The following is a 69,545-nucleotide window of genomic DNA, read 5'->3' as shown; positions in this document are numbered from 1 at the left end:
AAAGTCGGGGGTGGTTTTAAAAGGTGCCAGTAAACAAATAAACCAAGCTCACATTGAAAGGCAATCTGATGAACTACTGACTTCCGCAGAGTAAGAGCAGAAGCTGAAATCAGTCCGTGGAAGGTTCACAGCATGTGGAAATGTTGTCTGCCATCTGCAGGTCTTCGTCCTGAGCCACCGCCTCATAAGCGTGAGATACATACTTGGTACTTTCCACAGAAGCTGAAAGAGTGAACTTGGCTTCATCAAACAGAACTTACACCAGTGCATCAGGCAGGAAAACAAATCCAGATAGAACTTCTAAGGTGCGATAAGCAGAGAAAACAGACACTGAGTGTGAGCATAAATCCAGACACATAAAGGCACTGCAAATCAATGCTACTGTCTATTTTGAGAAGAAATTTAACAGCCAAATGCATATAGACTGGTTTTTATATTATTGGGAAGGTAGGGGTGTATGTGTGTGTGTGTGTAGTTCAGGTGTCTCAAATAGTGCAGTGTCTTAGTTACTATTCTATTGCTGTAATCAAACACATGACCAAGGCAACACATAAAAGGAAGCATTTAATTGGGGCTTGCTTACAGTTCCAGAGGGTGGGTCCATGACCATCATGGTGGGGGACGTGGCAGCAGGCAGGCAGGCATGGCATTGGAGCAGGAACTGAGAGCTTACATTTGACTCACAAGTTGCAAACAGAGAGAGAGAGAGACTGGGCCTGGGGTAGTGACACATCTCCTTCAACAAGGCCACACCTCCTAATCCTTCCTAACCAGTCCACCAACTGGAACCAGACATTCAAACATACCAGCCTCTGGGGGCCATTCTCCTTCAAACCACCACACAAGGAAAGTGACAATCGTTACCAATGAAAGCAGAGTGCACAGTCAGTCCAAGCAAGAAACCTCACAGGAAGAAGAGTTTTCCAGATTCTGAAAGAGCGAGCCATGTTAAGGAGCACTGACTGGCTCAGCGGCTCCCGACTGGCTCAGCTGCTCTAGACTGGGTCAGCGGCTCCTGACTGGCTCAGCTGCTCCCTTCTACACTCGTCCTTCTGCCCAGGTAGGAAGCAGAGCTTCTTGCTATCGGCTGCTCTGTTAGCTTTGGCCACTGGCAGGCACTGGCAAAGATGAGGTAGCTGGGGAGAAGTCGCCTCTAGCTTGTAGTGGCAGCACTAACTGTCACATGACAGGTAGCTTGCTTTCAACCCTATTTTCTCCCGAGTGGAGAGATGGTTCAACAGTAAAGAGCACTGGCTGTTCTTGCAGAGGACCTAAGTTTGGCTCTCAGCACCCATATCAGGTGGTTCACGATCACCTCTAACACACACACAACTGAACAAATAAACAAATAAATAAAATTTCAAGGCTGAAAGTTAAAAAAAAAACAAAAAACATTTTAAGAAAAGTACTTTCTTTCCATGTATCTAAGTGCACCACAGCCCCTGGAAGTCGAGTTCCACACAGACGGCTGTAGCTGACCCGGAGTGGTTGTAACTACTTGTCGGGAATCCAATGCCCTCTTCAGGCCTCTGTGGGAGTCAGGCACACACACATGCGGTGACATACATCTATTCATGCAGGAAAAACACTCACATGTGTACAATAAAAATAAATGAAGCTTTTTGTTTTTTCAAGACAAGGTTTTTCTGTGTAGCTCTGGCTGTCCTGGAACAGCCAAGACCAGGCTGGCCTTGAACTCAAGAGATCGGCCTGCCTCTGCCTTCTGAGTGCTAGGATTATGGGATTAAAGGCGTGCACCACCACCTAAAGTAAATAAATCTTTAACAAATAAAATGAAATCAAATCTTCTGTATAGCAAAGGAAATAAGAGCAAAGAGACAGGCTTAAGAATGGGAGAAAAAAATCTTCAAAAGATAATGTTTGAATAAAAATGGCCCTCAGAGGCCCTGAGTGAGTGGCACTATTAGGAGATATGGCCTTGTTGGATGAGGTGTGGCTTTGTTGGAAGAAGTGTGTCACTGGGGGAGGGTTTTGAGGTCTCAGATGCCAAGCCAGGCCAGTGGCAGTCTCTTCCTGCTGCCTGCGGATCCAAATGTAGAACTCTTAGCTACTTTTCCAGGACCATGTCTGCCTGCATGCCATCATGCTTCCTACCCTGACAATAATGGACTGAACCTCTGAAACTGTAAGCCTGCTACAATGAAATGTTTTCCTTTTATAAGAGTTGCCGTGGTCATGGTGTCTCTTCACAGCAATAGAAACCCTAAGACGGATATTCATTTGACAGAGGATTAATACCCAGAATATATATATATATATATATATATATATATATATATAATTTAATAAATTAAACACATATGAAACCCCCAATAATCCAATCAATAAATGGATAAGGGAGTTGAACAGTTCTCTAAGGAGCAAGCAGAAGTGGCAATGACTATATATTCCATCTCACCCAGCCAGATCGGCTATCAAAAAATAAACCCCGCAGATGCTGGTGAGGAGGGGCTGGGTGAAGAACCCTTATACTCTCAGTGGGAGTATAAATCAGCCATTATCAAAGTTTGTATGTCAGTTTCTCAACACACTAGGAACAGAACCATTTCCCAACCCAGCTAGACCATGGCAGGTATCTCTGCCCAAAGGAATCTAAGCCAACATGCACCAGGGGTACCAGCATGTCCAGGTTACGGAATCGGCCTGGGTGCTGGTCAGCGGAAGGGATTGTTCATTCTTCTCCGGCTTGCCCTCCCTCTGCCATCACATCCATTCCTTCACTGGCACTGGAGCCTACTTCTTCAGGACTCCAGCATGTACAGAAGACCAGCTGAGACACCCAACCTTGTGGACTGAGCAACTACTGGATTCCTGGACTTCCCATTTGCAGCCAGCCACTGTTGGACTGCACCAAGGCTGGGCACCAGGCCACCTGGAACAAGGCGGTAGACGGTACAGAAGAGGGACAGGTCCTGAACCACAGTCAGGTGTGGCCTTGTGTAAGGCAGTCCCTCACCCGAGACTGAAACCCTCACGAGAAGTTGGGTGTGATGGCACACCCTGTAACCCAGCACTAGGGAAGGGTAGGCAAGATGAGCAGGTGTTAGAGGCCAGCCCCAGCTACAGCCCCAGTTTCAGGCCCATCTCAAAAATAAACAAAACCAAAGTCCCTAACCGGGAACTGGGTCTTCTTGGCCCCAGGGATGTAAGGAAGATCTAACACAGAAAACAAAACCCACACAATCTTAGCTCATAAAACTAAAATACTTTCATCACCTGTTCAAGGCAATGTGAGCAACGTAAGATTTAACAGAGTCCAAGAGTTGGACGAAGTTTGGGGGCAGAGCACTTGTCCTGGAGCAGGGCCGCATGGGCGTCATCCCTAACCTTCAAAAGTGAGTGTGCCTGCTAGCAATGTTCAATGCTGACCTCAAGTTGGCTTGCGCAGCAACCCTCAAAAAATGTATTGTGTGTGTGCAAGCAGGCGTGCACTCCGTGTGCATATGTGCCAAGCCCAAGTGTGAAGGTCAAGTGTGAGGAGGACAACTTTTAACAGTCCAATCTCGGGGGCTGGAGAGAGAGCTCCCAGGTTAAGAGCACTGGTTGCTCTTCCAAAGGTCCAGAGTTCAATTCCCAGCAACAACATGGTGGCTCTCAAACAAGGGGCGCAATGCCATCTTTTGGCCTCTGTGGGCACCAGACACAAAGTGGTGCAGACATCCATGCAGGCAAAACACCCACACACGGAAAAACAAAAACAACCACAACACCGACAAAGGTATTGCATCATATGGAGATTATCTCAGACCTATGTGAACCATGTCCACAAGAGAGTACTGAATAGGTGGAAGTAGGTGGAAGCAGCTGTCCTAAGAGTAGTATCCTGCTCCAGTGTCCGTCCGCCTGGGTGGCAGAGCTCTCCTGCATTTATGACTGCAGCCCTAAATCCTGACACATCAAGGTGCTCGCCTGTGACTTTCTTACTGCCCACTGGAACTCATCAGTGATTTGAGGCAAACAACACAACTTGTCTGAGGTGGTCCCATGGGTCCTGAGAAGATTCTCAGCACGCCTCACTCCGTTAGCCACCGTCTTACTGGAGTAATCGCCCCTATTTCTCAAAACCACGCTAACATGAAGCAGGCGTTGCCGAAGTGAAGAACTTGGCCAGGAGTTAAGCAGTGTTAGGAGCAAATCCAAAAGAACAGACGAGGGCCCCACACCGCGAGGTGCTCCGTCTCCCCACTACCTGATCGAGCTGTCTGCATGAAGAAATGTACTCCTTTTCCTCTTCTGACTTGTCATTATTGGCTCAATTAGAAAGGAGAAACTCCCAAACAACTGTGAGTTTTTACCTTCTTTTTTCCTGTGAGTCTGGGTCTCTCTGTGTAGCACTGGCTGGACTGGAATTTGTCATTTAGACCAGGCTGGCCCCAAACTCACAGAGATCTCTGCCTGCTGCTGCACCCAGTGTTTTTGTTTTGTTTTAAATTGTTTTTGTGTTAGTTTTGGCCTGCATAAACGAAGGCCAACACGTATGTGCCCGGTGCTCGTGGAGGTTAGAAGACAGCATCGGTTCCTGAGTCACGTGGGTACTGGGAATCAAAACTTTGTTTTCTGTAAGAGCAAGTACTCTTAACCACTGAGCCTTCTCTCTGGCTCCTTTTATCAAGTATTTTAATTCTCATCATCATTTATTAAAAACTCTGGCTTGGGCTGGAGAGATGGCTCAGAGGTTAAGAGCACTGCTTGTTCTTCCAAAGGTCCTGAGTTCAATTCCCAGCAACCACATGGTGGCTCACAACCATCTGTAATGAGATCTGGTGCCCTCTTCTGGCCTGCAGGGATACGTGCAGACAGAACACTGTATACATAATAAATAAATCTTAAAAAAAAAAAAAAAAAAAAAAACTCTGGCTTAGTTAGTATATTTTTTGGTTGTTTTTTGAGACAGGGTTTTCTCTTTGTCGCCCTGGTTGTCCTGGATCTCACTCTGTAGAGATTAAAGGTGTGTGCCACCGTGCCCAGCTAGTAGATTTATTCTTAATGGTTCTAATCCTCTGCTAGAAAATAAATACTTAAGTGTCTGTGAACATCAATGCGCACAAAGTTCAAACACTAATGTACAAAGAGCTCACTTTTAAGGAATTATCAGCTGTAACTCAGTGCTCAGGCAGTAACTCTACAATGGAAAGACCAGAAAACAGAATTTATGCCCAGTGTAAGAAAAATTCTCAAAAGCCATCGTCAGAAAACAGCTAACTGATGGACACTACAAACAGAAGGAGCCACACTTACAGTGACCAGGCCAAGGCCCCACAGACTCTGCCTCAACATACTCAGAGCTCAAGCAAAGCACACAGCACCCAGGGCTGGAGATCTGGACTCCAGTTACGTGGGTAGTTAAGGACACGTGCCACGGATGGGTGGCCAACGTCAGCTGTCAGCAGGTCATGGTCCCACACCAGCAGCCACAGACAGCACATAAGGAAATATGCATGGCTGTGTTCCAGGGCCGGTCTGGGTTCTACACAAGCAGCTACAGACAGCACATAAGGAAATAAACATGGCTGTGTTCCAATGAGTCTTTATTTATGGACACTCCAATCTGAATTTCATAGGACTTTCATGTAGCATGAAATGTGATTTTTAAAACCACTTAGAAACACAGAGACCATTCTTAGCTCACAGGCCACACAAAACGAACGGTGGGGCTGGATCTCAAATACACAGTCACTTTCTACCCTCTGCTCTAAGTATTTTTTGACATTTATTTGCTGGCATAGACATAATGTCTACTTCCTTATTACGTGAGATCAATAATATACAATTTGCTTAAGGCTTTGTCTAAACTGCTGGTGTATAAATTTTTAAGACAAAAAATTTAAAATGATTTGTATGTTAAAATTAAATGCTAAAGAAACAAACTGGCCAAGTTTCATTTATTTCTTGACGCAACATCTATACAGCTCACACACGCAGCAGGACGCACACCTTGGCTTCACAACAGCACCAGGCTGCACTTCCGGTTATAATACAGCAGGGCAAGGTGGCTGGAAAATGTACATTTATACACTTCATAAGTTAAAGGTGGCCACACATGACCTAGGGTAGCAGAGGCAAGACTTGGACCCACTGCCTGGACCACTTGTATCTGACCTATTAAAAATGTACCCAGTCATTAAAAATGGCCAGTTGGGGAAGAGGCCATGTATAAAATATGTCATGTAAAATTTACCCATTAACCTTTTTAAAAAATAATATTTAGACTTTAAACCTTTGACCAACTTGTCATGTGGATATACATTATGGCAGCGAGAAGCACACTTGCTGTACTTCAGCAACCTGGCTAATTTTTTTTTTTTTGTAAACCATAACTTTTTTTGTGGAAACAGCCAAATTAAATCTCTTCTTTATACATCTGTTAGGTTACTTCCAAGTCACTCCCCAACCCCAAAAACCAGTCTGACACTTGCTGACATGTTTAATTCGAACCTATATTTGTAGTTTCTAAAACGCTGATCTGCAGACCCAGTCTGGTTACAGGTACACCATGAAGACACAGGCTGTTCCTGCCATCCCGAGGAGAGGATCCATCTCTACCAGTCTCTAAAAATACTCATCTGCCCGTCCTGGGACTTGGGTTTTGTTCTCCTGCCCGTGTGCACGTCCACACACTACCTGTTGTAAGCCCTCTCTTTCTTGGACTTTTCCAGGGCTTTGTCCATTGTTTTCTCGTTCTCCCCCCGACATTTGGGGCAGTACCACTTGCCCTTTGGTTTATGGTTGAGCCCCACACAAGAAAAGTGGAACCACTCGATGGGACACTCATCGTTGTCACAGCCGATCATCTCTCCATAGGAGACCTGATTGCACAGACAGTACGTGGGCTCGTTGGGGTCGATGGGAAGGTCTGCGGGAGAGGCTTCCCTCTCTGCTTTGGCCTTGGAGCGTTTCTTCTTCTTTGAGGTTTTTGCTTTCTTCTCCTTGGGTGTTCCTGAGGTGATGTCGTCGTGGTCGTGATTATTAGACGCGTTCTCTCGGTTCTCGTTGTTTCGCTGCCTCCGGGACCGCTTGTTGTTGGGCTTGTCCGCCTGAGTGATCGTCTCACTCTTTGACTTGTCCTGGCCGGCCTTGCCGCTGCTGCCAGTGCTGTCACCGATGTCCTGGTGTGCCTCGAAGAGCTCCACGTGACTGTCCACCTGCCTGGTGCGGTTCTCCACCAGCTCCACCATCTGACTCACGATCTGGATCTTTTCATCGCCCAGCTCCTGGCTGCGGATCAGGGCCCTCTGGATGCAGTGCAGCACCCGCCTCTTCTGTGTGCCGTCCGTCTCGCGCTTGAACTTCTCGTAGCAGTCATCCAGTTCTTTCAGGATCTCTATAAACAAACACAGGCTGCATTATACACTCACTAGGGACTGGTAAAGAAACCCAATACCAACTAAGAAAGCCTTTTATCTAATTCTCTTGTTTCTCATTTAAAAAAATCACAAGGGGCAGAAACAGCAAGGGCCAAGTTTCCTGGTGCGAAACCCTTGCCATGTGTAAGATGTGGTTCCCAGTTAGTGAAGTTGAGGTGATGGAATAGAAAGTTCCAGTTAATAAGTGCTTCAGCCTGAACTTTTTCTTCCCCTGTCAATCACATTTTCACAGCTTCTGTTGAAATATCTTTGAATAACTTAAAGCTTCTATTCTGTATTTCTTTGTGTTTGGGTATTGCTCTCCACCTTATCTGAGACAGAGTGTCGCTGAACCTGGAGCAGGGACTGAGCTCCAGGGACTCTCTTCTCTCTACTCCCCAGCTGGGGTCACAGGCACTTTTTACCTGTATTCTGGGCATCTGAGGTCAGGTCTCTCTACCCCTTGCATTTGAGCATCTCAATGTCTGGAATACTCTACAGAGAAGGCATGTAGACTTAGAAGATGGTGCCCTATGGTTTAAAGACTAGGGTTACAACAGAGGCCCGCTATGTATCTGTCCCCTTATGGCCACTCCAGCATGATGTTCTCTATTACTGAAAACAAGAATGCTCTAGTCACAAGACAACCTTGCTTTAAAACAAAAGTGACAGATTTTACTTTACAACTCATAATACTTTAATCTACTGCTTACAATATTAAACAAACAAGCAAGCAAGCAAAACACAACAAACAGTCTCTCTGTGTAGCCCTGGCTGTCCTGGAACCTACAGAGATCTGCCTGCCTCTGTCTCCAAGTACTCCATAATAACATTTTGAGAACTAAACCCTAGTATTAAAGTAAAGCCTTCCTAGAAAGGCTAAAATAAGCCTGTATGCTTATAAAATGCCATTTGGCAAATGTAATTAGACAATTTCCAAGAAATAAAAACTGATAAGTAATCTAATTGAAATCAAAGAATTCAGCTCACAATTTCAGGACTCAAAACACTGCAGCAGAAGCACAGTGTGAGGCCAGCCTGGGTTACACACGTGGACCCGGTTTCAGAAACAACTAGCTTTTCCTTTGCAGACAGGGTCTCTGGAGGCGTGGATGTTTTCATGGTTTGGCTTTGTGGTAACCCATGCCACAGCTCAAGGAGGGGTTTCTGCTTAAGGTGTAATGGGCATCAATACTGCTTTACAAGAGAAGTGCTGAAGACTGCCCTCATCCACCAGCCCTGCACATGGAATTACCAAGCTGCCAAAGCCGTAGACAAGCGCCAAGCCCACCTTCGTGTGCTTATGTGCAAGTATGTGAATCTCTGTGTCAAGGTGGTAGAGACCCTTTGCGCTGAGCATCCAATCAGTCAGATTAAGGCTGATAACAAGACAGCGGGGGAATGGGTGGGCGGCTGTAAAAGCTGACAGAAGGGAAACCCTATGGAGTGGGTGGCTTGACATAGTGTAGTGCTTAAAGACTACAAAGGACCTCAAGCCAAGATGTCAAAGACTGCTTCAAATGCCAGAAATGAACAAATAAGATCGCTGGTCATTTTAAAAATAAATGTGAATGCTAGAAAAATTAAACATTCTGTACCAAAGTCTAATTATATACACAGAAAATTCCCAGAGCGATTTTCTTCAAACAGTAAATAGTATCAGATTTTTCTTGAGACCCTTTGGCCATTTCTTAATGCAACCACTGAAAATGCTCTAACTAGGGCACTTGTGTGGACAGGCTGGAGGTCAGAAGGATATCTAGAAAATTACCACCCCACCTGCTCTGTTGTCTTCTGTCAGTTTGAGGTCAGCAGACCTCTTTTGAGTTCCAGGCCACTGTGGTTTATACAGGCCAGGCAGGGCCACATATGGAGACCCTGTCTCAAAACAAATAAAAATAACAACAAAAATCCTATTGGACAACAACACAGGGCTGACCCTGAAGTGTCTCAACAGGTAAGGCCATGTTCAGGTTCTGGAGGTATTCCAGGAAGAACCACACAAGAGGATGAACAGTCCCAGTCTCTAAAGAGGTAAGTCAACTGATCTGACTTACCGAAGACAGCCCCAAACAGGCGTTTTTAGGGTATGATGGCACATACCTTAAATTCCAGAGGCAGAGGCAAGCGAATCTACAAGAGTTCCAGGTCAGCCAAGGCTACAGAGTGAGACCTTAGCAAAAAAACAACAGCAAATGAACGAACAAACAAACCAGCGAGGTTTGTAACATGCTATACGAACATGCTGTACAATCAAAGCTGGCCTTGAGCTGCTGATCTTGCCGCCACTGGGATTACAGGCATGTGTCACCACACCCAGCCATGTTTCAAAGATAATACTGGTATTTTGTAGAAGAGCAATTCTATCCATTGCTAAATTAAATTTAAATGTAAACAACTGCTTCCTTCGGCTTTAGTTGAGGCATGTGGAGAAAAATCCCATCAAAAACGTACCACGAAGTTACCGTGGGAGCCACAGTAGCAGATTCTTAATTACCCTAAGCAAAGTATTCGATCAACAAAACCACTGAAAGCAACAAACAAGGGCAGCACCGCAGCTCAGCTTCGGACTGCTGCTGGACCACCGTAAAGTACCGGGGATGATATAGGTGGTGAATACATCAGACCGCAGTACCATTTAGTCTGTCCAATTACCAAAAAGGTATTTAACTTATGTAAGACAGCACCTAAGTTTTTGATGAGGCATTGCTTCCAACGGGGTATTTTTATAACATTCGAAAAGTAACTCAGGCAACAAACTCCATTTACAACGAGCAAGCCACAACCTCTTCTTCCAGACTCTTCTACACCCGAAGCACTAGGCGACCGTCAAAAAGCTCGACCTGCAACAGTTGTTCTGAGCAAGGACTTATTCTAACGCCGGTCCGACATACAAGCCCGTAGGGGCCGCGTCGGCGGGGCTCCAGGTGGACAGCGCCCGGACACACCGACCCGCAGTCCCGACAGGGGTGCTCCCAGTTCACTCACGCCTCCCGGAAATGCGAGAAGCGGCCAGAGCTGCCCGCGCGGCGCCAGAGCGGCCAAGGCAATCGCAGCGGCCTCCCGGGGGCCGGCGCCGCCATGGCCCCGCGGCCGGAAAGTGACCGCGACCCCTCCAGCCTATGAGACTCGCGAAGCGCGCTCCGCCCCGCCCCGAGGCCTATGTGAATCGACGACGCTGAGGGCGGAGACCAGCAGGGAGCCCAATCAAACCGCAGGACCCGCGAGGATGGCCCGCCCCAGCGGCGGCAGGAGCCAATCCAAGGCCAGAGGACGGGCGACCCGAAGACATTCAAATCAACTCGCCTCCTCCCTCCGCCCGGCCCTCTTCCACAGAGAGAATAGCAGGCAGCGGAAACACAGACTGGAGCGCGTCCCCGAGCAAGGCCCGCCCCCAGGCGGCCCGCCCACCAATGACTGCGCAGCACACTGATAAGGACATTCCACGGGGGATGTTAGGACCAATCACGGGGCCGCAGAGGCGGAACGTTCCGCAGTATGTTAATGACTCCCCTATAAACCGAGCTGCGAAGCTGCATCTCGGATAGAGCGCGCAGGGGCGCTTTCCCCGGCAGGTCTCGGTGTGTGGGCCTGAACGGCGGCCCTCCGCCTCCCCCAACTCTTCCGTTTCCCTGCTGCGCAGTTCTGTAAACAAGAGTAAACTCCGAGCGGCCATCCACGTTCAAAACAGAGCCCCCTGGCCTCGCAGCAAAGTTTCCCCAACAACCAACAGTACCCGGCGGGCACGCAGGCTCCGCCTCTTCGCCACTCGGGGCAGCCCGGGTCTCCGGGAGGACTGCAGGTCCCTCACCTGCCCCGTCCCTCTCCGGCCGGAGCCCAGCTCGCGCCCACCGAGCGCAGCACAGCCGTGCACCTAGTCGGCTGCGATCCTCCCTTCCACCCTCTTCCTCCGCAAGACACACGGCGCCGGCGCCCCTCACGGTCGGCCCGGAGCCGTGTCCAGAGCCAAGGGAGGGCCCCGGCAAGGCAGGGCCTGGGCGATCGCGCGACCCCGGGTCGGGACTGCCCAGGACTTTATGTAACACTTGGATTCAGGACCGGGCGGGGGGCGGCGGCACTCGGGACCGGCACTCAGGTCCGCGGGAGCCCGGCCCGCAGCCGTCTCTCCAGCCGGGCGCCCGCGCCCTGCGGCCGCGGCGTCCGTATAGCAGCACTCCACCTCGCGCAGCGGCCCGCGCCCCCTCCCCGAGGACGCGGCCGAGCCCCGCGCCCCCTCCCCCGCAGCACCGCCTCATCACTTCACTACAAAGAGCGCTTTGGTCGCGCAGCCTTGCAGCCAGCCGTTCGCGCTCCTTCCTCCTCCATGTCCCGGGGCTCGGCACACAAGGACCTCGGCGTATCAAAGGCGCTCCAGACCTTTTGTTCCTAGCCCTCGGAGGACGCCACCGGGAGCTCCGGCTCCAGCAGGACCAGCCAGCCTCGTCGCCGGGACCCAGGGATGGACGCGGCCGCCCCCGCCCATCCATCACCCGCCGTACCTTGGTATTTGGCGTCGATCTCCCGCATCAGCGAGACGTTCCTCTGCAGGTCGAAAGGCAGTGACTCGATGGAGTCCAGGTAATCCTCCACATAGTTCACCAGGTGGATCTGCTCCCCGTTGGCAGGACTCAACATGGTTCACCCCGGAGGTCCCCGGCGACTCGGCGGCTTTCCGCTTCCTCCACCCCCCGCCCCCCTCAAACAGCACTGCAAAATGCAAAGCTCTCGCCCTCCCGCGCCCCCCCGCCACTTCGGCCGGGCCGGCCGGCGGCTACATCTGGCGCCCGCCGCACCGCCTCCGGGGCCGCGGGGACCCCGGCGCCTGCAGGCGCGGGCCGCGGCGGCCGAGGCTCTGGCGCACGCCCCGCCGGCCGTGCAGGCCCCCTCCCGGGCGGCGGGCGGCGCGGGGGGCCGTGCGTACGAGCGCGCACACACCCAAAGGGGGCCGGCCACCGCCGCCCACCCGCCACCAGCGTGGAGAGCGGAGAGAGCGGGGCCGGCAGCGGGAAGGGCGCGCTCCACCGCCCGCCTCGCCGCCGCACTTGTCCAACGTGGAAAACCCAAATACCAGTTTCAAACACTTGGGAAACATTCAGCCCCGCGCGCAGCGCGCATGCGCCCCGCCGCCCCCCCCTCCCGGAGGCGGCCCCGCCCCCACCGCATTCACGCCCCTCACCGTCCCGGGCCAGGGGGCGGCGGGCCGCGAGGCCGGCCCGCGCGGGGGCGTGGCCTGTCACTGTCGCTTGGGGGCCAGGGTCGCGGAGGGGACAGCGGCAGGGCCGCCGGGGCAGGGGCGGCCGGCGACGCGAAACTTTACTAGGAGTTTGGCACTCGGTGGCGGACCTCCTGGGCGGGGCCGCACGCCGGCCGGGAGCGGCGGGGTGGCGGCCTGCTCCTCTAAGGACACTCCGGGGCCGGGCGAGCCTCCGGACCGCCGCTGTCGAGAGCCGACCACACGGAGCGGAGCCACCATCCTCCAGGCTCACTGCATTCCCCCGCCCCCTAGCACGGTATAAATAGGGCCCCCGCACAGAACTGGCAACGGCCACAGCCAATCCCCTTGCGGCTCTTACCTCTGCGGCCAATCGGGACGAGGAGGAGGTGTGGTGGGGCCGGCAACGCCTCCCGCGCTCCCTAGTACTCGAGAGCTGTCCTCCGCGAGGAGGCACCGAGCGGGCGGGTCCAGGGGAGGCGGAAGTGGGCGCGCATGCGCAGGTGTCCGGCCCTGGCTGCGGACCCGCGCGGGAGGGCATCGAGCGAGGCGCGGAGGGACCACCAGTCCCAGCATCCTCGGCGGCCGCCCGCGCCTGCGCCGTCCGCCCCCGCCGTCCCTTTGTGTCGCCTCTCTCGCAGCTGAGTTTGGAATGACCTGGAGACAAAGGGGCCCCCGAGGGGTGCTGCTCTCCGTTCAGCTCGGAGATCTGCGGAGGGCGGGCTGGCGGGAGCAGCGCCCCGGTCCTAGCCCTTCCCCTGCCGCACCTGAGGCTGCCCGTGTCCTCACCATACTGGGGAGGCTGCCTGCACCCGGGCGCACGCCCGCAGGTTCCCGCAGCCTGCGGCTCCCCATCCCGCCCTTCCCCCACAGTCCCGGATTTAGGGCTTTCTGAAAAGCCCGGGCAGAACAAGTGGTTGCCTAGGCGACGGGCCCCGGCGGTCCCGCTCCCTTCCGGCCTAGGCACCGCCCTGGGGCGGAGCCTGGCCTGTGGTCGCAAAATTCGCGCCTTTGCATTGCTGCGTTCCCTCCTGTGAGTCTCAGGTCCTTAGTCTTTCTCTGGGCGGCGCTACCGGGTCCGCTGCTGTGGCCTCGTGTGCGGAACGCTTGATGACCGCTCTCCGCCTCGCCTGTTGGACCGTCGCCCGGGCGCCAGGTCAGCTCACTGCCTTCAGCCACCTCCGGTTTTGCATGGTGTTGTATTTCAGCCTCTGGGCTTCATCCTCCAGCAGAACAGGACTCACCTCTTCAGACCTAGAAGATGTAGTTTGAAAGGATTGGGAACGGCTCGTGAAACACGGTGACATCCTAACCCCCTTGGCACGCGTGGAAGTACTCACTGCAACCCGGTGACATCTACGTGTCCAACACTGTATATCTACAACAGAGTACTGAGTGGGGCGGGGCGGTGCTCAGGGCAGCGATCGGCCATAGGAGCGGCAGTGCAGCAAGAGACCTTCACTTCAGCTGTTTTTCCAGTGAGGTCGTTCAGACTGGGACGCTGGTGTGGGGCTGCACCTTGACTCACAGGGCGTGCATTTCTGTAGGCGAACGTTCGCTTGGATGTCCTGTGGTGGTTTTTACTAACAGATCCAACTGCTTTCAGTCCTAGCCAAAAACAGAAGAATGGAGTCTCACTTAATTGCTAGAAGAAAATAATTGCCCACTACTCTGCACAGAAGGCTAACAATATGACTTGGGAACATGACGTGGAATAAACTGTGGAGAGGGGTACAGAACTGAAAATGAAAAGTGGAGCCTTTTCCTCAGAGGTCATAGAAGCAGTTTAAGGGCACAATAGCAATTAAGAGACAGATATTTTAATCTCAGGGCCATGAATGAACAATATTTATCTAGGTTTAATAAAGATTAGGTATAACTGACCCTTTCCAAAGATAACCAAGCTGGAGTTTGAACCTGGTTACCTTTGAAAGTCACAATACTCTCAATCCATCCTGCTGTTCATTGAGTCCATAGATACACAAACCCAAAGGCATCTTGTTCAGTTGACCAGGATTATGTCACAAGTGCTACCACATGCTAACTACAACGTTTCATGTTCTGAGAGTACTGAGTATGTTCACCTCTTTGGGGTAAAAATGTTTTATTCTTTTAATTGGCTTTCCGGGCAAGCTCAGAAGACCAATAGATAAAACATAGTTAATTATACTCAGGCATTTTAAGTATACTGTATAGAAAATCAAAGGCTGGGAACATGGCAGTTAACCTGAGTTCAAGCCCCTGCATCCACATGGAGAGATTGAACTCAGTCTGGAGAGTTGTTCCTCAGGCCCCCCACATGAACACGTTATCCCTTGTGCCCTCCGTCTGCATACACACTAAATTAATAAATGCGATCTTTAAGAAAACCTCTTCCTGTAAAACAGAGACGAGCAATGAACATGAGCCAGAGAGAGGATCTGGGAAGACGTGTGTTTGAGAGGCTCCTTGAGTCCCTGCCTGGAGGTGTTTCCTGGGTGAGGCTCCTGGGACATAGGGCACCCTCCTGCTAAATGTCAATTTCCCTTTCTCACTTCAACTAGCCTGAGCTCAGCATCCATTCCCAGCTCAAGCCTGTGGACATGTTCAACCATTTCGGGTTTTATGAGAAACAAACCTGGGGACGGCAGGATGGCTCAGCCAGAAAAGGCACTTGCCATCAATCCTGACGACCTGAGTTCACTCCCTGTGACCCCACGTGGTAGAAGGGAACTCCCCCAAGCTGTCCTCCGACCGCCACACTTTCTGTGGCACACACGTACATATACAAATAAGTGTAATTTTTTTTTTTTAAGGGAGGCGACTTAAGAGGAACAGGATTCTCTCTGAGGTATATTCTGATAAATTGTCCTGGTTGCTTTCACTTCACCTTAACAGTCTTAGAAATTCAATACACACGAGGATTTATACATTTAACTGTCAGTACAGAGTGGGTTATATTTATCATTTTCTTTTTTGAAACAGGTTAATATTGTACTTCAGGCTGGACCAGAACTCACAGTGAGGCCCAGACTGGTCTCAGACTCTTGAAGAGCCTCAGATTCAGCCTCCTGAGTGCTAGGATTACAGGTGTGAGCCACCACACACATCCCATAAACATTTGAATGACTCTCAGAAGGCTTAACATGGAGCAGACTTGCTGCCAGTTGGGGTGGACTACATGAGAGACTGCCTTCCAGCAGACAGAAAACACCATTGTTGGTTTTGAAACTATGATTTCCTGTGGCCAATCCAAACATACCAGCTATCCAAAATCAGGGAAGGTTTGGCCCTCGGTATTCCTAGAACTGCTTTTTAAATGTCTGCTCCAGCTCTTCGAGTTCTGCACTCCAGCCTTTGGTTTCTGGTTTTTGGCAGACAGGTATCAGAATAAAAGCTTCCTCTAGCTGTATTTTACTACCTGCACAGGAAGAGTGTCGAGGGACTTTCTCAGGCCAAGCTCTTTGGTGAATTTGCAGGCTATGGCAAGGAAGTCAAACCAGTTTACAGTTAAGTACTCAAGGAGTGGTGGCCCCTGCTTGTAAGCCCCAAACTGGGGGAGCCTGAGGCAGGCAGGAGGAGTTTCAAGCCAAGTAGGCTAGTAAGATTTACATAGTGTGCCAGGCAGTGATGGCACACGCCTTTAATCCCAACACTAAAGGCAGATCTCTGTGGGTTCGAGGCCAGCCTGTGCTACTGAGTGAGTTCCAGGACAGGCTCCAAAGCTGGAGAGAAACCCTGTCTCGAAAAACCAAAAAAAAAAAAAAAAAAAAAAAGATTCACATAGTGACAGCCTGGGCTACTGAGTGAAACCATATCTTAACTGAGGTGGGCGGGTGGGGAAGGAGAATTGCACATTGCTATAGAGAGGAGATAAATGCACACACATACACAATGACAAGATGTCATGAAGGCCGGTAGCTGTGAGGAAGAAGGAAGAATAACATTCCAGGAGAACTTGGGACGTTTGGAGACCGAGAGTGACTACCCTAATGTATAGGACAGTCTACATTACATGGCAGTTTAGCTTTAAGCAGCCCGTGAGAGTCCAGAATCTTCAGGGAAAAGTACTCTAGGAACACGGCTGCTTAATCATTTGCCTTTCCAGAGAGCACCAAAGAAGAGTGAAACCAAAAGACCGCAAAAGCCAAGGCCGCTCAGTGTTGTAAGGACTGAGGGAGGAAGCAAGGGAAAATAATGGTTATCAGGAGATGGGTGGTGACTTTCTTTTTCTTTTTTTTTTTTTCTTTATTTTTTTTTTTTTTGAGACAGGATTTCTCTGTGTAGCTTTGGAGCCTGTAGCCCAGGCTGGCCTTGAACTCACAGAGATCCGCCTGCCTCTGCCTCCCCAGTGCTGGGATTAAAGGCAAGCGCCAAAGACAGGATCTCATATAGGTGAGGCTGGTCTCAAATTCCTAGATGCTCCTATATCCCCTTCCAGAAAGCTTTGGTAACAGATGGACACCACCAGTTTGACTCTAAACAATTTTTTTTAAACCATGTGTTCTTATGTGTGTGGGTATTTTGCCTGCATGTCTGTCCGTGGACTACATGTGTGTAGTGCCTGCTGAGTCCAGAGGAGGCATTGGATGGACCCTCTGGAACTGGAATTACAGATTATTGAGTAGCCCTGTGGGTGCTGGGACTCAAACCCGGGTCCTCTGAAAGAGCAGTCACCTCTCCAGCAGACATTTCCAGTTACACACACTCGAGGGAAGTGTCATTTTCTGACGTTGTTCTTTCGTCCTAAGCCCATGCGACAGTGTGAAGTACACGAATACTGTGTGTACTGGAGTGCAGACATGTCTGGGGATGTAGTGTTGGACTACACGTGCTGAGGGTGGCTAGGTGCATACTCGCAGACATGCTGTGTGTATGCTGGGGTACAGTGTGTGTTAAGGCACACATCGGTGTGTTTGAATGTAGACACGATGAGTGCACGCTGGGGTGTATAGTGTTTCTGGAGTAGGCAGTGTGTTGGAGTGTCGGGTTGCGATACACATGTCTTGTGCACGCTTGGGTACACACTATTGCTGTGCACACCAGGTCCCAGCAGCAGGCATAACGATGTGCACCGAGACCGATCTACCCACAAGGACGGGCTGTGAGCCCTCCGCTAAAAAGGAGAAGAGCCCTGTTTCTGCGGCCATCACGCCATCATTATGCCGCTACACTGTGCTGGGTTCACCGCCAGACTCCAGCCAGCGAGTAGTCTCTTCCGGGAGTGGGCGGAGCCCTGTGAGACCACGGGCGTGGTTTCTGGATCGCTGGGCGGGGCTTGGCCGTCGTGGACGGGGCGGGGCCTGGCCTGCAGAATTTTGCCTTCTTCTGCCTGGTCTCTGGCTCTGGCCCCGACATGCTGCGGGCGCGCGGGCCTGGGCCGGGCGCTCTGCTGCTCCGGGACGCGCTGGGTCTCGGGCGGCGCGGGCGAGCATGGCAGCGGCCGCAAGGCCAGGACACCGGCGTGCAGGTGCACAACAGCCTCACCGGCAGGAAAGAGCCGCTGATCGTGGCCCGGACGGACGCCGTCTCCTGGTTCGTGCGCCGGCGGGGCGGGGCGGAGCGTAGTGAGGGCTGCAGGGGGCAAGTCAGCCCCGAAATCTGCAAGTGTGGTCCCCAGAGCGGGCACCTAAACACCCAGCGTGTGTGATGCTTGTTACAGAGGGCTTAGGGCTCTTTTTTGCAGATATCTCACGTGGTGGGTCTTAATATGTTCCCAGGTATAGCTGTGGACCGACTGTGTACGACCATGCACACCTTGGCCATGCTTGGTGAGTTTCCTGGATTTGAACATTATGACAAAGTCAGAGGGTCATTTATTATGGAAAGGGTAAATTGTTAGTTTTTTTTTTTTTTTTTGTTGTTGTTGTTTTTTTGTTTTTTCGAGACAGGGTTTCCCTGTGTAGTCCTGGCAGTCCTGGAACTCATTCTGTAGCCCGGGCTGGCCTCAAACCCACAGAGATCTGTCTTTAGTGCTGGGATTAAAGGCGTGTGCCACTAGTTAGTTTGTTTTTTAATCTGTTAAGTGAATTGAGTAATGCCTGCATTCTGGCAATTGTGAGATGCCAGAATGTTAGTCTCGCTTGGTGTTTGTACCTGTTCTGCGTTGTGTAGGCATTGCTCAGCCCCGGACACTCAGAGAACTGGTGTGGAGGAGTGGAGAGTGACCCGTTTGCCAGTTAGATGTTTCTAAGGTTCGTCTGGGGACCCGAATCCAACCATGGGGCGTCATTGCCTGGCCTTGAACCGGTCACTTTCTTGCTGAGTCCTGGTTCTTGTTTTGAGTGGAGACAGAAAGGACAACAGCTCAGTGTTTGGAATCTTCTTGGCAGTTTCAGGAAATAGTGTATATGAAGTGCCACTTAACCCCATGTGACTTGTTGTCTGTCCTCAACCGCAATAGACAGTGGTAACTCTGTGGCCACACTCCTGGGAAGCATTGGAGCTGGGATCCAGTTCCTTCTGCATTTGTTGACATTCCCCATTTCCTAATATCTTGTTTGTTCTCTTGCACATTTCTACTTGGGTATTTTTAGACCTAAATTAAACACAAGTGTGAAGGCCAGACGACATCCTCAGATGTCATCATCAAGGGCTGTCCCCTGTCTGTTTTGAGACAGAATCTCTCAGTGGCTTGGAACTCCACGAGTAGGCCAAGCTGGCTGGCCAGTGAGCCCCAGGGATCCACCTGTCTGCCTCCCCTGCCCTGGGATAACATGGAAATCCCAGTTCTAGAACACGGACAAGAATGGTCAGAGGATGCTGTTGTTTGACTCTTTATGGATGTTGTGTTATAGGAGTTCCTTATACACTTAGATGCACACTCACTCAACAGCTCTGAACCTGAAAACAGCAATACCGTATCCCGAAACTGATGCGATTGCTTTGGTTGCTCCTTGCAAGGACCTTTCTGGGCCTCCAGGTGGGACCCAGTTTGTAAAGACGTACTTGGATTAGTTCCCTAGGAACCAGTCACCAACTGTAGCACACAGTTGGGAAGTTGCACAGCGGTATGTAAATTACAACGCGTTGCTTTTCAAGGATGGGAACGGCGAGGACAGCCCACTGGGTAATGGGTAACACACCTCCTGTACAAGCCTGTGACCTGAGTGTGATCCCCAGGACTCATGTGCTGAAAGGAGAGCATCGAGTCCCACAGACTTTCCTCCGACCTCCACATGCACGCTGCTGTGGGGCTTGCACAGCCACACACACACACACACACACACACACATATACACGCACACCACATACACATGGAATAATAATAAATGAAACTGGGAGCTGGAAAGATAACTTAGTGCTTAAGAGAACTTGTTGTTTGAAGAGGACCTAGATTCGGTTCCCTGCACCCACCCCGTGACTCACAACCATTTGTACCTCTAATTTCAGAGGCCCCGACACCCTCTTTTGACCTTGTTAGGCACCAAGTAAACATATGTGCACAGACATACATGCAGGCAAAACACATGTACATGAAATAAAACAAGTTAATCGAAAATAAAATAATTTTAAGTTTAAAAATAGAAGAACAATTTTAATTCTGTGTCGAAGACAATCCAACAGTTTTTTTTTTTTTCTTTCAGCTCATACGTTAGATTTGATATTATCCGAAGGATCCTGACCAAGGTGTTTGGCTGCAATGTGGTCATGGCGATGAGCGTTACTGATGTGGATGATAAAATAATCAGAAGAGCTAACGAGGTGAGCATAGCAGCTTCGCCTTGGTTGGTTGGTAACTTGGTGGCTGAGTGGTCGTTCTTTGCTGATTGTATTTTCCTGTGTTTCCTTTTCTCTTCTCCTATTTATTTTTTAATTTTAGTTGCATTGATGTTTTGCCTGCATGTATGTTGTATGTCTGTGTGAGGGTGTCAGATCTTGGAGTTACAGGCAGTTGTGAGCTGCCATGTGGGTGCTGGAAATTGAACCCAGGTCCTCTGGAAGAGCAGTCGGTGCTCTTAACTGCTGCACCATCTCTCCAGCCCTGCCCCCCCACCCCCTTTTTTTCTTGAGACAGGGTTTCTCTATATAGCATTGGCTGTCCTGGAACTTGCTCTGTAGACCAGGCTGGCCTCGAACTCTCAGAGATCCGCCTGCTTCTGCCTCCCGAGCGCTGGGATTAAAGGTGTGAGCTGCTACCGCCTGGTGCATGCTATGCTATGTTGTGATAAACCATACTGGGTGTCTCAGTGATTCAAGCCAGAGTCACTGTTTTGATTCAGGGCACTAGCTTGCATGTCTAGCTTCCTGGGAGGATGGTGGAATGTGCTGAAAGCCCAGGGTTCAGTTGGAGCACTGAAGGCCTGGCCCAGTGGCTCCCTGTGAAGGAGGGGATGGCTAACTTGGAATGACTCACATGATAAGACAGAGTTGGGAGATCTCTGTGAATTCCAGGCCAGCCTGGTCTACAGAGCTAGGCCAGGACAGGCACCAAAGCTACACAGAGAAACCCTGTCTCAGTCTCAAAAAAAAAAAAAAAAAAAAAAAAAAAAAGACAGAGTTGAGAAATAACCTGAATAGCAGGGACTAGGTTTTTTGGCACTTGCCCTGTGTGGTTTGTGTTATGGTGAGTGTCCCACTGTGTCATGTGACCAGCCACTAGGGAATGAAATGTAACCATCTGACTTTGAGAGTGGGGTTCCCCTGAACAGAGTATCAAGGAGGGAGTAGCCCAACCAGATGTTTGGATGTATTTAAAAAGCTATAGATAATTCTTTGTCTATATATGCATGTATATACATATAAGTACATGTATGTGTATCTATATGTGTGAGTATGAGTATGTATATGTGTTGTGTCCTTGCTTTCTCTGGGCTGGACAAGCATTACTGTTGTGAATTAGAGCAGAGTAGTTGGGGTCACCTTGGCATGGGACCCTCAGAAGATCATTCCTACTACCACTCCCTCCCTGGGGGAGGAGGGAGGCCTTGACATCTCATGAGATCGTCAGGAAGCCTCTCACCCTGAGACTGGAATGGGATTCTTCATTGATGTAGCTGGACAGTAAGTTACTCAGGGACTTCACTGTTGCTTAGTTGCCTTTGGGTCACCCATGCTTCTGTTGGGAACCCCCATAAACTCAATGGCTCATGACAGACTTGGATGGAATCCTTCCTTTGGTCCATACCTTTTCTGTGTTTCCTTCCATCTCTTCAGTAAAAGGCACATGGTACTCAGTGTGTGTGTGTGTGTGTGTGTGTGTGTGTGTGTGTGTGTGTGTGCAGGAGTGATCTGTGGCTCTGTATTTTCCGAAGGCAGGCAGCCTGATGGGAATTAAGGTGTCTGTGCCCTTCTCCCTAGAGTATCCTCTGTCCCTTCCTCCTTCCGCTCCCTTGCTGTCTCTACCTCTGGTTCCCAGACAGCCCCTGCTTAGCCCTCTTTCCGAGAAAGACTACAGCAGTTAAACACTGTTGTCCTGCACGTGGATAGACAAGACAGACGAAGGAACATACTACTGAGTGCAGAAATATATATAATAATTAGTGGGAATTTGTTTTATGATAAAGATGGCATTTCAGATCGCTAGGGTTGGGGGAGTTGATTACCCGGTACGTAGTGCTGACAGTTGGCTAACCATCTGGAGAAAATAGGAACCCAAGTTAGGGCCATGCCTCATCGCCAACTTAGAGCAGATCAGAGATTAAATATAAGAGTAGTGGAGACGCAGATTGCTGGCAGAAATCCCAGGATGTTTCTCTGGCCTCCTTGGGGAAGGGTTTCTCAGTATGTTTCCAAGTGCAAATCCATTTATGTAGAAAGACTCAGAAATAGAAAGAGTGGAAAATATAAACCAAGTTTTCAGTGTTCTGTGAATGACTATACATACCATTAACAAACTGAAAAGGGGGAACTGAAGAGATGGCTCAGTGGTTAAGAGCACTGGCTGCTCCTCTAGAGGACCCGGGTTCAGTTCCCGGCACCCACATGCCAGATCTAACGTGTGTAACTCTTCTGGCCTCCTTCGGCACTGCGTACATGTGGTACACAGACATGTATGAAGGCAGCATCCATGAAAGATGAAAGGTATCAAGATCAACATAAAAATGAATCTCAACAGAAATGGATGTAGATATGTGCAAAAAGAGTACCACAACGTGTCAGAACACTTCCTACAAATGAGTGGGAGAAAAGTTAATAAAAAATGGGTTTGGGGGGGCTGGAGAGATGGCTCAGCGGTTAAGAGCACTGACTGCTCTTCCAGAGGTCCTGAGTTCAACTCCCAGCAACCACATGGTGGCTCTCAACCATCTGTAATGAGATCTGGCGCTTATAATAAATAGCTAAATCTTGAAAAAAAAAAATGGGTTTGGGGCATCTGGACATATGGGGATGTGTTCCCATTTACTCAAAATTTAAAAAGGTAAAAATGGGAAAAAATTGAGCTGGACATGGTGGCGCACACCTTTAACCCCAGTACTCAGGAGGCAGAAGCAGGCAGATCTCTGTGAGTTCAAGACCAGCTTAGACTACAGAGCGAGTTCCAGGACAGCCAGGACTACCCAGAGAAACCCTGTCAACAAAACAAAACAAGAGAAGAAAGAAAGGTAAAACTTAGAGCCAAAGGCATTGAGGGGGTGTGTGGACAAGATCTGAAAGTGTGGTCTGTGCCTTACAACTGTCCCTCACACTGGAGAGGGAGTGTCTCCCGCAGTGACACTGCCGTGTTTGTGTATCACCTCCACACACTGCATCATCCCAGCAGTCTGGGGAGGTGTGGGGTGAAGCGAGCATTCTGGCTTGCTGAAGAAGTGGGCAGCAGCTCCCGGGCCACCCACCGTCTCCCTGAGGTCGTCCTCCACGACCTTTCTGCTTTCTGAGGTGACTACTGCTTTCGAGCCCTGAGCAGGAAGTCAGCCACCAGGCTCCACACACGTCACTCGGAAACGTGAGAGAGATTCTTGATGTCCCAACTTGAGAGAGATTCCTTTTTTTTTTAATTATTATTTTATTATCTTTTAATAATCTATTTTTATTTCGAGTGCATTGGTGTTTTGCCTGCAGGTGTGTCTGTGTGAGGGTGTTAGATCCTGGAGTTAGACAGTTGTGAGCTGCCATGTGGTTGCTGGGAATTGAACCGGGGTCCTCTGGAAGAGCAGCCAGTGCTCTCAACCGCAGAGCCATCTCTCCAGTGCCCCCGCTTTTTTTTATTTATTTTTATTTATTTATTTATTTATTTATTTATTTATTTATTTATTTATTTATTTTTGGTTTTTCGAGACAGGGTTTCTCTGTGTAGTTTTGGTGACTGTCCTGGATCTCGCTCTGTAGACCAGGCTGGCCTCGAACTCACAGAGATCTGCCTGCCTCTGCCTCCCCAGTGCTGGGATGAAAGGCGTGCACCACCCCCGCCCGGCTGAGAGAGATTCTTGATGTCCCAGAGCAGAAATGTCTTATCTCATGAAAAAGGAGCCATGTTTCCTGCAGTGGGTAGGTGTGCTTGGGGCCGTAGGGTGGCCCAGCACCGAAGGTGCTGCCTAAGTGCCTGCTGAGTGTAGGTGGATTGAGCATTCTTGTACAAGGTGTGCGTGAAGGCTGCTTTGACAGGGTCTTGCTGTGTAGCCCTGGTTAAGGTGGAACTCACTATGTAGTCTAGGCTGGCCTTGAACTAATAGAGTTCTGCCTGCCTCTGTCTCCCCAGTGCTGGCATTAAAGGCATGCACCAATGATACCCAGCACCTGATTCTTTTAATTTTTCTATAAAATTTATTGGTTGACAATTTCATTCATAGGTGTGTGTGTGTGCATATACATGCGTACGTGCGTGCGTGCACACGTTTCTTCCCCTTTGATGTTCTCTTGTTTGTTTTTATAGTCCATTGGATTAGATAGAGCTGCCTTTATGAGCATGCCACAGCCACGTGGAAAACGACTTCCCCTATTCCAGCAGCCATCAGTTGCCTGTGGCTCTTCAGCTGGGGTGGAGGAACCTCACTTGCCCCTCCCCGTCTGCTCTGGGATTATTGACAAGAACTCTGCTTCTGGGCTAGAGCTTCTGTGTTCCCTGCTGGGTCTCAGCCTCCTCTGAGAATCCAGCACGAAGGGTCCCTGTGCCCAGATGTTCTACTGTGGCAACCTCCTGCATACTCAGGCGCTCAACACAGCCCCAGCCTAAGGACATCAGTACTGGCTCCCTGATTACTGTGTCATGTTACTCAAATACTTCTCTAAGTCTAAGGCAATTTTTTTTTTTTTGTACCATTTCTTCCTGCTGTAGGTAAGGTGATGGGTGAGATAAATATTCATGTCTTGGTCTGTAGAGGAGATGGCTGTTGTACTCTTTTGTAGAGGGGAGGAGAGTCAATTTGTTTCTTAGTGTATGGTAGAAATGGTACCCAGCTTCTCTCTGTACCCAGAGGACAGGACCCACAAGCCTTTTAACTACTGAGCTTTAGGGTAGGTTTAACACTTAGAATCAACATTCCCTTCTTGGGGCTGAGCCCCAGTGGGGCACGTGGTCACTGTCCTGTCTGCAGGGGTGGCCTGGTCTGCTATGATGGGTCCGCGTGGTCCTCCAGGTGTACTGACATGGTTGTCTGGCCTTGTGCAGATGAATGTGTCTCCCGCTTCTCTTGCCGGCCTTTTTGAAGAAGAATTTAAACAAGACATGGCGGCCCTGAAGGTAAGCTGTTGTTTACCCTTCTGTAAAGGGCAGTGGTAGCTGACCTGCATGATCCAGAACAATCCAGTGCTAGTGCCTGAGTATGGGCCTTATGGTGTCAAGACTGAAGGAAAGGAAGTAACTCTAGTCCTGCAGGGTAGACCCTATGATGCCCTCAGTGGAGGGAGCTGGTGATGAGCTGGGTCCCTCTCCTTTGGGTCTGAAGGAGCCCATGTGTATGAGTTCGGATGAAGTGATTGCACCCTTGCCAGAACGTCCCTGATGTATCTTACCTTCCTATCAGAGTCAGGCACATTCCTGGCACTGGGCTCCTTGCTCCCCTCCGGTAGTCTTGTCTGTTAGTAGGGAGTTAGTAGGGAAACCACACAGGAAAAGCCACTGGGATCACTGGGGCATCCTGTGAGCTTGGAAATCGCCCGTGGTACTGAATGTCTCTGCTTCTTTCCAGGTTCTGCCGCCAACGGTGTACTTGAGAGTCACTGAGAACATCCCTCAGATCATTTCTTTCATTGAAGGCATCATTGCTCACGGCCATGCTTACTCGACAGACTCAGGTAGTGTGAAAGTGAAAACTCATGGCCGGGGGACACTGGTGGAGTTCTGAGATGGAGGTCATGCCTGGCCTGATGTGTGCTGACACTTCACCGGCTATGTTAATATGGGGTTTCTGTGGTGCTGAGCAAATCTGTCCAGTTCATTTTTAAATTTTTTAGTTTTATTTATGTGTGTGCATGCACATGTGTGTTGCTGTGCATAGAGGCCAGAAGAGGGAGTAAGCTCCCCAGGGGCTGGAGTTACAGGAAATTGTGAGCTGCCTAACGTAGGTGTCAGACAGTGTGGGTCCTCTGCAAGAGCAGCAAGCTGTAACTTGAATTCTAAATGGTCTTTTAATAAATAAACCCTGGGCCCAATATTGGGGTAAATGTTGGAAGATCAGAGAGACAAAGGAACAAGCCACAGCCACCATGAACTCCTCAGCCTGAACAACCCTCTGAGTCCTCATCCGAAAGGCTCCAGCCGAAAAAGCCTCTAGCTGAAAGGGACGCCTCTGCCGAAAGCCTTTAGTTCCTGTCTCCTCACGCCTTATATACCTTTTTCTGCCCAGCCATCACTTCTGGGATTAAAGGTCTGTGCCACCACTGCCTGGCTCTGTTTTCTCTCCTAGGCTGAGTCAATCTCATGTAGTCCAGGGTGGCTTTGAACTCATAGAGATCCAGACAGATCTCTGCCTCCCGAGTGCTAGCATTAAAGGTGTGCGCTACCACTGCCTGGCCTCTATGTTTAATTCAGTGGCTCGTTCTGTCCTCTGATCTTCAGGCGAATTTTAATAGGGTACACAGTACATCACCACAGCAAGCACTCTTAACCACTGATCCATTCTTTTTTTCAGATTTTATTTTATCATTTTTAATTGTATACCTATGTGTGTGTATGTGTCAGAGGGGTTGACACATGAGTGCAGTACACAGGCCAGAGAGGGGCATCTAATCCCCTGGAGCTGGAGTGACAGCTGCCTCATGTGGGTGCTAGGACTTTACAGGAGCCTTGGTCCTGCAGAACCTCTCTAGCTACCAACCCACTCTTCAGCTCTTCAGGTCCTTGCTCAGCTTTCTCTTACAACCACAGAACACAGGCAAGCTAGTCCTGACCCCTGTGGAGTCTGGGGGGTAGCTGTACAGATGTTCACTGTGGTCTTATTTCAGTTTGGGGTGTGTGTGTGTGTGTGTGTGTGTGTGTATGTGTGTGTGTGTGTGTGTGTGTGCGTGTGCGCGTGTGCATGCTAGTGTAATGTAGGTATGTTAAAATGCTATGAAAGAGCGTATTCAGCCTACCCAGCCGAGCAGTTTCAAGCAGAAGTTTCTATGCAGAGTCTATATGGTCTGTAGAGCCACTTAACCGGATCCCAGGTAAAGACAACCTTACTTGGATTTCAGCAAATCCTCCACTTCAAGCTGCCCACCTGCCCTCTGGTTGGTCGTCATGCTGGGAGAGCTGAGGAAGATGCCGCTGCCGCTGCGGCTGCCGCTGCCTCCTGTACACTGTGGCCTGGGCACCTCGTAGCCTGCTGTGTGGCCGTTGCTCCAGCAGCCTCACCAGCTGTTGGGAAGCTCCTGGCCGACAGCTTGCTCCCAAATAACTGACACAGAGGCTTAATATTAATTACAAATGATCAGCTGATAGCTCAGGCTTATTACTAACTAGCTCTTATATTTTAAGTTAACCCATATTCCTTATTTATGCTCTGCCATGTGGTGGTACCTTTATTAGCATGGCACGTTCATCTCCTCCCTCTTTGTCTGACTGGCAACTCTTCTGACTGTTTCTTTTTTCTTTTTTAAAGATTTATTTCTTTATCATGTATATAATGTTCTGCCTGCATGTATCCCTGCACACCAGAAGAGGGCACTAGATCATTATAGATGGTTGTGAGCCACCATGTGGTTGCTGGGAATTGAACTCAGGACCTCTGGAAGAGCAGTCAGTGCTCTTAACCTCTGAGCCATCTTGCCAGCTACCCCCCCCCCCACCTTACATCTTCCTTGTCCTGGCGGCGGCTGCAGGCAGTCTCCCCCTCTGCCTTCCTGTTCCCTCAATTCTCCTCTCTGTTAGTCCCGCCTATACTTCCTGTCTGGCTCCTGGCCAATCAGTGTTTATTTGTACAGAGCGATGTCCACAACACCCATGCACCTGGGTGATGGTGTTCCCGATGAGCCCACGGCATTTGTTCACCCAGACTCAGGATGCCGTGTGGATCATCAGACACCAGTCTGCACAGCCCTCTGTGCCTGAACCACACCACGGTAGCCTCCGCTCTCTTCCTCCCTGCTTTTGGAGAGGCTTTCTCCCCAAGCCTGAGCTCACCGTTTCAGCTAGGCTGGCTGCTGCGCAGTGAGCTCCCAGGAGATGCCTGCCTGGGCTCCTTAGCACCCACTGAGGTTACAGGCATGTGGAGCTGTACCTGGCTTTTATGTGGGTGCTTCGAATTTGAACACAGGTCTCCTTGCTTTCACAGCAGGCACTCTGACCACTGAGCCATCTTGCTATTCTCTGTTGAGGAAATTTCACAAGAGCTAGAGACAGGGCAGGGCCCCTGGAGACTGTTCCTTCCAGTTGGGCTCAGCCCTGGGCTCTTCATCTCCAAGCATGCCTTGTGTCTTAGGGTTTTATTGCTGTGAAGAGACACCATGACCACAGCAACTCTTATAAAAGAAAGCAATTAATTGGGGCTGGCTTACAGTTTCAGAGGTCTAGTCCATTATCTTCATAGCGGGAAGCATGGCGGCATGCAGGCAGACATGGTGCTGGAGAGGGAGCTGGGAGGTCTACGTCTGGATGAGCAGGCAGCGGGAAGAGAGCGTGACCCTGGGCCTGGCTTGAGCATCTGGAACCTCAAAGCCTACCCCCAGTGATAGGCATCTCAGGACAATCCTGGAAGTGCGTGCAGTGTGCCAGCATTGTTGGTGTGGAAGATGCCTGGGTGGAGAATAGTGTGTGTGTGTGTGTGTGCGCGCGCGCGTGCGTGTGCGCAATCTTCTGTACTGAAACTGTAACTGCTTGTTAGTTGTTAGGCTTGCTTCACAGGTGTGGCTGCCTCAGACGGGGAAGTGCTGACCTCACGGCTGTCTATGCTCAACAGGCAGTGTCTACTTCGATCTGCAGGCGCGAGGGGAAAAGTACGGCAAGCTCATCCACGTGGTTCCCAGTGCGGCTGCAGAGCCAGGTGGGTGCCGGTGGGTGTCCCTGTGGGTCTCAGCCTCTGAGTGTGGGGTGCTGAGGTCAGATCTGTAGCCGGGGAGATGTGGGCTGACTTGGGGTTGTCAGCCCTGCTGTGGTGTTTTCTGTGAACAGACAAGCAGACGACATTTGATTATAAGTTCAGCATCCCGTGCCTCTGTCCTGCTCTGTATCCAACCGTGCTGTTTGTGCCCTCTCCCTTCTTCTGGAATTTTCTCTGCATGGGACAGCATGCATGCATGTCATAGTGTGGCCCTCTTCTGCTGCCTGCTGTCATCCACTGAATTCCCAACGTAGGTCAGTAGATTCCTGTGCTGTTCGGGCTTCAACCGTTTTGTTAGGTTGATGTTTTGTTGCTTTTTTTGTTTTGTTCTGTTTTTTGAGACAGGGTTTCCCTGTGTAGCCCTGGCTGTCCTGGAACTCACTCTGTAGACCAGGCTGGCCTCGAACTCACAGAGCTCTGCCTGCCTCTGCCTCCCGAGTGCTGGGATTAAAGGTGTGCACCACCACCGCCCACTGGTCAAAGTCATTTTTATGGAGAAGAAATAATAAACCTGTAGAACTAAATTTAAACTATCTGTTAAGAATTCCTGGCTTAGCAGCATGTGCCTTTAAGTTACTTTTTTTTTTACTCTTTTGGGGGCCCTGCTGCCCAGCTCCCAAAGAAACCACACACAGTCTTATTCTTTCTTATGAAAGCCCAGCCTTTTCTTAACTTAAATTAACCTGTCTACCATTTGCCTCTGGGCTTTTGTCTTTCTCTGTTTCTGTATTCCTTTCTTTACTTCTCACTCCGTGGCTTGCTGGGTGGCTGGGTGGCTGGGTGGCTGGGTGGCTGGCCCCTGGAGTCCTCCCTCTCCTCCTTTTCTTGCTCCTTCCCTCTCTCTTTTTCTCCTCCTATATATTCTCTCTCCTGCCTCGCTATTGGCCGTTCAGCTCTTTATTAGGCCATCAAGTGTTTTAGACAGGCACAGTAGCACAGCTTCACAGAGTTAGACAAATGCAACATGAAAGAGTGCAACCCATGCAAGTGTCCACAGCATAAACAGATGTAACACATCTTAAGATACTATTCCACAACAGTTACTGCCCTAATTCATGACCCACGCAGGCCCCTGGGTGCTTTGTATTCTCAAGTCTTCTGTAAAGTTCCTCCTGTGTTTCTCCCTGATGTCGTTTCCTGCCATTCTTCTGAAGAACCGTCCCCCGTCCCTGTTTGCTCAGTGGGATTTGCTGGTTGTGTTACACAAATTTCTCTGTATGCCATGTGCTTCCTACAGATTGGCAATTAATTTACAGGCTTAGTCCAACTCTTGAGTGTCTGTGGATAGAGACTTGTGGGTAACACATTCATCACCAATCTAACTTAAAATTTTTATCATTTATTTTTGAGACGGAGTCTCACTGTGTAGCCCTGGCTATTCTGGAACTTGCTATGTAGACCAGGCTGGCCTCAGAACTCACAGAGTGAGGCCAAGTACTGGGATTAAAGGTGTGTATCACCACACCTAGCTTCAATCTAGTTTTTTTTTTTTTTTTTTTGGTTTTTCGAGACAGGGTTTCTCTGTGTAGCTTTGCGCCTTTCCTGGAACTCACTTGGTAGTCCAGGCTGGCCTCGAACTCACAGAGATCCGCCTGGCTCTGCCTCCCGATCAATCTAGTTTTTAATAGCCTTGTCTGCTTGGCTCTCGGAAATGATATGCTACTTTTACCCAATCTGTAGCTTCCTGTTGTGCCCCATGCCCATGGGCTGTGGTTTGAGGCAGACTCGGGTTGTGCCTTCCAGGAAGAGGACTTTGGGAGAGTTGCAAGTTCTGGCAAAAGCAAGCTCGTTTTGTTGATTTGTATTTGGTTTGTGGGGACAGGGTCTCCTGTAGCCTAGGCTCACCTGGAACTCACCGCACAGCAGAGGGCGCCCTGGAACTTCAGACCCTGCTCTTACCCCCCATTGCTGGGACTAGACGTGGCCACCAGGCCCAGCTTTTGATTTTATTTCCACGGTTTTTGGTTTTTTTTCAGTGTCACTTGGGGTTCGGGCCCAACAGTGAAGGTACAGAATTCCCATTGGCCCTCCTCCTCGGCACAGCCCCTCCCGCTTCCATCATCCCCCAGAGCAGTCTGAGCCGTCAGTGAACTGCATCACCTGAGTCTGTAGTTCATGTGAGCACACCCCTTGGTGTAGACAAACGTTTGGACAAATGTCGCCTGTCATGTTCCCACATGACACAATCCCATGCAATGGTTTCCCTCCCCTGAGACCATCTTGCTCTGTGCTCTTCCTGCCTCTGCTACCTCAACCCTGGTGACCTTTTCACCATCCATAGCTTTGTTTCTCCAGAATGTTGCAAAAGTGTACACATTCAGCCCAAGCCTTTCCAGGTCGGCCTCTTTCTGTCAGTAACAGGCTTTTGTGGTTTGCTTTTTGGAGACAGTCTTGCTTGATACTATGTAGCCCAAGGTGGCCTTGGCCTTGATCTTGAGGATCTCTTCCTGCCTCAGCCTCCTGAGTACTAGGGTTAGAGGCATGACCACCATGCCCAGCTAGTTACATACTTTGAAGCTTCTTGGTCTTTGCTCGCTCTGGTAGCTCAGCTCTCACTGATACTGAATAATGGATGCTCTATTGTCTGTGTGCCAGAGTTTCTAAGTCCATCCACTTACTGAAGTCCATCTGACTGCATTCATGTTTGGGCAGTTGGGGATAAGCCATCTGCTGTGAGTATCTCCGTGCAGGATTTTCCGTGACTGTTTGCAATATCTTGGGTAAGCACCGAGGAGTATGATGGCTGTGTCACATGGAAAACCTGTTTGCTTTGGGGAGAAGTTGCCAGCATCCGCAGCAGTGAGTGATAACTCCCCCAGCCCCTCAGCACTCTCAGGCAGCACTGTTGGAAGTCACTGCCTTGTTCAAAAGCACTGTGTGAGCAAAGGTTTGAAACTGGGGATTAGTGTTTAGCAAAACAAAGGCCCTGAGTGCCTCTGGCGCCAGGATAGGCTCCACCGCCCCTGTGTGTCATTTCAGAGCGAGGGTTTTCACTTTCTTCAAATTCTGAATTGCAGCAGTAACTCAAGGATGCAGGAGTGGGTCCTGCTCGGTCGGTGACTTCTAGGTTGAAGTCCTGTGGTCACCCCAGTGAAGAGAGGAGGCCCTGCACTGGGTTTCTGCATTGTGTCACCCCTGCCCAGCTCTGGCTGTTTGGGAGTGACCCCTCCCTTATGACAGTGCTTGCCTTTCCTCCTCACCCTCCCCGGCGGCTGCATGACCCGCACGTGGGTCCCCAATACCGTGGTTGTCTCTACGTGTTTCGTGTTCCCAAGTCTTCTGTCACGTTCTCCTGCATTCTCACCCTGCTCTCCCCTGTCGTTATTCTGAAGAACCATTCCCATGCCCATCTGCTGAGTGGGATTTGTCTCTGCTGCCTGCCCTGCTGAGCTCCTCTCTGTCCCTGCCAACTTTGCCCCACGTCAATGTGCCGCAGACCCCGCTGTGATACCCTGGCCTTCCCGTGCCCGTGCCGGTCCTGTTGACTAGCCTGCGATTCTCAGTGGGCCCCACCGTGTGCTGTTCTCGGTACACACGTGGCATTGTGGGGCAGAGGTCCAGACTGACCCAGTGACCTCATTTCCGTCGATGTAAGTAGGGACAGTAAACCCAGTGACAGCCACGGGGCAGTGAGTTGACTGCCTGCCTGGCATTTAAGGGAAGACAGCGTCTGGGGGACCCACTGAACCCTCTCAGGTCTGTTGAACACAACAGCTCCGCACAGTCCCTCGGGGACCGACACAGCTCTGCTGGCTCTTCCTCTCCTGACTTTCCTTGTCCTCTGTCCCGACGTTGCTCTGTGATGGCCACCTTTGCCCTCAGTAGGACTGAACTCAGTCTCTCAAAGGTGGCTGAACAGAACTGGCCAGGCACTGGGCTCTGAGGGCCCTGGTGTTTGCAGGCTCAGCTGTCCCTCTTAGGTGCCACGCCTCTGCCCTGCTCGGTGACATGGAGGCATTAGTCCCACTGCCCCGCTGCGGAAGAGGCCCGAGGTTTGCACAGAGGGAACTCGCCATCCTCTGGCCGAGTGCTGTACAGTGATTTCCCACCCATCAACCCTCTGTCACCACCAGTTGACTCTGAGAAGCGGCACGCCAGCGATTTCGCCCTGTGGAAGGCAGCCAAGCCTCAGGAGGTGTTCTGGAGCTCGCCGTGGGGAGACGGACGACCCGGTTGGCACATCGAGTGCTCTGCCATGGCCAGGTAAGGCCCCAGCAGTTCCCAGTTCTAGTCGGGTGGGACAGGGTGGCCTGGCTGAGGGAGAGAACAGCCTGGAGGCCCTGGGGCAGCTCCTGGGGGTGGGGAGGGGCATGAGGAAGAAGGGCTAGCCCAGCCCAGGGTGTGCCCAGCCTTCACCTTTAGTCTCCTGTTCGCAGAACAGGCTCCTGTCCACACAGCAGCAGGGGCGCCTCATGGTCCCTAATGGATAGCTCAGGCCTCAGAGCATGGAAGTGCAGGAGCCAGGTCAGAGAGGACCTTAACTAGGCATGGCACCTCTGAAAAGCCATTTTGAGGACATGTATGTGCCCTGGCCAGCCCATCTCTCTGGAGTGCAGAACGCCTCTCTGTCTCAGGAATAGCCCCTCCGCCGGCTGGCAGAGCTGAACTCCCTCTGTCCTCAGGCAACCCTGTGTTTCCCTAGAGCTCTGATGACAACTGCAACAGTTGTCCCCTCCCTCCCTGTCAGCCTGGTCGAACCACGGGCAGCTGAGCAGAACCACGTGTTTACGGTGTGAGGAATGCTTCTGGGTGTGAGGGTGAGGTGTGGACCCTGATGCTGAGGCCGCTCACACACGCTTGCACTCTGCCCCGCAGCGAGGTGTTTGGAAGCCAACTGGACATCCACACAGGCGGCATAGACTTAGCTTTCCCACATCATGAAAACGAAATAGCCCAGAGCGAAGTTTTCCACCAGTGTCCGCAGTGGGGAAATTACTTCCTACATTCTGGTAAGCCTGGCTTGAGGCAAACTTCTCTCCGGTTCTGGCAGCTCTGCCTATTGGAAATACCCAGATCTGCTGGCAGGGAGGCTTACCCGAAGTCATTGTGTGGGTTTCTTTATTGTTGTTGTTTTGAGACAGAGTTTCTCTGTGTAGCTTTGCGCCTTTCCTGGAACTCGTTCTATAGCCCAGGCTGGCCTTGAACTCACAGAGATCCACCTGCCTCTGCCTCCCGAGTGCTGGGATTAAAGGCTTGCGCCACCACCACCAGGCTGTGTGGGTTTCTGTAGAGTGTCTTTTCTTTATTCTTTGCCAATTTCTGTATGTATACAATGTATCTCTTCCATGCTGATCATAGCCACACTCCAGCCTACCACTTCCTTCTTTTGGTAACCTCTGAGTCCAATTAGTGTTGACTGATCTTGTCGGCTTCACCTTGTGTCAGGCCTGTGTTGGTAACCATGGCTACAGCAAGCTCCTGAGTACAACAGCCACATTCTGTCTAGAAGACATTTCACAGCCCTCCTCCCTGCTCTGCCTTTTAAATTCTTTCTAGTCTTTTTTTTTTTTTGAGATGTTCCTTGAGCCTGTGAGGGTCCAGATCTCCCATTTAGGGCTGGGTATTCAACAGCCACTTATCCTTAGCACTTTGGCCGCGTTGACTGCTGCCCACTGCAGAAAGCAGCTTCTCTGGCCAAAGCTGAGAGCAGCACTGTGTGTCGAAACACAAATATTTAGAAGGCAGTTTGCCGCCGTGTTTTTCAGCAAAGGGACAGTAGCAGGCTCCCGGCTAAGGCCTGTGACCCCTGAGCCAGGCAGGGGCCTTTGACCAGGTTTACAGCACCAGGCACTAATTCCCTCCTGTGGAGCAGGCCTCGGATCCGATCTGAACGTCCTCTGTTCCTACATCGGTTAAATGTGTTAAAGAGAACCTCAGAGGCACCAAAATGCATCAATGTTACACTGAAAAGGAAAAAATTCAGCACTTCCTCTGGAATTAATTTGACTGAGAGAAAGCCTAAGTTTGAATTCTCCACTTCTCTCCACCTGTCTGTCTGTCCCTAGTTTGTGGTTTCTGGCTTGTCTGGCGTCTGTTGTGTGTCTGTCTGTGCCTACCTGATGTCTGTCTGACTGTGAACCTGTGTCTTGTGTGTCTAACGAAGGGCTTTGCTCTGAATTCATTGGACCACATGGGGAAGGAGTGAGGGATACAGAGTTTTCTGAGGGGGTAAGTTATCGCCTCCAGCTAACCCCAGCCAACTCTGAAGCACTCAGTTCTCCAAACATACCATCATAGAGATACTGTGTGCTGCTTCTAACATATGTGGTGGTTGTTTGTTGACCAATGTCCTTTTTGGCCTGCTTATTCTTTTTAGCAAGTGATTACTATAACACACACACACACACACACACACACACACACACACACACACACAGTGCTGTCTGGGTTAGGGGCCTGGAAGCATCCATAACTTATGATTAAATCTATGCATTAGCTTAGGTTGTAAAACCTGAATACATGAGAAACAGAAAGTGAGTTAGGTTGGTTTTTACGTTGTTCTCTTAAAAAGCAAGTTAAACAAGCAGGCTGAGTACACAGTGGGATTTCAGGCTGTCTTACATGACCTCAAGGTGTATTGTTAACTTGGCTGTGAGGTCCAGTATTGCTACAGGTTACCGTAACCTTTATGCTACCGTTAAGACCGGTGGGCACACCTTGCCTGGCAGGTTGGCATTGTAGCTTGTAGAGTTCCCTGCTGGGGGATACCGTTAATGACCCTTCTTCCTCAGGTCACCATAGCACCTGCTGGAGGGAAGTTTTCAGGTCTAGCACTGAAGAGGGGCAGAGGCAGGCAGATCTCTGTGAGTTTGAGACCAACCTAGTCTGTATAGTGAGTTCCAGAGCAGCCAGGACTACCCAGAGAGACTTGTCTCAAAAACCAGTACCCTCCACCAATAACAACAAAACCCAAAGACCCCAGTGGGCTGGCAGTGGCCATGGTTCCCAGAGGCAGGTCTGAGGTGGGAATGAGCTGGCATCGGAGTTTGGTGTCACCGTGATAAGTGATAAGCAGGTGAATGCACCTGTCGCATGTGCTGAAGGTCACAAGGTCAGCACTGCCCTTTCAAATGCCACTTCAGGTAGGTGAGGCAGACAGGATGAAGGTCTGGCAGCGGCGGCGGTGGGGTTCTGAGGAACCAGACACAAGCATCTACAACATGGGACATGTGCAAATGTAAATGCAGTTCCATTAAGTCCTAGAGTTTGGAAGCCATGGTGCCCCGTAGGGTGACATAAAATGCAGGTTTGCTCTGGTGATGCTGTCTGCATCCCAAGAAGTCCACAGAGAGACTGCTGGCCCGGAATATGCCAGTCATCCTGTGTTCTTGACGTGCAGTGCATTTCATTTTCCTGATACTGTCAATACCGCGTATGAAGTATGTAGAATTAGAGGCTCACAGTTTTGTGTCATTGGAGAGGACACATTTTTAATAAGTTCCCAGGAAAATCAATCTTGCAGCACCCTCTGTGTGAAGGTGCGTTTGGAAAAGAGGGAAAGTCTGTCTGGGACAGCAAGACCCTCCTCCGGAGATGAGCCTCGTTGAGACACACCTCAGGTTAGAAGGTCACTGAGTGGGCTTGGTTTTCCACGATGTTTCTTGTACCCATGGGAAGACAGCTGTAGCAGAAAAACTGACAGCCACACCCCAAACCTGGGTGACCAGTGACAGGTGACCGGCCAGGTACATCAGTGTTTCTGAATAGGACAAGAAGACATGGGTGAGGAAGCTGTGCCGTCCGTCACCCTGTCTGTTGGCTGGGGGCTGAGTGGGCCTGTTATTGTACCCCGTGGTGCAGTCTGGTCCTGGAGGGCTGCACATGGCACACATGGCAGGTGAGGTTCCTGTCGATGTGGGCTACTGCCCTACATCTTGGGGGGACATAAGCCTCATGGCTCCATGGGCCCAGCTCTGTCCTGGCTCAGGGCCGTGGATAGAGAGGCTGAGCTCCGCTCTGGTGTCATAATTGTGCAGGGTTCTGCCCAACTCGGGGTGACCAGCCCCAGCCATGGTGGGGCTCAGGGCTATAAATGTACGGGGTAAGGGGTCTCCTCACCCAGCTCAGAGGGATGCTTTTCTTTTTGTTTCAGGGCATTTGCATGTGAAAGGCAAAGAAGAAAAAATGTCCAAATCCCTAAAAAACTACATCACCATTAAGGTAATGTTAAGCAGTGTGCATTCCGCTCTCTGCAAGTGGAGTGGCTGATGATGCTGAAGTGGCTTAGGGGCCTGTGTGGGACGAAAATCACAGCATCAGACTCAGTCTGTCCCAGCTCTGCGTGGCCCCCTCCAGGGAACCACTCTTCCTTGTCTCAAGGTCCAGGGCACCTCTTCAGGCTGCTGTTCTTCCCTCCGCGGCCTCCTCCAGGGACCTGCCTTTCCCCTCGCTTTCCTAGAACCGCGTCTCCCCCCTCTCTCTCTGTCTCTGTCTCTCTTTTCTTTTTTTCTTTGTAAATTTGTAGAAGATTTATTTATTTTTATTTTGTGTGAATGTCTTGCCTGTATGTGTGTCTGTGTGTGCGTGCTTGGTGCCTATGGAGGCCAGAAGAGGCCTGGAACTGGAGTTACAGACGGTTGTGGGTTGTGAGCCTCTCCATGTGGGTGCTGAGAATCCAACCTGGGTCCTCTGCAAGAGCAGCCAGTGCTCTTAACATCTCTCAGCCCCTGCATCTTTTTTTTTTTTGAGACAGGGTTTCTCTGTGTAGTTTTGGTGCCTGTCCTGGATCTCACTCTATAGACCAGTCTGGCCTCGAACTCACAGAGATCCGCCTGGCTCTGCCTCCCCAGTGCTGGGATTAAAGGCATGCGCCACTGCCACCTGGCCCCTGCATCTCTTCCCTCTTGTAAATTTCCTCTCAAGATTCACATTTGTGAGTGGCTGAAGAACACTTCCTAAATGGCTTGAATGCCATCCTCCTTGGTCAAACTTGTGCCAAGTTTAACTTGAATAAGTGGACCAGGGCAGCACTCCTCAATGCCTCCCAGACCCAGAATAAGCCCCAAGGGATGTGCCCTTCACAGAGTGATATGCGCCTTCCTGGGAAGTTCTCAATCAGATCAGCGTTCCGGGCTAAGCGATCAGAAAGCAGCTTGTGCGCAGAGTTGTTTTGTTTTGTTGTTTGCTGTGCACGGAAGACTGCTTCTTTGCACCTTTGAGGTGCTTCCGCTGGGCCCTGAAAATTATAATGGCCAAAAGACAGAATAACAAGAGACAAACACAGAGAACACGTGCCACATGCCTGCTTGAGTGCAGCCCACCGTGGCTCATAGCCACGGGGAAAGGGCTTGAGTGGGGGTGGCAGGGTGGGGCGTCTTGCTGAGTGCAGGGCTCTTCTGCACTGGGAGGGTCGCCCCCCCCCCCTTGCTGTACAGGGCGGGGCCTGGGCTAATGGAAATGTCCTTTGAAAGGAAAACCCGGTGCCACTTTCAGTGTTTTCCTGTTCCTGCTGGTTCTCAGCAGCTCGGAGTGGCCCTCGTGCCAGTGCGTGGATCCTGGGGAGGCCTGCTCTGGTACCCTTCTGTGTGTAGTGCACCCACCCTTTACACACACACTGTTGAGTCGTCAGAAAGCCCGTGTTTGTGACATTCCTTTCTCTAGTCTCAGTGCAACTACTAACAGCTAGGAGCTTTCCTGCAGTCCAGACGGCCAGGGTCACCAGCAGTCCCGCAGGCCTCTCGTCTGTATTCTGATTGCTGCCCTTGTGGCCAAAATACACTTTCTAGCTTTTCCAGTGTATTTTGGAGAGTGTGCTTGGTGCATTGTGAATTCAGTCCTATTCTTTAGGGAGTTAAGTCACCCCAGACTCAGCCAGGACGGGCCCCGTGGCTCCCACACCCCGTGGACATGGCCCACTTTGCCTCCGAGCGGCCTCACATAATCTTGTGGCTTCTATCTGCCTTCTGGGGGGGTCTCACTGCCTGCAGCCAGGGGTCTGGGCACATGTCATGCTGACCAGCACTTTCTGACTTCCTCAGGGGTCACAACTGAGGGGAAGACAGTCTACACAAGAAACGGGTCATGTTATTTTATTGGGACATACTTGAGTTTTTACCTTTCCCCCTATACTACAAGCTTTTTTCCCTGTAACAGTATATGAACTTTTTGCTTTAAATTAAATTACACAAAATAAGTAGAAAATCAGTGTTACAATGTGACAATTAACAGTAAAACAAATGAGTAAAATTTAAGAGTTCTTTAGTGGCCCGCACTGGGACCTCACCTGCTGGGTAGGTGCTCTCCCGCTGAACCACACCTGCAGCTCACATTTTTACTTCATATTCTGACCCACATAGTGGAAGGGGAGAGCCGCCTCCAGCAGCTGCCCTCTGACCTCCACACACACTGCAGCCTGTGTGCACCCACTGCACCGTGTACACACACACACACACACACACACACACACACACACACACACACACACACACTGCAGCCTGTGTGCACCCACTGCACCGTGTACACACGCACACACACACACACACACACACACACACACACACACACTGCAGCATGTACGCAGCCACCATGTACACACACACACACACACACACACACACACACACACACACACACATACTGCAGCATGTATACACACACACACACACACACATACACACACAGCAGCATGTACGCAGCCACTGTGTACACACACACACACACACACACACACACACACACACACACACACCCCAGCCCTTGGGTACTTGCAGTGCCTTGTGTGTGGCTGAGGCCCCCTGGCTCCCACGGTGGCATGTCTGTTGCTGTCCTTGTTCAGATCATGTGTTGATAGTCATGTTGGTGAGACCTCATAGCTGTAGCTTCTCTGTTTCAAGAGACTCAATTACGGCAAAATCCCTGCCCCTCTGGCTCTTAAATTCCTCCGCCCCATCTCCCACAATGGTCCCTGAGCCCTGGGTGCGGGAGTTGTGATGTAGATGGATCAGTTGAAACTGAGTTCCTTCTGAGGTGGTTATAGGTTTCCCTCCAAAATCCATGACTTCACTAGTCCTAGGTAGTTAGTTGGCTAGGTTTCCAGTACCAAGCGGGCCTAAGTCCAATTAAGAAGAGTTGTTGGTTACCTGCAAGGTACAGGTATCACTATTGCCCCCTTAGGGTTACTGTGGTTCGTGGGTATCACAGCTGGCTAGCAACATTGGTTGCTTCCCTCCTTTGGAAGCTTGCGTAGTACCTTCTGGTACTATGAAAGCTGGTCTTCAGAGTGGAGGCTTTTAGGTCAAGTAAATAGTTTCGTAAGTAACCAGCAGGGAGGTACCTGCTAGGTGTCACAAAATTAGAGCATCCTCAGTGGTCAGGGAACAGGGCCATCACATGGGCTGGGCAGGGTCCTCGATCCTGACCTCAGTCTGACCCTGAGCTTGGATGTCAGCTTGTTCTCATCTCAACTGAACTGTTGTTTGTAGTACGAATCCTAATCGGTCTTAATAAAACCCTGAGTCAGATATCAGGCTGAAAGCTGAAAGATCAGAGAAGCAGAGCAGCAGCCACTAGTTCTTACCTCTACGAAATCCTCAGCCTGAACGGAAGCTGAGCTCCTGTGTCCTCCTGCCTTATATTCCTCTCTCCGCCCAGCCATATCACTTCCTGTCTCCATCTCCTGAGTGCTGGGATTAAAGGTGTGTGTCACCACTACCCGGCCTCGATGGTTAACTAGCGGCTGAGCTCCGCACTCTGATCTCCAGGCAAGCCTTATTTGTTAGATCATAAGCAAAAGATCACCACGTGGTTGTACTTCTTCCCCGCCAGTGAGTCCAGGTGCACGTGTGGCCTTCCTCTTCCCATGTGCACACTGTCCCCGTCAGTCACTAGGTTGGCAGCCCGTTCCCCGTCCCATGCCAATGGCAGGTATGAGGCTGTAATGGGAGAGCTTGTTTCCCAGAGCCGTGTCCACAGTGTCGGGTATTCCTCTCAGCCTTTCCCACAGGTCTGACAGTGACCGCGGGAACGGGGTCAGTGGTGGAGAAGTCGCTGGGGATCAGTGATGGTGAGGGCCGGGCACAGCAGGGCTTGGGTGCACGCCCTCCATTCCCTCCATTCACCACAGCCACTGCTGCAGTCCTGAGTGACAGCTGCCTCTTCCCGTTTCTAGGACTTCCTGCAGACCTTCTCCCCTGACGTCTTCCGGCTTTTCTGCATGCGCACCAGCTATAGGTCAGGTGAGCTGGCGCTCGTGGGCCCGGGGAGGCAGAGTGCCGGCCTGCGTCAAGGCCATCCGGACAGTGTGCTTGCTGGCTTGCCCCAGGTTTACTGAGAAGCGAGCCTGGAGGAAACTTCACTGGGAAACACGGGCTCAGTGCCCCAGGCCAGGCTGCTCTTCCCAGAGTCCACTGTCCTGTCTGCCCATCTGTGCACCTGTCACTGAAATGAGCCCTGTTGCCCAGAAAGTTCCAGGACGGCTTTCGCTGAACCTGTTTAGGGGCAGGGCTCATATGCGCAGGTAGCCCTTGGACCATAGCACTGTTTTGCGCTGGTTTCTCAGGTACTGTGTGTGCTTCAGGGCACACTAGGCATTTCCTCAGTGACCATCTCTTCCTTTGCAGCCATTGAATACAGCGACAGTACCCTGTTGGAAGCCAAGCACCTCCTGCTGGGGCTGACCTCTTTTGTAGAGGACGCACAAGCCTATGTAAAAGGGCAGCTGACCTGTGGCCCCGTTGGGGAAGACCTGCTGTGGGAGAGGTAAGCGGGTCATATCAGTGCATCGTCACCGGGAACAGGTAGCTAGGATGAAGAGGCCCCCCTGGGAGTAACCGCATGAGGCAGACTCCCTCGGGAGCTGGCATCTAGTCATTTCCACTTCCCTTTGCTTCTGAGCCCTGCACAGGCTGGTGTTCATCTGAGCGGGGCATGTTTCCATCTTGTTCCAAGTGGCTCACAATTGCCACATTTGGTAGGGAGGGGCTGTCACCTCTCTAGTTGACCGTTTATTACAAAATCACCCGAGTGGATACCATGCACTCAACAAATGGGCAGGTTCCCTTCACTCAAGTTTTTATTTGGCTAAGGTGGTAACTCAGAGAATTTGTTACAAGACAGTAAACAGGACCTAGGAAGGGTCCCCGAGTTAAAACATTTCTACTTCTTGGAGAAAGATGTTTGTGTATTCAGAGTTGGTGGAGGGCAGCCTAGGGTCCCCAAGGGCTGCTGGAGAGCCCCTTACCCGCCCCATCATCCTAGCCGACTCCCGTATCTCACTCCAGGCTGACCAGCACCAAGAAGGCTGTGAAGGCTGCGCTCGCCAATGACTTTGACACACCAAGGGCGGTGAATACCATCCTGGACCTTGTGCACCATGCGAACAGACAGCTTAGGGCAGTCTCAAAGGTAACTTGAATGCTGTGGATGTCAGGGCGGGGGCTAGTCCTAGGGAAGGATGGGCACTGACTACCAACCAGCTAGACTCGTCTCCTGAAGCACTGGGGCAGCTCCCAGTGAGCCTTCCCTTCTGTGAGGGTCTCTTCCTTCATAGTAAACACATGAACATGGGCAGCGGGTGTGTGTGTGAGCTCTGTGTGTGTGTATGTGAGCGTGTGTGTGTGTGTGTGTGTGTGTGAGCTTTGTGCTCCTGACAAGCAGATGGTTGTGTCACGTGACTGCCACTATGAGTGTTGAGGAGCCTTTCTGGTGGCTTGGAGGCACCTGGAGGGAACTGTGTGTGTTGAAACAGGAAGTTGGATTGGATGTGTAGCTCCACAGTGAAGTGTTTGCTTAACACATGCAAGGCCCTGAGTTCAATCTCCAGGACCCATCGCCTCCCCTCTCCAAAAAACAAACAAAACCCAAAACAATGTGAAGTTGTCTGCTGGGACCTGGACACCCAACTGGGTCTCAGGCCACCTGCTGAAGCAGGTCCAGGGGATCCAGCACTGAGGGGGTGGCTCCAGGTGGCCATGTACTTTTGGGTGAGTGACTCTGTCAGCACCACAGGTGGGCAGTGTGTCTTGACAAGCGTCTAGGGGCTCCATGTCCATAAAGGCACCAGACAGACCATGGTACCTTTCTTCTTAATCCCCTGCATGGTCACCAGGGGGCTGAGCATTCCGTCCCAGCTTGTTCAGGCTGACATTACACACACCGAAGGCAACCAGTGGGTCAAACCAACCATACTCAGGGAAGCTGGCTGTGGGTGCTCCCAGAGTTCCTGAAGCCTGCCCTCAGCCTTCTCTTCACTTCCAAGTTTCACTTCCTGTGACTCCCACACCACCTGGGTACCTCTAGGGGGAAGGAGGACACAAGCTGACTAGGGAACAGGTTGGCACCTGCCATTCCAGGCATGAGGCTTGGCTCATAGGGGTCTCTGAGTCAGTGGACAAACACCAGACTTCCCAGGATTCCCTTGTTTTCTACTCCCAATCTGAGACCCACAGTTCCCATGACCTTCCCTCTACCATGCCCCATGCACCGTACCCACAACCGTGCTTAACCCACAGGATCTCGATGTGTAAGGTCCTGCCATGGTGCGAAAGGCAGGCAGAGGCACACGTTATCAGCGTGCCTGGACGGTAGGGTTTGCCAGTGAGCCTGGCTGTGCGGGAGCCCACGGAAGCCAAAGCAGATGCTCTGACCTCACACCCACCCTCCTGCAGGAAGCTGCTGGCCCAAGGAGTCCCACTGTGTTTGGCGCCATCATCTCCTACGTTGAGCAGTTTTTCGAGACCGTTGGGATTTCTCTGGCAAATCGACAGGTATATCCATCTCTTTCAAATGCTTTGTTCTCAGACTGCCTACATATTGCACACTGGCCACTCTCCTTTGGAAAGTGTCCACTGAAGGACGGCTGGTCCCCGGCTCACATACCGGAGATGCACAGTTCCTGTAGCTGACCCTCTACCCTTGACCAGCTTGCAGCAGAGCGGCAGTCAGCCCCCGTCTACCAGTTGTTTTGGTACCCAAGCACAGAAAGGTGCATGTGAGGGCATTTCCTGAGCCATAAGAGATGGCAGTGGGCATGAGTGGGTCCCGTTTCCTACAGCTGGCATCTCTCTGGCTGCAGGAGGCCCTCTGGCTTCCCCACCTGTCCAGTGGGTTCCTTCACAGAACAGGGATGATTCTGCCTTCCAAGACCTTGATGTAAGCCAGCTATGTGTGAGGTCCCGCCTGTCTGTGTCGTGTTGGCTCTATATGAATGCTGGGGCCAGATCCTGGTTGTCCCTTCCTGTGATGTTCAGCTGTACCAAATGGACAGGGCAAGGCCACCAGGTCCTTCCGCAACCCTCTCCTCCCTTCTAAGTGAGATGTCTTGGTCCTGTGAAGCCAGCCTGCCTGGGCTACAAGGAATGCACAAGTCTCGTATCTACTCAGTTCCCGTGAAGTACATGGCTTGTGGTGCTGGCCACGTTCCCTTGATGTGTCCCATCGTCCTCTGGATGTCACTGTACAGTTTCCATGCAGGTGTCTCCGTGCATGGAGGTGAGGGGAGTGTGTGTGTGCGCGTGTGTCCAAGTACACGTGATTGTACCTAAGGTGGCTCTGACAGCTGTCTGTGGACCCTGAAGCCCAGGGTCACTATCCACTCTCTCTTCTCTCCTGTGAGCACCAGGGAGAAGCCTCCAGGAGCTGCACAGGTCAGCTCTTCTCTCTGGGTGGCCCCTCCTCTGCACACAAGGGTCTTTCTGCTGGCGGTCTCTGGCCCATGCATGGACATCACTGTGGGTTCTCAAGTCCCTTTTAGGGTCCCTTTCCTCCTCCCTCACGTCACTCTGCTGCACCTGCCAGCTTTAGGGCTGTTCTGGAGGGACGAGGCAGGGGCTCAGAGCCATCCTCCCAATGCATTCTACATGCACTTTTCTTGTGTCAGCATGGAACGCCTGGGCTGTAGCCAGGCCACACCTCTGTCAAGGCTGCTTAGTGTCACTCTCGAGTAGTGGCAGTCCTGCCAAGGGTCTCTTGCTGGCTTCCAGACAAAGCTGCTTTTTGCTTTAACGGGGACCAGCCTTTGGGCCCCTTAGGCAGTGTTCGTACAGCTGGACAGATCACTCCATGGGAGCTCAGTGTGTGCACACATGCACACAGGGTGGGCTGTTTGGCATCTACATTGGCTTACATGCTTGGCTATGGCAAAAGGTGTGTCTTCACTCATGCTTAAAAGGCTTAGGCTGCTAGACTCTCCTGAGAGGACGGGATTCTGCTGATACTTGTCACACCCTACAGTTGTTGCTGAGGCCTGCATGGGACCAGAGTAGGTGTTACCATCTTAGCTTCAGCAATCCTGGTGCTAGCTAGCCTGACACCCTCCAAGTTTCCCCAGAAAGAACAGCATCAGGAAACTGATAGACATGGACCAAGCAGGCCGTGGGGGGTGGGGACACCCTGCCTTGCTGGGCTGACTCCTCTGACAGTGTCTCATTTAAATGAGGCTCAGTGTGTTTCAGGAGACAGCAGCGCAGCAACCCTGCACTGTGTGGTCGATGAACTCGTGCGCTTCAGGCTGAAGGTCCGACAGTATGCACTGGCCGCACCTGGGGCTACTGGGGAGGCCCGGAGACGGCAGCTCCAGGAGAGGCAGCCCTTGCTAGAGGCGTGTGATGCGTTGCGCCAGGACCTCGCCACCCACGGCATCAATGTCAAGGTCAGCAATACTGCAGATGCAGGGCCACCAGTGTTACAAGAGACAGAAAAGGGGCAGCCAGCGGCCAGTCCTCCAGTTTCTGAAAAGATGGCAGATGGGGAGGGTGTGTAAGCGGGAAGAGCTCCACCCATGTGGGCAAGGAGCCGGTCCTGTCAGGGTGCCAGAGTGCGGTGTTAGCCGTCTCCTGACACCCCGCTGCTCTCTGACCTGGCTTTCTGACCTGTCCCCTTGAGTAAGAGGATGTGATGCCTACTCAGAGTCTTCTCCTTCAGGACAGAGGCAGTGCAACCTCCACATGGGAACTGCTGGATCCAAGGACAAAACACCAGAAGCCTGCAAGTTGAGGATGAGGCTGCTGCGGTCCCACATGCCACCACGTCATGGCGTCTGCTCTTCTGTGATGAAAACTTTATATTAAAGTTGCCAATTGTGGCTATTTAGCCAACAGTAACATGGGCCTGTGTGTGTTCAGAACTGCCTGGAAAGTTAACTGGGCAGTACCATGATGGCCACATTCTCAAAATTCCCTTCGGTAAGTTCACATCAGCTGTTCAGGAGACATTCTTGAACATGGTTGGCTGGCCCCTGTGACCCAGGACTGGACAACACGAGGGGACCAAAGAGCTGGGCCCATTAATTAGCATGCAGTTGCCAGGCCACTCGGGAGGGAGGCTCAGCAGGCGGAGAGGAAGCCACAGTGAACGGCAGGTAATAGCCACGGGTGACAGTTAAGCCAAGGGCCCCCAAGTCTCCTGCCCTTCCCACGGGCCTCTAAGGATCTCCAGGTGCATGGGATCTCCTGGTGGTTCTGAACTACTTGAAGTTAACACCCACTCACTGAGCAGAAAACTATAGGGCTGAAGAATGCCCACTGGACCCTGTGAACCTCAATTGAAAACCAAACCCTGCACCCACCAGCCACCCGCGAACTGGAGCCCTGTGAGGGCATGTCTAGTATCTATCGCAAGGGCGCAAGAAGCAGAGAGCACAGACTCCAGATGTCCTGTCTTAGAGCAGGCCCTGATCCATTCGGGCTGCTGGGAGGATTTTTATTCTGATTTTCTCCTCAGCTACTGCTGAGAAGCCAAGAAAACCGCACAAGACCAGATTAGTGTCAGAACATATCAACTCTATTTTAGGATAGACGACAGCTATGTCCTGAATCCTCTGTCAGCTAGTTTAGCTGTGTGCAGCTGAGCCCACGGCCCGTACATGGAGGACAGTCTGTGGCACCCCTCAGTCTGCACTGGCTCAGGTCGTGAAGAGCTTGCTGAAGGTCGTTCCTACCTCGGCGATCATGTCGGTAGTGGTGGTGGAGCGGCCGTACTTCTGGAAGGCCTGATGATTACACTCCCTTGTGAGCGTGCAAGCACCCCAGGCAGCCACCAGCAGTGGGCTGGAGCTGTAGACAAGAGCAGAATCAAAGGCCTCGCTGTAGGGCCTGCTGAGAGCTCTGACTCTTCACCTCACTACCTTCAACTCCCAAACAGCAGGCTCAGGCCAGCCGGGCCCTGAGAGGGCAGCTTTACTGCAGCTGACCCTGGCCTAGGAAGCACCAGGAGGCCCTGGCTCCCATCCCTAGAGATGGGTCGGAACCCGACAGGGAAGCAGTTTTTCCTGGTGTAAAAGAGAGGCGCTTGTGGTGGTGCGGCTGTAACGGTGCTCACTGGTCTTCTTAGAATGTGGCAGATGCCTGAGGTCTGCATGCAGACCTGCTACTCCACTGCACACCCCATCTTGGGCCACAGGACGAACCAGAACCACCCTTTGCACCATTACCCTGCAGAACCGAGCAAAGTTAAGTCCACCTGCAACACCGTTTGCACCAGTGGTGTCAAGTGGGGCTCCAGAAACTGGGCACCGCATACCTAGCATGTGTGGCCACAATGGTCCACAGCACAGGTCACGTGTGGGCAATCTGTAAGCTTAGCATCCTGCTGCCTTAGAGATCACACACCTATGAGGACCAGTGTCCAGAGGGCCACCCCTCCAGCCTGTCTGCTCTCTACTTCCAGTTTATAGCAGGCACTGCTGAACTCTCCACAGGGTGTCCTTAACCAACCATGGCTGCTCGGATTCTCCCCAGTGCCAGGGCCCCACCCTCTGGGTAGGTTTGGGTCCAGCATATGTGTAGAAGCTCCTGTGGACAGGTGAACCTTGGTCCCAGATGTCTCCCGTGGGGCACTGACAGTTCATCTGGGACACAAAGGACTGTGACACGAGCTGCCGGAGAGCTGACGAGATTAACAGGATCAGAGTGGGGTGACAAAGGTGTGCCATACCCATTTGTCTTCTCTGGTCCAGCCAGGAGGGCCCAGTGCACCAAGACACCCAGGGAGCCCGACAGGAGGTCTCCTTGCCCACCACACCTGCGGCCGCTGCCTTCCTGGCTGCACACAAGCACTGCACAGAACAAACACGAGCAGGCATCAGTCCCAACGCCAGGAGCTGCCCCTCCCCTTGTCCTCACAGACCAGAGGACGAGCCCCTGAGGAGAGCAGGTCGACGCAGGGCACATCCTGAGCCCCGCCTCCAAAGCCCCACCAGCAGCATCCCTGGGTGGGTACCCACATGGATGCTGCCATTACCCATTATATGCCTGTGCACATGAAAACTGTTTTCCTGGGGAAATGTTTTCAACCTGGGGCTGCATCTGCATGTGCTGGCCTCAGGAGCGCCTCATGGCTAAGGTCCGGCTACCCTGAGAACACTCCGTGCATTTCCTGTCCTGGCTGTAGGTATGAGTTGGTTCACATGCGGGACCAAGTGTCCCTTTATTCTAAGGACTCTGACTTGAGGTTCCTATCAACGACTCCAGATCTCACTAACAGCTGCTTACAGCTGCTTGTACTCAACAATCGGGTGGCCTGGCCATCTCTAAGAGTGCAGAGTGGCAAGCTTACCAGGACACCACGCACTCTCCCTGCCTCCACTCTGTTCTTGGCGGAGCAGCCCTTAGGCTCCCGGGGGAGGCAACTGACATTTCCAACTAATGTCAGTGCTGAGGTTTCCTCCACTTCCCAGTTATAACAAGACACAATCCAACAAAAGACTCAAATGACTATTACTACGTGTGGGTGCCTCGGTGAAAGGGAAGTGACAGGCTAGGGATGGTGGCCTAGGACTATGCAGGGTCTCTGTCTCAGACTGCTCCTGAAAGTGTGTGTGTGTGTGTGTGTGTGTGCGTGCGCGTGTGTGCGCGCGCCAGAGGGCGAGGTCTGGGACTCTTGCTGAGCCTGCAGTGAGGTCTACACCATGCCTTGTGTCGCCACAGCCCCGTGCAAACCCCAGAGCAAACACAGGAGGACTTTACAGAGGCTGTGGCCAGCAGGTTAAATGTCTGTCCACAGGTATGAATCAGTGAGGCTTCCAGGCTCATGCCAGCGTGGCCTCTGAGCAGCATGGCAAATCCGCACTCACCCTGCTGACCATTGGAGATCAGGTCTTGTTCTCCTTTCTGGACCACTGTGATGTTCCCCAGGGCCTGGCTGAGCTTCAGAACGGAGTCACTCTGGTTTGTGGTGTCCATCGGACTGCTGAACTACAAACCAGGACAAGCAGAGAAAATCAAGTCCTCCTGGACACACAGAGGGTTCACCGGGGGCAAGGTGAGTACCCATCCTGTCTGTCGCAAGTCTCAGATGCTCATGGCCAAAGAAATCAAGGGCACTGGTTAAGGGCTGAGGGGTAGAGGGTAGGAAGTGGCCAGGACTTCAATGGTACCAAGCCCTCCAAGGGATGCTGACACCAACGCTTAATCTAGACTTGTCCTCCTCGACCTGGCTAGTCCAGGTTTGTAGAAACAACACAAATCTGGATGAGGTGATATGCACATCCCTCCCCCACAGAGCACAGGCTTTTGGGACATGCATTATCAGGATTCATGGTTTCATTTTATTTCACTCTGTCCCCATACTCCATGGAGCAGAGGCTGTAGCTTTACAAATTAGCCCTTCAGGACAGGGAGTGACTTTGGCCTGTGAGCACAGCAGGCGGTTCCTGGCTCAAGCCCATCACACCATCATACATCCGATAAATTCCTATGGGAACTATAGGAGGCATGAAAAGCATGCGTGGCAGAGCCCAGGGCAAACATCTACTGGGGATCTGCACGTCAGTCTCCCTGCAGAGACAGGTCCACGCCTTGAGATGGGCACAACCTGGAGCCCACTTCACCCCAGGTCAGGTCTCTTCTTCTCCAAAGCCTAAGAACTCACCACAGCTTCCCAGAGCCTGCTGAACTCCACACGGTTGGGGGTGAGGACGGCCTTCTGGTAACCGCGGATGAGGGCTGGCTGTTGAGCTACCAGCCACAGGCCATCCTGTGCAGAACAAGGATGCACCTTCACCGGTGGGCCTCAGAGACCCTGTGCTGACTGTGTGGGGAGATGAGAGGCCACACTCACCGCGTCGATGACAACAGGGATGTCCCTGGCCTTGGATGCTTCCAAAATGCCCTGCCAGAAAAGCAGACAAGCTGAACGATATAGACAGCAAAAGGCCTTGTACGCATGGCTAAGTCCTGGAGAGGCCGGCAAGCTAGACACCGCTCACCTCTTCAATGGAATGAGGGGTTCAGGTGCTCCCCTGGAATGTCAGCAACGGATGCAGTTTCACAGCCTGGTGATCTTTGCTGTCTGAGACAGGCTCTGGCCATGTCTCCCAGAATTAGTTTACTTATCCTAGACCCCTCCCCTTAAATCTTGAGCATTGATTCTGGGCCATAAACCCATCCTCCTGAGTGACGTCACTTGTACTTTACAACAGCCTGAGTGACTCTATGTTATCTTAGGAACAGGCCAATCCTGAAACCTACAGGCATTCTGTTTACCTCAGTCAAGCTCCCCAGACCCTAAATCTTGGGCACTGTCTGAGTCAACAGCACCCATTTTTGTGAAAAAAGCCAGAAGGACTTTGTAAAGAATCTCAGTGTAAACATGTCTTAAATTGTTGTGTACTTGGGACTGCAGTAATTGTTATCTGAATGCTTCTTTCAAAGTTGTGCTGTGCTTAAATATGGCTAAAGTAAACGATCTGGGCCAGACTCCAGAAGTCCTGGCCCAGCACCGGTTACCAAAATCGGGCCAATCCAAGTTCCATTCTTCCTCACCCTGGTCGTTTCCCCGCCTGCTGTAAGCCTGCGGGGACCTCCCACAGAACAAGTGCATCTACTCTAGAGGAGGAAGGGAGCTGGCAGTGCTTATGTGGTCCCAAGCAAGCAAACAGTACAGCCAGTATGAAACAGCAGGGGCAGGCCCAGCATGTGGTTCCTAGGCTAGCCCATGAAGACCCATCTGCCACTGCCAAATACCTAGCTCATGTTATACTTCAGTATTTCAAGTCTCAATTTTTGGGGATTCTCCAAATCAACAGTTATCCACTTTTCTTACCATTTTATTTTATGCTTTTATTTAGCAAGTGATCATATAATAGTGAAGCGTTTTCCCCTGACAGGACTAACCCTCAATCCCATGCTGAAAGCTTCAAGGGCTTCTTCCCATTTAAAAAGTACAGGTGTGGGGCCGCTGCGACACGTGCACACCCACACATGCAGCATGTGCACACAGATGCATTTTTAAGATTGAAAGGAAAAAGTGATGGACAAGTAGTGGAAAACACGAGGAGACAGAGTGACTGTAACCAGACCCTGACCCTCTCAGTGCGTGTTTCCTGGGTGTCCTAGTCAGGGTGACTGTGCTGTAGGAAACACAGTGAATAAAGAAACTGGGGAGGAAAGGGTTTATTTGGCTCGCACTTCCACATCATAGCCCATCACTGAAGGAGTCAGGAGCTGATGCAGATATGGAGAACTGCCTTGCTCATGATGGCTTGCTCAGCCTGCTCTTACAGAACTCAGGACCACCAGCCCAGGGATGGCACCACCCTCAACGGGCTGGGCCCTCCCCCATCAATCACTAATTAAGAAAATGCCCTACAGCTGGTCTCATGGAGGCATTTTTCTCAATTCAGACTCCCTCCTCTCTGATGACTCTAGCTTCTATCAAGTTGACATACAATGTCAGCACACCGAGGCATGTGCCAGCGGAGGAAACACACATTTTGTCTGGCACTGGCCTACGAGTTCCGAGTGTGGACACAAAAGCCCCCTAAGCAAGGGCAGGGCACATGAGCCTCAGAGAAGCCCGTTCCTCTCAACAACACTCCGGCCTGATTGCTGTGCTCTGCTTTACTGTTAACCCACAGGGGTCTGCCATTCAGATCTTAGGTTCATTTCTGATTTTCATGCTATTTGGCAAAGTGACACCAAGTTCTCTTTTAGTTTTCCCTAACAAAGCAGAGTAGCAGCCCAAAGCTATTGCTTAAACACTGGAAAGGGCCATGGTTCTTTCAGAAGGGTGAGTTCCAGCACCCAGGAGCAGAGCCCTGTGAAGGTGTGTATGAACATTTAAAATATCACTCACAGGCGTAGTAGCACACGCCTTTAATCCCAGCACTGGGAGGCAGAGACCTCACTTACAAAGAAATAGCCCCTCACTGATGCTGGTGGCCTCGGTTCCCCTCTGCCCCACAACACAGTTCCATCCACTGCCAATCTGAGGCCCGAAGACCAACAACGATGTGCAGCTGAGCCCGAAGATCGAAAGAAATACTTTCGCCCCAATACTGCATATGAGAGGTAGAGCACTTAACAGTGACACTACTTACCCTGACATTGTTGAGAAGAAAGTTGTCCCTACCTAGGCCAGGTCCCACAACAAGGGCATGCAGCCTGGGGAGCCATTTCTCCACCTCCTCAACAGCACCGGAACTGTCACTAAAAGGGGGAAAGGCAGAGTGGTTTTCTCAAGGCTTCCAGTTACTTACTTTAAACCATTTAAAGTGTGTGGTATGGGGACTGAACCCAGGATCCTGAACATATGTCTCAGCTCCAAACCATTTTATTCTGAAAATAATTGAGGTTTGCAGTGAACTTGTACACTACTGTGGAAGTTCCCACAGACCCCTTTCCCTAGCCACTACTCATGTGAGCATCCTACATATGCACATTCCAGAATATCACCAGTAATTCAAGTGCAGACTGTCAGCTCTGAGCAGTTGATCATAACCCCATCCTGTCCTGGTCTAGGATGTAGTCTGGACCCCACCCTGCATTTGACCTTTTTATCTCCTCAGTCTTCTCCATGGACTAGTTTATTTTTTGTTTTAGCTTGTTTATTTTTCAATCTCTGTGTATCCCTGCTCTCCTGGAACTTGCTTTGTAGACCCAGGCTGTCCTTGAACTCAGAGATCAGCCTGCCTCTGCCTCCCGAGTGATGGGATTAAAGGCGTGCTCCACCATGCCCGGCTTGTTTTAGCTTTTAAAGGCTGCTTCTGCCTGCATGTCTGCCTGTGCATCACATGTGTTCCTAGTACCTGCAGAGGTCAGAAGAGGGATCAGATCCCTTCACGCTAGCACTGTGGATGGTTGGGAGCTGCCATGGGGACCTCTGCAAGGGCGGCTAGTGCTGTCCTGCTCGGCCACCTCTTCAGCCCCACTTGATGTTCACTGTGGATACAGTGGGACAAAGGAACCATCCTGTCCCGATGGTCCAGCTGGATGGTTTACTGTGGATACAGTGGGACAAAAGAACCATCCTGTCCCGATGGTCCAGCTGGATGGTTCACTGTGGATACAGTGGGACAAAGGAACCATCCTGTCCTGATGGTCCAGCTGGATGGTTCACTGTGGATACAGTGGGACAAAGGAACCATCCTGTCCCGATGGTCCAGCTGGATGGTTTACTGTGCATACAGTGGGACAAAAGAACCATCCTGTCCCGATGGTCCAGCTGGATGGTTCACTGTGGATAAAGTGGGACAAAAGAACCATCCTGTCCCAACCTTCAGCTGAGTTTCAGTGCTTGGTGGCACCACCCAGGGCGATATGTAGGCCGTGTCACCACTGAAGCTCTGAAGGGCCCCTGGGATGCTCAAGCATTGTGAGCATGTGCCTCAGGCAACCCGGGACACTCCATAGCACAGCATCTGTGGCTCCCGTGTCCCAGGTCTCTCCTCTAGTCCTCTCACTGTCTTAGCTGAGGCAGGATGATGGACTTGCTATGATTTTCTTTTTTTATGGTGCTGGAGATCAAACCTCCACTTCATGAGCTATATCCTAAACCTTTTAAAAGTTTTATTTGATAGGGCTGTTAGTTCAACCTGGCCTCTGATTTGAAAGCGTCTGGCCGGAGCCCTTGCTGGAGTGAAAGGTGAGTGCCACAAGGCCTGGCTTCATTATACTTTTCTTACTCTATGTAGCACCCAGAGCACAGCTGCAGGCAGACACCCACAGTGCACTCACAGGACTGGGTGGACGATCAGCTCTGGGCTGTAGGACTTGATCACAGGCGCAGCCTCCTTGGCACAGAACACGTGAGTCAGATCTGCACCCTGGGAAGTGAAATGAGAGGTGTGCTTAGAGAAGGCCACGTTCAACAGGACCACAAGTAGCTCTCCGCTCCAGCTCTCACACCATGCATATGATGTCTGACCACCTCTGTTACTGAGTGTTTATGCCCCCAAGCCCAAACACTGATGAAAGCAGACGCCAGTGGCTTTGAGGAAGAAGATGCTAGGGGATACAGCAGACTTCTCTCCCCTCCAGGCTGGGGGGGGGGGGGGGGGACGCCGCACAGGCACAGAACCACTGCACCAACTCCGCCTGGTCCGGTTCAGCCTACTCAACCCTTTATACCAACTGCTTAGCTGGATTAGAGACACCAGCTGCTGACATCACAACCTACAGAGGCCTCCCAGGATCCTCTTGGTGAAGTAAATTGCAAGTCAACCCTCAGCTCTGAGCGGGCATAGAGTGCCCAAAGCTGTCACGTTCTGCTCTAGAAGGTAAACTCCCCTGAGACAGGGTCTCTCATTGAACCTGAAGTTAGGCTGGTGGTCAGTAGACCTCAGGGAATCCTCCTGTCTCTGCCCTCAACAATGCTGAGGTTATGTTTTTATGTTCAGGCTGTCTGTGTACTACTCCTGAAGTTGTCCATAAAATGTTTTTACATTCCAAAAAAAGGGGACAAATACTATAGAATTGTATTACATGAAATATATACAAATATACAAATTCTGTCTATGGAGACAGAAAGATTAGACGTTATCTCAAGATAGAGAAGAAAGGAATATAGAGCAGTGATTTACTAAGTACAGAATCTCTGTTTTGTGTGATGGAAAACCCCCCACAAATGTAATAAATCAATACAATTAATGTAATTAATGAATATCATAAATATTAATATTGAATGAATACTGCGAATGTAATCAATGAATACCACAAATGTAATTTTAAAAAAAAGTCACTTTATAAACCTTCAAAAAAAACAAGAACAACAACAAAAAACACCCTCAAAAAAAACAAAAACAAACAAACAAAAAAACAAAACAAAACAATGCTGAGGTTACAGGCATGGATGGCCACACCAGGCTTTTAGTGGGTGCTGGGAATATGAACTCAGGCCCTACTGAGTGTACTTCAAGTGTTCTAAGCTGTGCAGCCATCTGCCCAGGTCCCTAAATAACCCAACTTTTATTCAGAGAAACCCCAATAAAAGACTCTGAGGTAAACCTACCACTTTCAGAGCTGTGATTCCTGCAAAATATGGTGCTCCTGTGTACCTAAAATGGAAACATTGGAGTCAAGTCGTCAGTGAAGCAAACACGTGTCTGCCAGTAACAGGTACCAATGCAAACAGATACGAATCATATGTGTGGGGGGGGGGCTGGGGAGATGGCTCAGCAGTTAAGAGCACTGACTGCTCTTCCAGAGGACCTGAGTTCAATTCCCAGCAACCACATGGTGGCTCACAACCATCTGTAATGAGATCTGGTGCCCTCTTCTGGCATGTAGGGACACATGCAGGCAGAATACTGTATGCATAATAAATAAATCTTTAAAAAAAAAAAAAAGAAGAAAAATATGTGGATAGATGTGAATTATCAACAAGTGATACAGACTCCAGGCCCCAAACACAAACTCAACAGGTAGGAGATGCTCCGTAAACGTTCACACACGAGTTGGAACTAGAAAAGCCTCACGTGAAACCTGGGATCGTTTCTCAACACTGGCTTGTGAGAGTCTACCATGTACAAGAAGAGCTAGAGAGAGAGCTGCAGGCTTCTGCCGGGGACGAGGTGGGGGTGACCACCAACTCAAGACAGTCAGCAGAGACCAGGTCCTCAGAGTAGACCCCTGTCTTCTATGAGTGACACCAGCAGAAGCCACAGAAGCCACACAGGGCCATTCGAGCCACACTAGCCACTGCACCCTGCTGTGTGGTTCCCAGCTTCCTGTCCACGCTCTCACGGCCCCCGGCAATCTCTAAGCACAGTGGCATGCTTGGCAAGGTGTTCACATGCAGAGTGACTGTGCTCATGGCCACTGGTATGTGCTGACGTCTGTGCCCACCCCTGCGAAACAAACCAGGGACAAACGCTGAGCACACAGGACCCCGGGCCCTTCTCCACATGACCTGCTCTTCCGCAAAGTGTGTCCAAATCACCAGAGAAAGGACCACACAGGGACCACACATATTCTCACTTTCCCACAGGCAGGGTTCTTCATAACAGGGCACTGCAGAGTGGACAAAGGCCGCTCAGGCCCACAGGAGCTCACAGTCCTCCACACAGCACATGGAAGCCACCAGGGAGAGGACAGTGGAGATGGAAACAGAAGCCAACACCTGAGGGGAGTCTTAAGCCAGACTAATGGAACATTCCAAACCAGAAGTCATCCATCCAGACCTACCCCAGAGAAATGGCGGTTTCTAGAGCAGATGATTTGGATGAGCAGTGTCAGATGACAGTACTTACAATGCAAACCAACTGGGTCCCCAGAAGGCATGGGTCTCCTCCCGATGACCACAGCCGGCGCTATCACTGCTGCTAAGAAGCCTACAGGCAGCCGGTCTCCACCACGCACACCAGGGCACGCGGGGCTCACCTGCTGCCAAAGCACTCCTACCTCCTGATGAACCGCAGGGAGGCAGGAGGATGAACCCAACACAGCCCACCATCTATATACACATCGAAATCTACCAGCTAAGACTTCAGCGGGAATTTTTGTTCTGTTTTGTTTTTCAAGAGAGGCTTTCTCTGTTTAACAGTCCTGGCTGTCCTGGATCTCGCTCTGTAGACCAGGCTGGTCTCGAACTCACAGAGATCCGCCTGCCTCTGCCTGCCAGGTGCTGGGATTAAAGGCGTACACCACCACCGACACCACCGTCTAGCCAGCTGGAAATTCTGAATCCAGTTATGAGTGAAAATTCAGAGGGAAGCAGAGCTGGCGGCTGGAAGCACTCGGCAGCCCTGCCCCAAAGCTCTCACCCGCTGCTTTGCAGACTGTGAAGCGCAGTGGTACGTGGACAAGGTGACCACAGGTTGAATGTCCAAGTAGGAAGCCATTTCAAATCAATCACCAGCCAACCTGAGACAGATGGGAACGAAGGCTGGAAACCCAGGGGGATAAACAGCGAGGCTCAGTGGGATCACACCTGTAATCCCAGCATTGGGAGGAGGAGACAGGAGGATTGTGAGTTTGAGGCTAGCCTGGTGGGAAACTGTCTCAAGAATAGTGCAGCTATCTGTGCACAGAGGAGTGACGTAAGTGTGGGCAGACTCTCAAACAGGAGCAAGGGAAGAGCTGGGGCCAGGCAGAAGGACTCACACACAGGGACAGATTACAGATCCTGACACACTGCACACAGCCGTAAAGAGAGAAGATAAAATGAGTCTCAACAAAACGAGGACCTACACAAAGTCATGCACTTTAGACACACTTTCAAACTGCCCAGCAGGCTAAGGCCTGCTGGGAACTCCTTCTTGCTGTGAAGACAGCACAGTGTGCAGTATGGAAACCAACACGTGCAAAAACCTGTACAAAGGCCGCACAGGCCCACGGGAGCTCACAGCACTCCACAGCACATGGACACACACTAGGGTGAGAGACCCAAAGCATGGCCACACTAACGCTCAGCAGCGGGCCCGTCGGCTGGGCTGCTCAGACCCTTTCTTATTTAGTCAGGAAGGTGATCAGAGAGAAGTACTTTACACTCTATCAGACTGCATTGCAAATGATCACCGCACATGGATGGACAGATGGACCGATGGGGGAAAGAAAGGTAGGTGCACAGATGGATGGCGGAGGGAGGCAGACAGACAGGCAGGGGGACGGCCTTTCTCCAGCACTCACTCTTGACAGCCCCCGATTATGCCTATTCTTCCGTCCTGCCCCTTGTGCTTCTTCGAGGTCAGAGCAGGCACAATGTTTCTCACCAACTGGAAAAAATTCTCCATGTCCTTTGTCGAGTGTGCTGGGTGGAGGGAGAACGCTCTTTGTAAAACTGCAAAACAGAAAGATGAAGTCCTTAGAGACTTGAGAGTATCCCACCATCCAATGCGCTTCCCAGAGCTGCCCCATGAACCCACTTCATCTGGAGGCTTCGCTCTTAGTTCTCTTCTGGGGGGAGCGATGGTCAGAAAAGACAGCCTGACAGCAGCACACTGTGCCGGGGCCCTCTGTAACGAACCCAGACACTGTGGGGACACTTCTTCCAGAAGTTTATCAAGCTATAGACCGCCACATTTCAACTCTAACCTTTAAAGCTTGTGAGGGCTCTCTCTCTTCACACCTGGAAAGCAAGCTCCCATCTGCAACCCTGCCCCACAGCCAAGTCTGACAGATCGACCCTATTGTTCCCAACTGCATTTCCACACTCAGTGGATACTAATTAAATGACCTAGGAAGGCTCTAAACACTGCACATCTCAGCTCAGGCTCAAGGTGGCACTGTGGAGCAACCGCACTGATAGAACTCCCCCGGCTACACCTGGCCTGGCTCCAGAGCGCAGCACCTAGCCCAAATCCACCCTTTGTGTCTCGGTTACCTTTGCTTCTCTTGTCGCCCTCCAGGTGACTCTAGTCAGAGTTTCCCAAGGGTACAATGCCTATGCAAAACTTGTTTTGGAAGACTCCAGCACACTGTGATAGTCCTTCACTGAGTGTTTGCATTTGGCACTGTCTCTTTTTTTTGGTTGTTTTGAGGATATGGAAATCAACTTGCTCAAGTGTAAATCTGGAGAACAATAAAAATGCCCTTGGCTAAGGGAAGGGGTCTCAGTCCAGGAAAGGGCCGAGTCCTCCTGCATCTGGAAAGGCGAAGACATCCTCACAGTGCTGTGTCTTCTTCCACGGACCCGTGTGTACCCACACCCGCACAACACCGCACCTCGTTGTGTCGGATTGCCTCCCTGTAATTGGCCCTTCCTGAAAAGCGTCCTGGAGATGCGTATTTTGTCTTAATAACTACACCAGATCAGCTGTAAGGAAATGTTGGTATATGCCACAGAACCCAATGCACACAGTCTCTAGGGTCATAAAACGTGATTCTATGCACTACCTACAGATTCTATAGAATTTAAGGATCCCTGGAAACACTGTTTTCCTAAATCAAAGGCCGACAAGATCCACTCAGGACAAAGCTCCTGCAGTTCCTTGGGGGAAAGTCACCTCAGACTCTTCCTGCCTGACCCTTTTTTACTCAATAAAATATTCCATTATTTCCCATGGGGTGTGGCTGGGGTGGGGGGTGTGCATGCACACACACGCACATGAGGGCCAAAGGTCAACCTTGGTACTGTTCTTCAGGAGCTGTCCACCTTGGTTTTTTTTTTTTCCTTTGTGTGTGGGCGGGGAAGGAGTAAGTGTGCAAGTGTGTGTGTGTGTGTGTGTGTGTGTGTGTGTGTGTGTGTAGACCAGAGGTCAATGTTGGATGTTCTCCTCTGTCACTCTCTCCACCTCACTTTCTGAGCCAGGGTCTTTCACTGAGCCTGGAGCTGTTGAATTTGGCTAGACGGGCTGAACAGCAGGTCCCAGGATCCTCTTATCTGACTCCCCAGCACCAGAGTCCCCATGCCTGAGCAGCAAGCACTTCACTCCCTTTGGAGCCAGGCTCTCTGACTACGGACTGGCTGGCCAGGGTCCTAGGGTTCTGACAGGATCCAGGTCTTCGTGCTTAGGTGGTGAGCACTATGGACTGGAGTCTCCCCCTGACGCTCATGTACATGCACAGATACCCAAATGTAAAGACAGAACTGATCTCCACACCCAACCACCTTCCCCAACTCCCGAGCCTACAGGGAACCTCTGGCAGAGAAAGGCTCCTGAGGCCCTGAGAAGAAGCCGGTCCCTGCAGCCTGTGATCACAAGCCACCTCCTGTCTCCACTGCTCCTTCCCACAGGTTCATCCTGCACTCCCAGCCTGGACTCTCCTCACCACACACAACAGCAACAGCACAGGCCCTCTCTGGTGCCCTGGGATACACCTGAATGACAACATTCAGCATGACTGTGTCACCTCACAGGACTCAATGTCCACTGCAGAGAGAGAAAAGACAGCCCATGTTTGTCCCAGGAGTAGTGGCATCTGAGGAAACACTGCCCTCCCCTTGAGCCTCCCCTCACCCCTCTGAAACCTCGATCCCATTCCTGTCCACCTCTCTCTCCCAACCCCTCCTTACGCTCAGGCTAAAGCACATTGTACCATCATCTGATCACTGTGGGTGAGAAGTGCCAGGCTGAATGCCTAAGGCCATCCTGCTCAGTAGCAGCAATTACCATCTACCTACAGATGAGAAACAGACTTCGGAGAGGTGGCAAGATGTTTCGGTCAGCTGCTAAGTGAAGCTGGCACCTCTGGGCAAACACCTCCATTATTGTACCTTTAGAGCTGTTCCTTCTGTTTCAGTTAATACTGGGAGAGACTTGCAGAGGCGGCCAGGGACACTTTTAGACAACTAAGTAAAGACTCACTGAGCATGCCTAGAAACATTTATGTCCACCATCTTTATAACTGAAACTGAGCATGGCAAGAAGAGTCTGCGTCTGTCATCTTCACCCTCAACAGGACCCTCTACCTTGAACTAAGCAGCCCAGAATGTGTCTAGCATCATTCCCTCTTGAACGATAACCTAAAACTGAGCATGCTCAGAAAAGTCACCGTAACCTAGGATGTGCCAGCCGCTAAAGCCCTTTCCTACAGGATCGATCTCCCCGCTATGTATTCAGGGAGGGCACTGCTCTGAGAGTAAATCCGTGTCCTTTACCTGCTACAAGTAATGGACTCTGCTCCAATCTCTTATCTCCTGGCTGTGCTTTGTGACTCAGTGCTCACCAAGATGTGAATATTACACCATTTACCAAAACGCTGCCACTTGAAGGCAAAATAACTTGTTCTTTAGCCAAATTATTTACTTGATTAACCCAAAGCATCAAATCTTTCTCAGATGTTCTCTAAAATCATTTGGTAGGGAAAAGAAAACTCTGTCATGAAGTACAGCATGTTCCATTTTTAACTAGAACTGTATGAATGCCAAGTAAAATCCAAACCACGGGGCTGGAGAGATGGCTCAGTGGTTAAGAGAACATACTGTTCTTCCAGAGGACCCGGGTTCAATTTCTAGCACCCACACAGTAGTTCACAACTGTCTGTAACTCCAGTTCTAGGGGATCCAACAACCTCACACAGATATATGCAGTCAATACACCAATGCACATGAAATAAAAATAAATTAAGGGTTTGGGGATTTAGCTCAGTGGTAGAGCACTTGCCTAGCCCTGAGTTCAGTCCTCAGCTCTGGAATGAATGAATAGATAGATAGATAGATAGATAGACAGATAGATAGATAGACAGATAGATAAATCCCAACTAGGAACCAGCACTCTGCCCTGCTCTCCTGACTCCTGCCAGTGTTCTGAAACAGCTGTGTCCACCACAGCAGGCTCCTATACCGTCTGGTGAGCTGACTCGTGGAGAGAATGCTATAAGACAAGGGCCAAATTATCCTGGGCTATTTTAGAGACTTTTTTACTTATTTTAACTTTTGAGTGTGGCCTAACATTCTTGCATTAAGCAAACTTCCCAAATGGTATCACTAAATCCACAGGCCTCTTGTGATGGTTAGTTTTTATTTTTCTATCAATTTGAAACAATCAAGAATCACCTGGGAAGAGGGAGTCTCAGATCAGATTAGCCTGTGGCCATGGCTGTGGATGTAGGAAGGCCCAGCTCACTGGAAGCAATGCCATCCCCAGGCAGGTGGTACTAGGTTGCTGTGGAATAATCCTCTTGTACACTATAAAGACTTGTCACTAGAATTGGTTTAATAAAATGCTGATTGGCCAGTAGCCAGGAAGGAAATATAGGTGGGGCAACCAAACTAAGAATGCTGGGAAGAGGGAGAGCGGATTCAGGAGTTGCCAACCAGACAAAGAGGAAGCAAGATGAGAATGTTATACTGAGAAAAGGTACCAAGACACATGGCTAAACATAGATAAGAATTATCCCAGCTGCTATGTACTCCAGCCAGGAGTCACCTAAATCATCTTGGGGACTCATCCTTACAAGACAGTGAGTCAGAGGGACACATCTCGACTAGTCTGGTAGCAGGGCATTCTCTCTGAATCTTTGCTAATCCAGCTATAAAATGTAGATGATACTGATCTTAACAGCTTCGGAGGAAGTCACTGGATAACTAATAAAAGACTATGAAGCCGCCGGGCGGTGGTGGCGCACGCCTTTAATCCCAGCACTCGGGAGGCAGAGACAGGCGGATCTCTGTGAGTTCGAGGCCAGCCTGGACTACCAAGTGAGTTCCAGGAAAGGCGCAAAGCTACACAGAGAAACCCTGTCTCGAAAAACCAAAAAAAAAAAAAAAAAAAAAAAAAAAGACTATGAAGCCTTTAAAAAAAAAGAATTATGGGTTAATTTAAGCGTAAGAGCTAGTTAGTAATAAGCCTGAGCTACTGGCCAGGCATTTATAATTAAGCCTCTGAGTGGTTATTTGGGAACTGGTGGGCAGGCCAGAACCGTCTGTTTACAATGGGTGGTATAAGAAAGTCAGCTGAGCCAGTAAACTGAGTTCTTCCATAGACTCTGCTTCAGCTCCTGTCTTGAGTTCCTTCCTGACTTCCCTTAAAGATGACTGTAACCTGGAAATGGTGAAATAAACCCTTTTCTCCACAAGTTGCTTTTGGTCATGGTGTTTATCACAGCAACAGGCAGCAAACTAGAAGTCTATACCAAAAAGTAGGGAATGCTAAGAGTACAAGAAGACATCTGAGACCAGCACAAGCTTTCCTGCTTTGCTGTCACTGAAGATACGTTTTCTGTCTTTGCCCCATGACTATTAATCTGTTCCACAATAGGGCACATTAGGATAACTTGAATAAACTGAAGAGTCAGTCACTTTACATCAAGACAGAGATCTCTGTTGGTAAAAGGCTGGAGGAAGGTCAATTAGATTTCCCAACACTTTACACTCTTGGATCAAGTTTTAGTTAGCTTACTGCCACGCCTAGTGGATTTATCCACGGAAGTATTAAGAGGCTACTTAAAACGTAAAAGCTATTTACATAAGTAACTTTGTCACCAAGACAATCCAGAGTCTGGACAAACAGGTAGCACCTGTTCGCATTTTGTTGGCTTTAAAGAGACTATGGCTGAGAATAACTACCACCACTTTTATGCCCCAAGTGCTTTAAGTTAATGTGAATTCTAAGTTGGACCATAAGGCAGCAATCCTTACATTTAGTGAGACCCACCCTAAGCACAAAGGGCTTTGAAGAACTAAAGCCCAGAGCTCTACCCATTCTGTGGCAGTTTAGCAAGTCAATGTAGAAATGAAACTTCAGATAAGTACAAAGAAAAAAGTTACAAATCAGAGTGTCTGAACATAAGGCAAGAAAAACCAAGGGAAAAAAGTCTCTAAATAAAGGAGTATTTAAAAGTCTTTTTATGGGTGTGACTGCCATTACAAACTTGGAGGTACCACTTCTCCAGAGCATTCCCAACTACTTAAATTGAAAAACAAAAAGCCCAGATTCCTCCACATTTTACTCTTGGCTATGATCAACAAGTGTGGAGCCCTTGGTCAAACCTTTCTAATGAATCCTACAGCAAACAGTAAACTTCGCCACTTCAAACGCTCACTCCTGGGGAATGCCAGCTCAGTCACTTCTTCAGAGCCTCTATTTATAGTCTGTCTACACAAAGGTGGACTACAGCTCTCTCTCTTTGTCATGTAAGAAATGGGATGATGTGTAGGGAATATTAGAAAAGTAACTATCCACAAACAAGGAACGAAGTCATAGAAGGAGATAAGAGAGCCGAATGACCCATTTGCTCAATCCACGGAGTTCTTCCTCCAGTGTGTCCTATCTGAAAAGGGCCCTACCTCCTACTCCAACTGCTGGGACAGCCTTAGATGTGTCTGGCTGGTCTACAAAGCCAGGGTTACGTAGTGAAACTTAAAAAGAAAAGTGTCTAACTGGGGCACCGAGTCCCGCAAGTCACCTGAATCAGCCCATCTCTCAAAGAAGCCCCCCAGAACACAGTCCCCCAAACGTAAGGTACAGGAAAGAGGGTGAGCCACACCTTGACTCCTCCCACCTCCTCCAAGAACTTGCAAGCTCTGAGCTAGGGCACCGGTACCGGCCAGTGAAGCCAGCCCACGACCCTGCTCACGGAACGGCTGGCGTCTCCCGCGCTAGGTCGAGCCCACCCAGGCCCCCAACAATTCACGGGAGCAGGGCAGCCCCGTCCTCAGTCAGGCCGGCTGCACCGGCTCCCCAGCGCGGGACGCGCACGCGCCCGGCAGAGTCGGCCCCGCAGGGCCACCCGCTGGCCGCGGCGCCTGACTCGGGCCCACCCGCCCGCAGGGGCGGCCCCGGCCGGTACCTGCGTGGAGCGGCGGCCAGTGGAGCGCGATCGCGGCCGAGAGCAGCGCCGCCACGGCCGCCCCGGCCGCCGCAGCCCCACAAGCGCGAACGGCCATCGGCGGGACGCCGGTATCGATCTTACCTCGCCCGCAGGCGCCGATTGCCACACAGTGGACACCCATGGCGGCTCAGCGGACTTCCGGGTTCCCAGCGGCCCCCGCGCGGCCGCCGGGCCACCGCCATTGGTCCTTCTCCTGGGCTCCTGGTCACGTGAGTCCGTCCAACCACTGCCATTGGCTTTGGCCCTGTTTCCCCGGCGAGCCCCCGCAGCGTTGAGCCACGGCTATTGGGTGCTCCTTCTGGACTCCCGGCGGCCCCAGCGCGACGCCGGAAGCGTGTTTCTGACTCGTCCCACCCTCGGGGTCAGCCTCCACCAATCAAACTCTGCGGTCTGCTCAGACGATTGACAATCAAGACACCCAATCCGGACTGGCCCCAGATTGAGTCTCGTAGTAGGCTGCTCACTGAAGATGGTTTAGGGGTCTGGTTCTTTTTTTAGTCGGTAGTGTTTGTCCGTGGGCGTTATGGGACGCGATTGAGTTAGAGGTCAGCTTCCTTGGCAGCCTGCCTGCAGCTGGACACCGTGGTGCCCAAATAAGTAATGATGTCCTTGTCCCCGGTGAGTCCCACAGCTAGGTCTACAGGCCCGTGCTTTCTTTGCCTCTCTCAAACCAACTTCTGGCCCCAGCTCCTCGCGGCCTTTGTGAAAGATAGCTAAGTCCTGCAAACCAGAAAGCATCATACCCATACCTCTTGTGGCTGCCTGCCTTTCATACCTCCACTTTCAGACCCTGAATGAGCCTGGGTGGTGACAAGAGCCGCCTGGGTTGTTTTCTACAACGTGACACAAACCGATGGCTTAAGTGTATAATCCGATGACCTGACTTCTTCGTGGTATGGTTAAACAGAGGGTTTTATTGTAGATATGAGAGAGAGAACAGCTAGAGGCATCTGGAAGAATCCAGGGCAGAGAGAGAAAGTAGACTGGGCATGGCCAGCAGACTGGACATGGCCCAGGGCTGTCTGCAAGGGAGGGGAGAATCACAGGGAATGGAGAACAGAGAAAACAGTGAGAGAAGCAGGAGCAGAGCCGAGAGAGAACATAGCGAGAATAGCAGGGTTATAAGGAGAATGAGTAGCTGTGGGGATGGAAGTCTGTGAGCTGTGGGCAGTTTAGGGTAGAGGAGCAGGTGAGAAGAGCTAGATTGCTGGCATGGACTTTGAAATGTATAACAGGTACGGATTCTGAAGGAGCCTGGAGGCCAGCGTGAGCGTTCGTATGCTGAGAGACACCACAGGTAGCAGCCATCTATTCTTTCTGCCAGAGGTAAGGGAAAGGACTCCTTTTGATAGAGGACACTGGCTTCACAACTTCCTGAGGAATGTGGTAGGTGCGGCTTTTCATCAGGACCACAATCAGCTCTGTTCTGCCAGCCGCTTCCCAAATAACCACCCAGAGACTTATTATTCATTATAAATGCTCAGCCAATAGCTCAGGCTGGTTACTAGCTAGCGCTTACATTTTAAATTAACCCATGAGCTGGGCGGTGGTGGCACACACCTTTAATCCCAGCACTTGGAAGGCAGAGCCAGGTGGATCTCTGTGAGTTTGAGGCCAGCCTGGTCTACAGAGTGAGTTCTAGGACAGCCAGTGCTGTTACACAGAGAAACTCTATCATGAAAAAAAAGAATCCTGTTAATGACCTCACCTTAATTTGATTATTGACAAGGATCCTCGATTCCTTAAAAGGTTAGATTCATATGGATATGGCTATGATCTCAAAATATCTTGGAATGGACTCCATTCACCCCATAACACCCACTAAAACCTTCCTGGTCCCCTACAACAGCAGAGTAATCTTTCTTTTAAAAGATCCATCCCTTAGAGCTGGAGTCACAAACAGTTGTGGGTGCTGATGTGGAGGCTGGGACCTGAACTCCGGTCCTCATGATTGAGCAACAAGTGCTCTGGACCACTGAGTGCCCTCCGGCTCCCTGTGTTAGGCATTCTCGGTAATTTTCTCCTATAGAAAAGCCAAGAACCTACAGGTGCATTTGTTTTCCTGTATTTTACAAACAAACCATAAAAGCAGAATCCAAGATCAAGAAGTTCATCTCGTGATCACACACACCGTGTGTGTGTGTGTGTGTGTGTGTGTGTGTGTGTGTCTGTGTATTTCCCTATTACATATCAAACACCAGAAAAGGAAGTGAACTCTCTTTTTGCCAGCTTCAGTCTCAAGTGGAAGACCTGAGAAGCTTTACCTTCATTAAAAATATTTTAGCTGAATGTGGTGATATATCACTGTAATTCTACACTCAGGAGACAGGCAGGAGGATTGTTACAAGTTCCAGGCCAGCCTAGGCTATGTTGTAAGAACTGTCTCAAAACACACACACACACACACACACACACACACACACACACACACACACACACACATTCAGCAACAATAACAACAAACAACAAAACAAAAACATTAATATGGGGTTAGAAACTCTGGGTTGGGATAGGGGATAGGGCATAGTGGCCTAGCCATTCTCAGTGGCTGCTGGTCATTACCAGGGGCTTAGGGGAGCTTGAGGTGAGGGGAAGTGTGTGTGTCTACAAAAGTTAACAAAGGAGGTTCTGGTGGGATGGACATGTTCCGACAGCCAACAGTGACACTGTAGTGTAGATGTTACAATTAATGTCATACAGATAGACTCTGTCTACAGAATGTAACCTTTTGGGATTGGCATGTTTTTCCTCTCACAATAATTCTCTGCATATTCATCTTTGTTGCTTGCATCCACAGTTTGATTTTTTTCTTTTATTGCTGGATAGTATTCTGTTATAAGGAACTGTGATGTTGAACTGTAAGCTTAAATAAACCCTTTCCCCCTCAGGTTTCCTTTGGTCATGATGTTTTGTCACAACAATAGAAACTGGAAGACAGAAATTGGTACCAGGCTGGAGGGGAGGGTATCGCTGTGGCAGACCTGACCATGTGTTTTGCGGAGGACTGTGGTAGCCTTTGAACATTGGGTTGGAAAGGCCGCCGAGTGCTCAGAGTTTGGTGGGATATTGTGGGGACTTGGAAGATTATGCTGAGAGCAGTGCAGACAGACCGTGGAGGCCTGGCTTGTGAGGTTCAGAGGGAAGTTTTGAGAGTTCCTTAAAGATTGTTGGAGCCATTGACATCAAATTAAGAACCACTAAAGTGAAACTTCTGCTTTACTGGAATTCACTCATACTGGTCAGCGGGGCCTGAACAATCAGTTGTTACTAAGAAGAGACCAGCATCACTGAGGCAGAATCTTCTGAAAGCTTTTCCTAGGCTTCAGCACAAAAGAGGCTGCGGTCCTGAGCTTGCCAAGGCTATCCCTTACGCTGGCAGCCAAACTGGGTAAGATGTAGAGTTTTCCAAGCAGTATTGGTTTCAAAGGCATTAAGGGGTCATGAGGAGCAGCTGAGGCTCGGCACTGTGAGAGGCCAGGAGAGGCCATTGGTGAAGGGGCAGCCTCCATTGCAATAGAAGCTTTGGGATTGAAAGGGTCATAGAGCGAAGCTGAGGCTTGGCACCGTGTGGCTGAAGAAAGCCCAGGATAGGCTATTGATGAGGGTGCCCCAGAGACCCCAGCATATTGGAAATACCAGTACCATGCGACAGTCACCAAAGACAGCTCCAGCCGATGGAGTGGAGCAGCCTGAGCTGGCTGTAAACAGCAGAGTGTGGCTATCCAAGCCCTTTGGAGCCCAGAATATTGTGAGTGAACCCCTGACATTGGAACGCTGAGCTATTTGCATGTTTGGAGTTTGGAGTTGCTTTGTTCAGTTTTTGACTGTGTGTGTACCAGGCTGGTTTGCTTTCTCTCTTTCTTTCTTTTTTCTTTTTTCAAGACAGGGTTTCTCTGTGCAGTTTTGGCGCCTGTCCTGGATCTCACTCTGTAGACCAGGCTGGCCTCGAACTCACAGAGATCCGCCTGCCTCCGCCTCCCGAGTGCTGGGATTAAAGGTGTGCGCCACCACTGCCGGGCCAGGCTTTTTCTTTTGGGCCACCAACCAGCTCCCAAATCATGACATGGAGATTTCTTATTAGTTATGAATGCCCGGCCTTAGCTTATGCTCATTTCTGGCTAGCTTTTTTCCTTTAACTCAAGTTAACCTGTTTTTCTTCATCTTCGTTTTCCCTTGGGACTTTTTATCTTTCTTTCCGTATGCCCTACTCTGTGTCTGCTGGCTGGTGGCTGGCTAGCTTGCCCCAGGTGTCTCCCTCTTTATCTCCCTCATTCTCTCTCAAGCTTAGATTCCTCCTCCTACTTATTCTTTCTGCCCACCAGCCCCGCCTATCCCTCCTCTGCCTAGCTATTGGCTGTTCAGCTTTTTATTAGACCAATCAGGTGCCCTAGGCAGGCAAGGTGAAACAGCAGCGCACCTTCATAATTAAACAAGTGTAGCATAAACAAATGTAACACATCTTTACATAGTTAAACAAATGCAGCATAAACAAATGCAACACACCTTTACACAGTTAAAGTGATATTCCACAGCAGAAACAAATGTAACAAATGTAAAGACATAGTTAACTGTTCCACAACATGACTGTGTCCTGGTTCTTCCTTCTTGGAGCAAGCCAGTAAGCAGCATTCCTCCATGGCCTCCATATCAGTTCCTGCCTCCAGGTTCCTGCCCTGAGTTCCTGCCTTGATTTCCCTGGATGGTGGGCTTATAAGCTGCAAGGCGAAGTAAACCCTTTCTTCCCCAGGTTGCTTTTGGGCATGGTGTTTAATGACAGCAATGGAAACCCTATCTAAGACAATACAGCAAAGTCTGAATAGGTTGGACAGCCCCAAGGACAAGGACAGAACCTGACTTTGGAGGCCATGGGGTATTTTTGTCACTGACTGGGGTGCTGAATGTGTTGACAATTTCCCCTGTAAAGCAGCAGCGTTTCAGTGTCTTTATCCAGGACTCCCTTCTGTAAAGTCCTTTGGCCTCTGTAAGGGCTCTTACGGCCGGTAAATTGTGTTGCTTTATGAATGAGATCCTCAGTTGATCTTCAAAAACCATTAATACATTTGTTGAGACATTTCTCATCCCCCCCCCCATCTTTTTGTCCAGAGTTATAAAATCTAACTTGTATTTCCCATCGTGAAGGAGTGATATCCCATAACAGGGGTTCATAAGCCATGACCAAAGGCAAACTGGAAACTGAGTGGAGATGAAGCATGAGGGCTTTCCTCGTGCC

General features: G+C 50.7%; 3 protein-coding genes across 12 annotated transcripts; 1 reads left to right on the top strand and 2 right to left on the bottom strand.

The window, feature by feature from the left end:
* Window positions 1-5,532: 5,532 nt before the first annotated feature.
* Ing1 (inhibitor of growth family member 1) lies at window positions 5,533-12,072 on the bottom strand. 4 transcript variants are annotated; one of them, XM_052751648.1, is made up of 2 exons: window positions 11,864-12,072; window positions 5,533-7,342 (listed from the first exon to the last, which is right to left on the bottom strand). In XM_052751648.1, the coding sequence occupies exons 1-2, from the start codon at window positions 11,997-11,999 to the stop codon at window positions 6,639-6,641; spliced, it is 840 nt and encodes a 279-aa protein (XP_052607608.1). In that variant the 5' UTR covers window positions 12,000-12,072; the 3' UTR covers window positions 5,533-6,638. The 4 variants fall into 4 exon arrangements, with proteins under 4 accessions (XP_052607608.1, XP_052607609.1, XP_052607611.1 ...); XM_052751649.1 differs by lacking the exon at window positions 11,864-12,072 and adding an exon at window positions 10,151-10,338; XM_052751651.1 differs by lacking the exon at window positions 11,864-12,072 and adding an exon at window positions 10,208-10,338.
* Window positions 12,073-17,839: 5,767 nt separating this feature from the next.
* Cars2 (cysteinyl-tRNA synthetase 2, mitochondrial) lies at window positions 17,840-45,988 on the top strand. Its single transcript, XM_052751639.1, has 15 exons — window positions 17,840-18,090; window positions 18,276-18,326; window positions 20,142-20,259; window positions 25,103-25,174; window positions 25,623-25,728; window positions 28,812-28,895; window positions 33,026-33,155; window positions 33,768-33,901; window positions 37,045-37,112; window positions 41,059-41,125; window positions 41,510-41,648; window positions 42,170-42,293; window positions 43,556-43,654; window positions 45,331-45,537; window positions 45,810-45,988. The coding sequence occupies exons 1-15, from the start codon at window positions 17,912-17,914 to the stop codon at window positions 45,879-45,881; spliced, it is 1,650 nt and encodes a 549-aa protein (XP_052607599.1). The 5' UTR covers window positions 17,840-17,911; the 3' UTR covers window positions 45,882-45,988.
* Window positions 45,989-46,538: 550 nt separating this feature from the next.
* On the bottom strand, window positions 46,539-64,508 carry Naxd (NAD(P)HX dehydratase). 7 transcript variants are annotated; one of them, XM_052751642.1, is made up of 10 exons: window positions 64,397-64,508; window positions 57,731-57,881; window positions 55,113-55,158; window positions 53,840-53,928; window positions 52,204-52,312; window positions 49,944-49,994; window positions 49,755-49,859; window positions 48,958-49,078; window positions 47,820-47,940; window positions 46,539-46,939 (listed from the first exon to the last, which is right to left on the bottom strand). In XM_052751642.1, exons 1-10 carry the CDS (start codon window positions 64,434-64,436, stop codon window positions 46,789-46,791), a joined length of 984 nt encoding a protein of 327 aa, XP_052607602.1. In that variant the 5' UTR covers window positions 64,437-64,508; the 3' UTR covers window positions 46,539-46,788. The 7 variants fall into 7 exon arrangements, with proteins under 7 accessions (XP_052607602.1, XP_052607600.1, XP_052607603.1 ...); XM_052751640.1 differs by having other exon boundaries at window positions 64,274-64,436; XM_052751643.1 differs by lacking the exon at window positions 64,397-64,508 and adding an exon at window positions 64,246-64,249 and having other exon boundaries at window positions 57,731-57,883.
* Between the last annotated feature and the right edge of the window lie 5,037 nt (window positions 64,509-69,545).

Source organism: Peromyscus californicus, unplaced genomic scaffold (genome assembly GCF_007827085.1).
Source record: "Peromyscus californicus insignis strain IS unplaced genomic scaffold, ASM782708v3 Scaffold_23__1_contigs__length_62951481, whole genome shotgun sequence".
Taxonomy (NCBI): domain Eukaryota; kingdom Metazoa; phylum Chordata; class Mammalia; order Rodentia; family Cricetidae; genus Peromyscus; species Peromyscus californicus.
Note: the sequence above shows the minus strand (reverse complement) of the source record. Positions and strands in the feature narration are given on the sequence as shown.

Excerpts from the sequence above, each read along its gene's own strand:
- Ing1 (XM_052751648.1), bottom strand. The coding sequence starts at position 11,999 with ATGTTGAGTCCTGCCAACGGGGAGCAGATCCACCTGGTGAACTATGTG. Across the intron at positions 7,343-11,863 it reads GATCGACGCCAAATACCAAG|AGATCCTGAAAGAACTGGAT; the intron begins GTACGGCGGGTG and ends GTTTGTTTATAG.
- Cars2 (XM_052751639.1), top strand. The coding sequence starts at position 17,912 with ATGCTGCGGGCGCGCGGGCCTGGGCCGGGCGCTCTGCTGCTCCGGGAC. Across the intron at positions 18,327-20,141 it reads GCACACCTTGGCCATGCTTG|CTCATACGTTAGATTTGATA; the intron begins GTGAGTTTCCTG and ends TTTTTCTTTCAG. Across the intron at positions 25,175-25,622 it reads AAGACATGGCGGCCCTGAAG|GTTCTGCCGCCAACGGTGTA; the intron begins GTAAGCTGTTGT and ends GCTTCTTTCCAG.
- Naxd (XM_052751640.1), bottom strand. The coding sequence starts at position 64,436 with ATGGGTGTCCACTGTGTGGCAATCGGCGCCTGCGGGCGAGGTAAGATC. Across the intron at positions 47,941-48,957 it reads GATCTCCAATGGTCAGCAGG|TGCTTGTGTGCAGCCAGGAA; the intron begins GTGAGTGCGGAT and ends TGTTCTGTGCAG. Across the intron at positions 46,940-47,819 it reads GGACCAGAGAAGACAAATGG|CTCCAGCCCACTGCTGGTGG; the intron begins GTATGGCACACC and ends TCTTGTCTACAG.